The sequence below is a fragment of the Emys orbicularis genome, chromosome 9 (assembly GCF_028017835.1).
Source record: "Emys orbicularis isolate rEmyOrb1 chromosome 9, rEmyOrb1.hap1, whole genome shotgun sequence".
NCBI classification, from domain to species: domain Eukaryota; kingdom Metazoa; phylum Chordata; order Testudines; family Emydidae; genus Emys; species Emys orbicularis.
The window spans coordinates 97,071,456-97,143,544 of NC_088691.1; the positions used below are offsets into that span (position 1 = coordinate 97,071,456).

At 41.1% G+C, this 72,089-nt stretch overlaps 2 protein-coding genes across 2 annotated transcripts; one reads left to right on the forward strand and one right to left on the reverse strand.

Moving 5' to 3' along the window:
• The first annotated feature begins 4,105 nt into the window (after nt 1-4,105).
• TTC14 (tetratricopeptide repeat domain 14) lies at nt 4,106-21,317 on the forward strand. Its single transcript, XM_065410689.1, has 12 exons — nt 4,106-4,318; nt 5,414-5,538; nt 8,840-9,039; nt 9,928-10,012; nt 10,129-10,258; nt 11,090-11,242; nt 11,966-12,037; nt 14,568-14,687; nt 14,804-14,926; nt 15,621-15,738; nt 18,430-18,539; nt 19,859-21,317. The coding sequence occupies exons 1-12, from the start codon at nt 4,155-4,157 to the stop codon at nt 20,814-20,816; spliced, it is 2,358 nt and encodes a 785-aa protein (XP_065266761.1). The 5' UTR covers nt 4,106-4,154; the 3' UTR covers nt 20,817-21,317.
• A 4,387-nt stretch (nt 21,318-25,704) lies between these two features.
• CCDC39 (coiled-coil domain 39 molecular ruler complex subunit) lies at nt 25,705-57,001 on the reverse strand. Its single transcript, XM_065411089.1, has 20 exons — nt 56,885-57,001; nt 55,364-55,483; nt 52,599-52,745; nt 51,602-51,760; nt 50,344-50,436; nt 50,122-50,250; nt 47,969-48,160; nt 45,505-45,608; nt 44,907-45,039; nt 41,869-42,063; nt 40,982-41,146; nt 38,923-39,060; nt 37,434-37,642; nt 35,673-35,796; nt 34,471-34,630; nt 32,775-32,881; nt 28,469-28,609; nt 28,110-28,289; nt 27,741-27,829; nt 25,705-25,873 (listed from the first exon to the last, which is right to left on the reverse strand). Exons 1-20 carry the CDS (start codon nt 56,999-57,001, stop codon nt 25,705-25,707), a joined length of 2,871 nt encoding a protein of 956 aa, XP_065267161.1.
• Nucleotides 57,002-72,089: the final 15,088 nt, after the last annotated feature.

The window sequence follows — 72,089 nt, forward strand, 5'->3', positions numbered from 1 at the left end:
AAGACCAGATTTCACGGGGAGACCAGATTTCACGGTCCGTGACGTGTTTTTCATGGCCGAGAATTTGGTAGGGCCCTACTTATCAGCATTTGGAAAAAAAAAGTAATGGTATTTTGCAGTAAGTATAGGTACTACACAGTCTCAGTACTTAATAAGTTATCAAGCAAACAATGGATTTCCCTTTTAAAAAAATATGTACAGCTCAATCCAGTCCTGATACGGCCCCTTTGCAGTACTGGAGATCTGGTGCAGGAGAGCCCCCAAATGACATAAGGTTGGTTTAGCTGGCCCTACGCTAGGTCTGTTCTAACCCCCCAACTTGTGGGGAGGAGGGGCCTGGGTGGGAGGAGCATGGGTGGGACACAATATGCTCTAGCAATCCCTGGTTGGCAGAAAGGTTCTTGCAGGTCATTGCTACTGAGGTATATGCAACTTTTGTGAGTAGACAAGAGTTTAGATTTTCAAAGATGCCTTTGAGGTTTGGATGCCTAATTCCAAAGGAAAATTAATGAGAATTGGGCGTTCATATCCTCTACACTGACTTAAATCTCAGCCATAAGTATAGAATCATAGATTATTAGGGTTGGAAGGGACCTCAGGAGATCATCTAGTCCAACCCCCTGCTCAAAGCAGGATCAATTCCCCAACTAAATCCCCAAATGGCCCCCTCAAGGATTGAGCTCACAACCCTGGGTTTAGCAGGCCAATGCTCAAACCACTGAGCTATCCGTCCCCCCATTCATAAACTAGATCTATAATTAGATCTAGTTTATGAATGGGTAAACCAAGGGATGGAAAGGATAAGTAATTTGACTAAAGTAACTCAGCAAGTGAATTAGGAAGGGATCCCAAGATTCCTGACTCCCAGCCTCCTCTTTGAAACACTAGATTGCACTCACACTCCTTGTCAGAATCCAGTTTTCATTATTAGGGCCCATGCTCTACCTTGGACTATTTTATCCTGTTCATGTAGTTAGAGCAGAGGAAAGGAAATGCAGGGTCCTGATCCTGCAAGATATTCTGCCCATGCAGAGCCCATTAAAGTCAATAAGACTCTCCAAGAGTAGAGATCTGCTTGCCTGGAGCAGTTTGTAGGATTGGCATCTTAGTTCTAATCCGTGAAGTCACCAATTCACTGTTTGTAACCTAAGCAAGTCATTGGTGTCCTTGGCTCTGAGTCAGCTAGTTTTGGGGAAAAAGTGGACGCACAAGCAGCACCTCACTAAAAAAAAAAAAAACAGATTCTACATGTGAGTCATGTAATTCTGGAAGGATAAATTTCCAAAACAATGTTTTTTTTGTATACACTTCTTTAGAAGGGGAAGACTAGCCACTGTGGTCTTATAGCATCCTCTAGTGAACTATCCTCAGCAACTTCCTTTTCAAGGAAATTGAATGCCATTCTGTTAGGAGGAAAGATGATATGATGGGCTACAAAGCAAGGAAGGTAAGGAGGAGGGATACCAAATTGTCTTGATAAAAAGTGCTAATAGCAAGTGATGAGTGCGAGAGAACCCAGACTGTTAGGCCAGTGGTTTTGAAATACGTAACACAAATAAAAGCATGATCATTTTGTAAAGTAATGTGGGAGTATGATGTGCTAATGACAAGGCACATGTTACTGTGTGATAAAGCATACCTCAAAGGTGTTGGAAGTTTGTTGCCTTCAATAACTCAAAAAATTGTTTCTCACAGTTACACATTGCCGTTAGATGACCTATATTAACTGTATTTTAGGATATTTTAGCTTTTTAAGTCTGCTCTCCTAAGAACACTTAATATATTTAAAATAGTAATAATTGCTTAATGTATATTTGCTTTTATTATAGGCAAGATGTTTTCATTTTAGGAGATAAGACAATATTTTGGAAGCAATTCTCATGGTGTTCACTAGAGTGTAAACTAGTATGTAACTGACATAAGTATTATAAGTTAGGTCAGTTTAAAGTTATGATAGCATAACCTCCACACAAAGTAAAACAGAAGTGTCCATTTGTAAAGATTTTGCTTATGTATGTATGTAGAGAAGATCCGCTAGACCACTGATGTGCTATAACAGCTATTTATTATGCTAATAATTAACTGTTGCCTTCTGCTCCTCATCTGTTGGAACTTGGACATACCTGTTATCTCATATATTTAGGCCCTGAACCTCCAATATGCACGTAATTAAAGATAAGCATGTGTGTGTGAATTTCTGCCTGCTCTGGGTCTGAGACTATGACCAACTTTGTTTTATGTGTAGGGCCCTACCAAATTCATGGCCGTGAAAAACGTGTCATGGACCATGAAAGCTGGTCTTTTGTTTACTTTTACCCTATACTACATAGATTTCATGGGGGGAGACCAGCGTTTCTCAAACTGAGGGTCCTGACACAAAAAGGGGTTGTGGGGGATGGGGGGGGGGTTGAAAGGTTATTGTAGAGGGAGGTTTTTGCCTTCAGAGCTGGGTGGCTAGAGAGCGGCAGCCGCTAGCCAGGCACGCGTCCCTGAAGGGAGCACCCCATCAGCAGCAGCGCAGCAATAACAGTGGCAATACCATACCATGCCATCCTTACTTGTGCGCCGCTCCTGAGGGCGGTTCCGCCTTCAGAGCTGGGCTCCCAGTCAGCAGCCACCGCTCTCCAGCCACCCAGCTCTGAAGGCAGCACAGCCAGCAGCAGCAGTAGTACAGAAATAAGGGTAGTAGCATAGGTGCCAACTTTCCCCGGCGCCAGTGGGTGCTCATACCCCCCGCCCCTGGCCTGACTCCACCCTTTCCCTGGCCCCACCCTGCCCCCATTCCAACCCCTTCCCCAAAGACCCCCACCCCAATTCCGCCCCCTCCCTGCCCCTATTGGACCCCTCCCCAAATCCTGACCCCGGCCCTGCCTCTTCCCCAAGTGTTCTGCGTTCCCTCTCCCTCCCAGTGCTTGCTGCGCGAAACAGCTGTTTCGTGGCGCAAGTGCTGGGACCTAGGGGGAAAAAGCGGGCTCGAGGCACACTCAGGGGAGGAGGCGGAGCGGAGGCGAGCTGGAGGGTGGGGAGCTGCCGGTGGGTGCAGAGCACTCACCAATTTTTCCCTGTGGGTGCTCCAGCCCCGGAGCACCCATGGAGTCGGCTTCTATGGGTAGTAGTACCACATCCCCCCATAATAACTTTGCGGACCCCCCACTCCTTTTTGGGTTAGGACCCCTACAATTACAACACCCTGAAATTTCAGATTTAAATTGCTGAAATCATGAAATTTACTATTTTAGAAATCCTGACTGTGAAATTAACCAAAATGGAGGATAGGGCCCTATTTATGTGCACATGGCACCTAGCACAACTGGCCCTTGATCAGGTCCGCCACATAATATCTCAGTATAAGCAACAATAAGTCATTTATCTAGTTGATCACCGTGTAAAACACAGAATAAAGTCATGGACTTTGACTACACTAATCCCAGTGAATTCTGGTGTCAACAGAGCACAGCTGCTGGAGAGGGAAATATAATCTCTGGACAGATTCCCGCTTCGAGCTCGGCCAGCGAGCTGGAGTGCAGGCGGGCGGACTGAAGACTCACAGGGGGATCGGCTCTTGCCCCCTTTGCTTTTCCAGCAACGCCAGCCCTGCCGCGTGGCGGGGAAGAGAGAGACTCGCAGCTGTCACTTGTTCACACAAGTCAGTCACTGGTCCCGGGCCTGGCGGAGAACAGCTGGGCGCGTGACCCACGCTCACGCCCAAGCTCCCCCAGTAGGGTGACCAGACAGCAAGCGTGAAAAATCGGGACAGGCGGTGGGGGGGGGGGGTATAATAAAAAGACCCCAAAATCGGGACTGTCCCTATAAAATCGGGACATGTGGCCACCCTATCCCCCAGGCAAACCACCCACACACGCCCCCCAGCTACGGGAGACGGGCAGGCAGCGCGGGCTGAGGCCGGAGGCTCGGGGAGCCCGCTCCCCGCCTTGCCAAGATCACACGGCCTCTCTCGCCCCGCCCCGTCAAAGCGCCCACCCTCCCGCTGTGCGCATGCGCGAGAGCGGGGCCAGTCGTTGCGGGCTCACCGGCCTCCGCTGTAGCCCCGCCCCTTTCCCCCTTCCGGGTGTGGGAGACTATGGCGGGTTCTACTTCCAGGTTATTCCTCGGAAGCTTCCGGTTGCTGCGCTGTGTGGGTCGCCGCGGATGGGATGGAGCGGGACCTGCTCCGCCAGGCGCTGGGTTTCCATGGCCCCGCGCTGCTCTCCCTGCTCCGCACCGAGCAGCACGATAACCCCGACTTCCGGGGCCTCCTGCCTCCCGGGGGCCCCAGCCTGGAGCCGCCCCGGGAAGCCCAGCATCAGCCGCCCGCCAGGTAAGGAGCCGGGCAGGGGGAGGAGGGAGCTGCTGATCCCGCCCCACACCCCAGCTCGGGTCGGCCTCTGAGGAGGCCCCCAGCTCCTTTATCGGCTTTAGTGCCGCTCCACGGCCCCCGCCCAGGGTTTGCTCTGTCGGTGACCCCCGGGGTCAGAGGGACCCGCACTCGCCTCTCCCGGCACAACTGGGCATCCGCTTCCCTGGACTTTGTGCCCTCTAGGACTCGGGCAGAGTCTCACCCAGCCTGGGCGCTGACCCCAGCTCCCTCGCCCCTGAGAGCTGCCTTGCCTTTCCCTTGTAGCAGTAGTGATAGCCACAGGCATTTAAAATGTCAGCGCCCCCTCCCCCGTTTTCTTCCCCCCCCCCCCCCCGCTCAAAAAAAAAATCATGACGCTTAAAAATCAGAAGTTGTTTAAAAATGAATGTTTGGGTCTTTGCCTCTTGGTTTCGGCGTCCTGTTCCCAAGTTTTCTTCTGGAACCGAGAGGGCTAGAAACTCCTTCTTTTTAAATGAAAGCTGAGGTTTTTCACATAGTCACTTGACTCCAGGAACAGGGCTGCATTATACTAACACCCTCTTCCTGTATAGTGTTTTTCATCCCTAGAGTTGAAAGGCTTCAGGGTATTGAGGATGGATTTCTTTCTTGCTGCTGAAAGGGAAATGGTAGGAGGAGCTTTTTTTTGTCCTACTTTCTAGTAGTATCTGTACACTCAATCCAAAAGCTGACGCAAAGGCACCTTGTAGCATACTGTGAAATCTGCTAGGTTTAGTTTGGCAGTGAAAATCCAAACACCATCGTTCTGGAAGCTTTGCAGTTCAGCACCATTCATGTTCTTGGTGCTGTACACATATGTTGTTTACCACCATGCTCTACATTAGACATAGAAAAACTTGGGCAAAGCATTTTGTACTAAGCATGTCATCAATAGTATAAGTTGGGACACATTTCATTAAATGCTTATGCAAAGCCCTGGACAGTGATTTAAAAAACAAACAAAAAAACCCTTAATTTATGTAGCAGATGTAGCATGCTATGTGAACAAAATGGGGGGGGGGGGGGAAAGAGTACTAGATTTTTCTTTATCTTTCTTAGGAAAGAGAAGAGAATTGATAACATTGAGATACAACACTTCATTGCCAAAAAAGCTGATCTCCTTTTTGCTCTTTCATGGAAACCAAGTGTATCAACAGATTCAGAATCAAATGAAGAGAATGAAGGTAAATCCTACAATTACAGGTGAAAAGGGATTCTCTCTGAGACAAATTAGTTATGAGAAATCCAGTAAAGGTCTTGTGTATACAATACATTTTAAAAATAAATGGTATTTGTAAAAAGAATGTTATTTTGTTTCAAGTTTTTTTTGACGTTTAGAAATGCATGGAGTAGATATAATCTTCAGTACTGGGAACACATCTGTCAGACTTTAAAATAATTCTCATTTTAGTCAACCATGATTAAGGCCTATACTGTGTGGAATATGGTGGGAAAAGGTAACATGTTTGCATTTTTTTCTTAAATCAGTATGTTTTCAGTTTATCTAATATGAAAATGTAAACACCTTGAGTGACTCTCAACTGTAGTACTGTTGTGAAAATGGAGTCATTAATGCAGAAGGCATCCTTGGTCTTCCAGTTCTCAAAAGAGCTGCTACTTTTTAAAAAACAAATGTACAAAAAAGGCCCTGGATTCTTCACACACTTATGCATAAATTCTTCACACACGTATCCATAAATTAGTGGAACTATTTGCATGCATAAAGTTACACAGGTGCATATTTGCAGAACTGAGACATAAATCAGTCTTGGACTGGGGTTCTTTGAGCCCATTGTCACCTTTGACCCCAACCACCTCAAATATGACTTGTGTAAGGGATCTCGAGAGGTCATCTAGTCCAGTCCCCTGCACTCATGGCAGAACTAAGTATTAGCTAGACCATTCCTGACAGGTGTTTGTCTAACCTGCTCTTAAAAATCTCCAATGATGGAGATTCCACAACCTCCCTAGGCAATTTATTCCTGTGCTTAACCACCCTGACAGGAAGCTTTTCCTAATGTCCAGCCTAAACCGCTTTTGCTGCAATTTTAAGACCATTGCTTCTTATCCTATCCTCAGAGGTTAATGAGAACAATTTTTCTCCCTCCTTCTTGAAACAACCTTTTATGTATTTGAAAACTGTTATGTCCCCTCTCAGTCTTCTGCAGACTATACAAACCCAGTTTTTTCAATCTTCCCTTATAGATCATGTTTTCTAGACCTTTAATCATTTTTGTTGCTCTTCTCTGGCTTTTTCCAATTTGTCCATATCTTTCCTGAAATGTGGTGCCAGAACTCGACACAATACTCCAGTTGAGGCATAATCAGCACGGAGTAGAGCGAAAGAATTACTTCTTGTGTCTTGGTTGCAACACTCCTGCTAATGCACCCTAGAATGATGGTTGCTTTTTTTTGCAACAGTGTTATGCTGTTGACTCATATTTAGCTTGTGATCCACTCTTACTCAGATTCCTTTCTACAGTATTCCTTCATGGGCAGTCATTTCCCATTTTGTATGTATGCAACTGATTGTTCCTTCCTAAGTGGAGTACTTTGCATTTGTCCTTATTGAATTTCATCCTATTTACTTCAGACCATTTCTCCAGTTTGTGCAAATCTTTTTGAATTTTAATCCTATCCTCCAAAGCACTTGCAACCCCTCCCAGCTTGGTATCATCCGCAAACTTTTTAAGTGTATTCTATGCCATTATCTAAAGCATTGATATCATTAGTCATAGATCAGACTAAGTCACGTCAGCCTTGTAAAATTATTTCTCACGCTTCCGTACTCTTTGCTGAGCTGGTGAGAAAATTGTTTGTATTAAGTGAGTGGATGAGCATAATTTTACAAGATTGATTTATGTAATACCTGTATTCCTGGAAGACCCCAATTTTAATTATAAACCTAGGTGGACACAAACTTGCTTTACTGAAATGTAACAACATGCTTCTTAAGGGCTTGTCTACACAGGAAGTTATTCCTGATTAACTTCATGTGTGGATGCTCTTATTCTGGAAGCAGATTAAACTAATTCAGAATAGTGTGCCCTTATTCTGGAATACATAATGAGTTATTCAGAATAGTTAATCTGCTTTAAATTTATACCCAACCCTATTCTGGATTAATTTTCTTGTGTGAACAAGCCCTAAGTGTTAGCTCAGGCATTGAGGAGAATATTTAATCTTATTAACTGTAAAATTCAAGCATGAACTGTTAATGGATAAATTATTGCAAGGAATATCTTGTCCATACAACATGCTGTGTTCTATCCAACTTTTTAAGTGCAAATGGCTTTTCAGGTTTAAGGACCATCAGAAAAGGTGTCTGGGGGTAGAATCTTCTGTGGCTGTCCCAAGTAACTGAGAATGTAGCTGTGGAAACTGAGGCTGGAAGAGTTGTGATGGTATGAATTCTCCATTGGAACAGAGTGGGTGAAGTTTGTCTCAGCAAACAGGCTCCGCAGAAACAATAGGCCCTTTGAAAGTGGGGCCCCCCTCATTGGCTGAAGATAAATTGGGTAGAGAGAGGAAAGCTCCTAGGAGATTTTTCTTTGGGAGCAAAATTGTGATGTGAAAATGCACACTTCATAACTTCTGTAGAACATGCTCATTGCTTATAGCAGGCCTTCTTGGCTTTCTCTGTTTCCCCTGCTTTCCTCCCGCAAGCTCCCTGTGTGCCACCTTTCCATCCCCCTCAACTGCAGGGATTCTGTACATCCACCCCATGCCGGAGTCTCTGTGTGCCCCCAATCGCCCCACCATTTCTTTCGCTCTTTGAGTTAAGGTGTCAACGTATTAGACTCTATTGGGAGAATGGGCAGAGCTGAGATAGGGGTATTACTATGCTGAAAGTTATTAATAGCTGCGAATAGATGCAATAGCAAACCAGTTCTTTGATCTGTAGACAATTACAGAGCTGGCTGAAGCTGTTAGACAACAGAGAAGTCAAGTTGAATGCAGGATCTTGCTTCACTCTGCCAATAACTCAAAATGCAATAGATGTGAACCGACGACTAGCAGATGCTGGGTGCCGCAGAGTTTGTGGTGGATATGTGAAGCAAGTGTTGACCTTGTGTTGATCAAAAATTACTGTTTCTGGCTGACTTAAGAAATGATATTGACAGACTCTGAAAAGCAAATGTTACCCAATCCTTTTTGAGCAGAAAGTTAAAGTATAAATGTGGGGAGGAGGGAATGAGATCTCTGGGGACTCGGACATAGGTATGGAGGACCTGGTTGGCCAGGCCAGGGCAGGGGTGAGAAAGGAAAGAGTGCTCTTATTCCATCTTGACCTGAGGAAACTAAGAGTTCTCATTGCAATGTTATGTATGTTGGGAAGTGTTGGCTGTACATAATGCCTAATAAAGGAATATAAAGTGCTTTATTAAAAATCACATTGATTTTCTGATACTATAGTGAACTGTAATTAGAGATTTCAGAAGGCAGAGCAGTTATTACATAACTTTTTCTCCCCATTAATTGCAGATTGTTATGCTGTTATGCCACCCCTGGAGCAGTTCATGGAGGTGCCAAGTGAGGACAGGAGGGAGCTGTTTTTCCGAGACATTGAGCGTGGCGATGTTGTCGTCGGAAGGATTAGTTCTATTCGTGAATTTGGCTTTTTCATGGTGTTAATCTGTCTGGGCAGTGGCGTCGCCAGAGAGATCTCGCAGTTAGAAATCACTGTAAGACTTGAGTATGATCAGTAACAAGTAAACTGATGCAGGGCAGTCCTGGCTTCTAATGTGTTGGCTGCATCTTGTGCAAAGGACCTGAGCTCTGGGGCGGTTAATGGTTCAAAGCCTTAATGCATTCAGGCTTTGATTAAGGTGGAAGCTGCCTTGTTGTCTCAGCAAGACATTTTCTTTCTTTACCGCTCAAATATTTTAGCTGTAGGTTGAAAAGTTAGTGTTTATATAGATGCATGGACCTCGATCTGAATTGAATCATACTAATATCACTCTGCTTTCATGCTCAATTTTGGACAGACTTAGGCTTTGTCTACACTAGCACTTTCGTTGGCAAAACTTTTGTCGGTCAGTGGTGTGGGGGAAAAAGAACGCTGGACCGACGTAAGTTTTACCTACAAAAGTGCCAATGTGGACAGCGCTATGTGGCCAGGAGATGCTCTCCTGTCGGCATAGAGCGGCTACACAGGCGACCTTACAGTGGTGCAGCTGCAGCGGTACAGCGGTGCCGCTGTGAGGTCTGTAGTGTAGACATAGCATAAGACTAGTTTCCATCTAGTTTAATGATCACAAAATGGACTTTTGGTTACAGATAAGAAGTTCATTTTTCAACATTTGTTTAAGGATTAAAGCTGGGTGGAAACTGGATTACTCACATTAGTCTTCAATATCACAGTATCACAAATGAGTTCTCTTCAGCAGGATAACTGCCATTGTAATCAAAACCTTGATTTTTTTTAAACATAATTTAATATTTACTCATGGGACAAATCTTCATTGTGCAAACTGATACTTCTGGGCTGAGGGAAGTTGTCTTCTAGTGCAAACCCATTTTATTATCGTTTGCTTTATTAAGCTCAGAGTTTTTGGTCTCTTCCATTGCAGGCTCTTTGTCCATTGAGAGATGTGCCTTCTCATAGCAGCCATGGTGATCCTTTATCATATTATCAAACTGGAGACATTATACAAGGTAAATGCATATTAAAACTGTTCTGAAAGCTGTTTCTTTCCAGTTTTGTTGACTTTGTTCTCAACTTTAAGATGTTGTTGTTTAGTGTTTTGTTGTTGTTGTTTTTTTTTTGATAGCTGCAATCAAGGACATTGATCGTTACCATGAAAAACTCACGATATCACTGCACAGCTCTGCTCTTCCACCCAGTCTATCTAGTACTAAACTGGGGGTAATTAGTTCTGAAGACTTGCCTTTACATTATAGGTAAAAATTTGCATTCTCTTCTACTCACTAGATCTGGTTTGTTAAATGTATGTTGTCTCAAGAAACTGTTGGCAGAAACTGCCAAATATGTTGGCAGAAACTCCTTTTTCAAAGGTCTTGGTCAAGATTTTCCTTTACTCTGCTGATTGACATATATTCTTCAATTTTATACTATTGACTTGTTTTCCTAAATAAAAGCACCACTGTTCATATATGGATGTAGTTTGCTTCAGAATTTTTCACAAAAAGATGAAGAAAGAAGAAAAGCAGAATGAGGTAATCTTAGCCAAAAGAAAGAGAGAGAGACTTAAAATATATATTGCAGGAAATGAGCATTACTTGGGAGAATACAGGACCATTAATAAACTAATGACTTAAAGGGCTGAGATATGAAACTCTTAAAATCTGTCTTTGGCAAGAAGTACAGGAGTGTAACTACCTCTTTGGAGTGCTTGTAGGGTTTGGCTCAAGGCCTAGAAGGAGCTGCTGGTACTGCAAGAGGAGAGAGCCAAAATGAGGTTTTCAAGTACTGCTTCTCATTAGTCAGTAGGGCAAAGGGTGGGATAAAACAGGAGGAGGAAGGAAAAGGAAACTGACCACCGAATTCTGCAGCTAGTGGATGAGGAGGAACAGCAACAAAGGCAGAGGAGTTCTTATTTCAGATGAAACAAATGGTGATGTGTTGTAGCTTCCCTTCCCTCAAGTGGAAATATGTAATTTGCTTGTGAACCAGTGTGGGTAAAAGTATTAATGGACGTTGACTCTTTACATATGTCAGCATTACTAAAGAAATGGGTGGTCATATTTGTGTATGTTCTTATTTTCTTTAAGGAGAAGTGTTGAAGTAGCCAGTACTTCGGAGACGTATGAAAAAGTCTTACATCATTCCTTGGGATTTGCTAATCCAGCAGTAGTTGAATTTTTATTAGGAAAACTAGGACTAAGTGAATCCAGCCCACCATCGTTAATGAGAGGCCTGCAAAGGTACAGTGACACTGCACCATCTTCATTGCTTTCTAGAGAAAGTGCCACTGCCTGAAATGTCTCTATTTGTAGTTTCTGTTTAAAAATTTCTGTGGCCACTATTACTTCAACCTTGGGTTGATCCTCTTTTGCATGACCACTGATGATAGTGTGAGCCCATCAATTAAGTATAAAAAAGACACTCCAGAACAACAAAATTACTCTTAGAATTAGACCGAATTCTAAGCCACTTCATCCACCAGTAATCTGCTTGATACTGTTTAACTGGGTAAACTGTTCATTGTATATTGGTAGTAACATTAGATTAAAATCACAAGTTACTTTACATCCTAATAATATTTATCCTTAACACTTAGTAATAGCTTGCTTTACTAATGGACCTGATCTTTTGAGCAGTACAGATTCAGAAATTTTTCCTTCTCAAATACAGAAAATTAACATATAGATTTCCCATTTGCTGTGTAGCTCAAAATTTAATCTATATTAATGCAACTGACATGGGACAGTATATTTGACTGCAATAGACTAATACATTTAGGGAGGCTATGACTTTGGAAATCAGAAATGCTGTTGCTGATTGAGGGGAGAGTAATATAGTATTTTTTCGGCCATGTTGAAATTTTACCTAAACCTTGGTATAAATTTTTGATAATGTAGACTTAGAAGGAAACTTGGGCAGTTAATAATTTATTCCCTTGATATACATTTTTTTTTTTTAAACAGCAAAAACTTCAATGAAGAAGACTTTGCCTTTGCATTGAGGAAAAAGCAATCTGCATCTTGGGCCTTGAAATGGTACAGAGTATTTAATTTTCTTGTCAAGCAATTTAGGTGGCATCTACTTTAGCATCAGTGGTCATAGTTCTTCATAGTTCTTTGTACCAGAGTTCACAATGAATAACCTCCTGAATATCACCGGAGAGCAACTTGCTGAGTGGCTGTGGTCAGTTGATAGGTCGTGGGGGTGGAGGAATGCTCTTTGTTTGTAAAGTAAAAAAATCAAATTTTAAGGAAAAGCCTTTAGTTTAGTTCCCAAAGGTTAAGGTCACTTATAACTTGTGCTGGCTCCTGAAATTAGACCTGAGTACTGCTCTGTCTTGTCTCCTCAGTTTTCCCATAGGACCCTAGCCTTAGTACCCAGCTCAGCCTTTTATAAATAGCAACCAGATGACCTTGAATTCCCCTGTCTTGACACCTGAGCCCGAACCTGGATTTGTGAGCAATTCCCCTGTGGCCTGAGCTGGCGTCAGTCAATAAGTATCAACACTGAACATACTGACTGAGAGCATTTGAAGAGGCTGCTTTGGACAGCTGCTGTTTCTTTTAGGCTGTGCCTGGGATGAAGCTGCAGAGTGCAATCTGCTCTTCCATAGTCCAGCAGGCACCCAGGAGATGGAGCTGGTCAGGAATTTTCCAACAAAATGTTTTTCATTGGAAAATGCGGATTCACAGAACGTGTTCACAGGAAGAGTTGGTTTCGATAAATATCCTGATTTTTTTTATTAGAAAATTTCAAAATTTGTCAGAACATCTTGTTTCAGCATTGCTGAAGCAACTTCATTTTTTGATTTGAAATGACTTTTTGTTTTGACATTGTAGTTAGTTTGTGCTTTTAAATGTAAAAAGGTCAAAATCTAAACACAATGTTTTGGTTGACCCAAACTGAATTTTTTTGTGGATTGAAAGTGTGCGGAAGCTATCAAGACTTTGACTTTTTGTCGCAATTCAGGATGGGAAAGCTTTTTTGAAATCTCAAAATTTCTTTCAGGATGGGAAACAAGTTTCCTTTCCAGTTCTACCAGGAAAAGCACAGAGTTGGAAAGGGAATAGACAAAGTGGTTTGCCAATCTCCCTCAGTCCAGCATGGAGAAGAGGGTGAATAGGAAAGGTTTATCTTCTCTCAGCTCAGCAGCCTCTGCCCATAACCCAGTCAAGCTGGGAGTTGCTCCTCGCCATTCTGGTCTCGACTCCTGTCCATGGAAATTCTTGAGATGAGTAGGCAGGTCCACAGAAGCAATATTTAGTTGGGAAGTAGTCCCAGGCATAAAAATGATACAGCTGAAAGGGGAATGAGATTGGAATTAGTGGTGGTAGAGATGATGCCAGTCTTAGAAACTGTCTTCAATTTTAATATAGCACATCATTTATTTCATTAGTTAAACCCTACTTAATTTGCAATATCGTGAATCCCACAATATTAGGCTTCCATTGCAATTTCAACGGTGGTAGCCTCGGCCGCCCGCTCCGAGGGCCCCCTAAGCTTTTCCAAATCATTGCAAATAATAAAGGTCCATTATTACTTTTCTGCAATTTTCCATGGCTTGTCTGCAACTCAGCCGCAATTATTTGACAATCATCTCGCAATTCAAGTAAGGTCTTATTCATTGGAGAATAAGTACAACCATTTTCTATAATCTGTGGCCATATATTGCTATATTAAATCATTAATCTTGATTGCTGCAGTGAAGTCTCATGATAAATCTGATCTGAAATTCAGAGCCCCAACTGTTAACTCATTGGAAGAAAATTTATTTTAGACAAATGCAAACTGAAGCTTCTCTCACGCAAGTTATGAAATATAAGTCTTAAAGCATCTTACATGGGGGCAAATTGACTTCAGTGTCATTGTGCCCCCTTACTGTAGTGTTGAATGTGTCCCTGTACATTATAAAGCCATGTCTACACTAGCACTTATGTCGACAAAACTTTTGTCGCTCAGTGGTGTGAAAAAAACACACCCCGAACGACATAAGTTTAGCCAGCATAAGTGCTCGTGTGCGCAGCACCATGTCAGTGGGAGAGCTACCGCTGCTCGTTGAGCTGGTTTTATTGTGTCGATGGGAGAGCTCTCTCCCACCCGTATAACGCGGCTACACGAGCAATCTTACAGCAGCACAGCTGTATCAGTACAGCTGTGCTTTTGTAAGCTTGTAAGCGTAGACATGGCCTAAAACTCTCCCCCGCATTAGGGGGTAATATGACAAGTCTTAGAAAAACACTCAAGTACTGTAAGCATTCCATTTGTAAATGGAGAATACAGTGTATCATCTATGTGTGCTTTCTTCAGAGGTGACTTTGAACTCTAAGCTTTCAGATAAAAGAATTTACATTTTGGTGTGATGTAAATATGGCATTAATCTAAAGAGCAACTCTTGAAACTATATCTTGCTAAAATGCTTCCATTCTGTTACTCTTACGGCAGGATGATGTACTACAAGTTGCAAGGCTTCTCGAACTGTGATTTTAAGTATATTTGTTTAGCTTGATGACTCTGTGTGATACACTTTTTTTTTTTTTTTTTTTTTTTTTAAACCATTTGTTCTAGTGTGAAGATTGGGGTTGATTATTTTAAGGTTGGCCGCCATGTAGAGGCTATGAATGAATACAACAAGGCCTTGGAAATAGATGCACAAAATGTTGAAGCCTTCGTAGCTCGTGGGGCACTGTAAGTCCTTTTTTTTTTTTTTTCCCCTTCGTTGTTAAAGATGGATTCCAATAATCTATTTAAAAGATAAATTGTGACATTTATTTAATTCCTATATTGCTTTTCCATTTTTATAGTTATGCAACAAAAGGAAGCTTAAACAAAGCCATAGATGATTTTGAAGTTGCATTAAAAAACTGTCCAACCCATAGAAATGCAAGGAAATACCTCTGTCAGACACTTGTGGAAAGAGGAGGCCAGTAAGTGTTAAATTCTATTCTTTATGCAGTTATGAACAATTCAGTTTTTTCATTATCTATTTTTTATATTGGGCTGGCTAAGTATATAAAAAAGGGAGTGTTTTATCTCCTTCCTGCCTGTGTGCCAACAATGAGAAGTCTGCAGGGAAAGCAGTTCAAGGTGTATAATCTGTTTACTTTCTCTCATGTCGCCCCACCCTACCGCACATCAGTTTAAATCTCGCCTCCTTACTGTTTTTTTTTTTTTTCCTTCTCAATACAGTTTAGCTGATGGAATGTTAAACCTACATAACATTCTATGAAATTTTTGGATGAATATTTAATAAGGCATTTTTATAACTTTTTAAATTTTTACAACTATGCCATGATTTGTGTTTAATAAAATAAACTTCTGAATTAATTGCATATAAATACTCAGAAAAACTGTAAGAATTCCAGAATTAATATTCAGGAAAAAATCAATCTGAGTAAACAGGAGACTCATTCAGAAGTAACAGAACATTTTATTCATCAAAAACTGGAATCAAAGTTTGAAAGTACAGTACTATTGATGTTCAGGAAGTAATGACATGTCCGGGATGTAAACATCTGCATTTTAGTGCGTTCCTTTTTTAATATGTATCAGTCTGAGATTATCAGTATGATCAAAAACAAATTCTGTTTGTGTTGTAAACATTTTTCATATGAATGTTAGGTTGGAAGAGGAAGATAACCTGTTAAATGCTCAGAATTATTATAAGAGAGCTTTAATTTTGGATGAGACTTTTAAAGAAGCGGAGGATGCCTTACTGAAACTCCGTAAACATATGCAGGTGATTCTTTACTTTCTCTTAACTTTATCTACTACAATCAAAACTCATATTAAAAACATTGGGAAGGGGGAAATTATTTACTGGTTATTGCGTCTTATTCTCCTCTTTCCCCTCTTTACAACACCTGTCACAGTAAGTATTATGGCTACATCTACAAAAAGCAAGGTGCCTGTGGATGGCTTGATCATTTCAGATGGGCATGGGAAGCAACAGCACAGCAGTCGGATGCAGGGAAAGACCAGAACTCAGTAACCGTGTCTGATGAAGGGGAGGAGGAAACAACCTGTTCACACATGAGCGGGACTGCTGATACGGAATTAAGACTTTGTAAGTATGTCTTAATTCCGTATCAGCAGTATGTCTATACTACCCGCCGGATCGGCAGGCAGTGATCGATCCAGCGGGGATTGATTTATCGCGTCTAGTTTAGACGCGATAAATCAACCCCCGAGCGCTCTCCCGTCGACTCCTGTACTCCAGCGCCACAAGAGGTGCAGGCAGAGTTGACGGGGGAGCGGCAGCAGTCAACTCACCGCGGTGAAGACACCACAGTAAGTCGATCTAAGTAGGTCGACTTCAGCTACGTTACTCGTGTAGCTGAAGTTGTGTCACTTAGATCGATCCCCCTCCCTAGTGTAGACCAGGGCTATATGTAGGGTAAAATCCCCAAATGGGTCAGTTTTAGACATATGCCAGAGGGTTGTAATTGGGAATATTCAAAGAGGAGCAGGGTAAGACTGATCAGGGCTAGCTCAAAAGGAAGACATTGTGGATCTTCATGTGGCACAAGAAGGATCTTAATTAAAGGCCTGGAGAGAGCTGGGGGCACCATGTCACTGAACCAAGCAGTTATGGTCAGTTGATAAACCAGAATTCTGCCAAACTTGTTGTGAGGTGCAAATTACCAAGGCAGTTATTTAAAATGGAAAAAAAAAAAAAAACAATTAACCAGGGTCCAAGCTTTGGAGGAAATAATGGGGGAAGCAAGTTCCAGGGTCCTTTCTTTTCTCCCCTGCCCACAACATGTTTCCTGAGTGAGCCCCTATGGGTCTCCATGCCAAGCTCCTTTGTCTGTTGCCTTCTCTTTCTGGGGCTTTTTCATTTGTCTCCTTTACTTACATTGTCTTCCAGATAGGATCTAAAAGAGTGAATTAAAGTTAGAGAACTGGGGCACTGGGTGTCTGTACTCAATGCTTCTGTGCTGGAGGAAGTAAATAGACTAGGGTAGAAGTGTGCAGGCTGGTTTCTTTATGCAGGGCTTGATTGACACTGCTTTAGCAGGTGGGGAAAGCCATAACGTGAAAAGGTTTTGTTGAAGGATGGGGAAGAGGAGATTTATGGTAACCTTTATTAAAGCTAAATTATCCTCCAGAAATGTCTACTTACAGTATGTGGGCACTGCCAACATATTTGGCATTATCCAGAGAAAAGTATTGTTGCTGTAACAAGGAGTCTTACAACCTAAGTCTTGCAACCTAAGTCACAAATAAAAGTGATTAAACAAGTGAAGGAAATGGTTTTACTCTCATTGCAAGTTATACTGATGGTGATGAGGGTCATTGATGCAGCTGAGGAACATAAGGCTCTCTGTTGTTCAGCAGTTTGTGTAAGTTTGCCCACAATAAATTAAGGGTTTCCCTTATATCCTAAGGCAGTATTTCTTATATGACCATTGCCAAGCCTTGAGAACTGGTATCCAGAGACTTGCTGCTCACCCTGGATATGAATTCCAACTGTTTCAAACCATTTCAAACAGTACTATGTTAAAGAGCATCAGGGAGCTTTTAGTGCACACCAGCAAGGTCTACATGGACCAGTTAGCACCTTAGTGTTTTTTAGAAATTACCTTTCCCCTCCCCCCAGTGCATATTGTTGCACAATGTAGACAAGCCTTAGAGAGTTGGGGGGTACAGGAGCCTATCCAGCTAATAGGCTTAGCTAACGTGCCTTTAGTGATTAATTGTTTAGTAACTGAAGGCTCCGTTACCTCTAAGTAAACCTTGGTTTACATGTCTGTCTGTTTCTAGCTGCCCTACTAGAATGTTATGAATTACAGTTCAAACGTGAAATACTCTTTTCCTGTAATACTGATGATATGTTTTTCTTCAATGCATTTTCTTCTGAACTGGACCGTTGCTGCTGTGTCTGACATCTGGTGCTGCTCATCAACAACAACCCACTGGAACATGATTTCTTATGTAACCATGCATCAAACTGGGCTGTGGTACAATTACAAAATGGTTGGTATCTGAACATGGCCACTTCCAACAACATTTTAAAATTGGATTTGTCATCACGTTTTATATACAAACTATAATACCATCTTCCCCAAAACGTTTCTCCCTGTTTCAATCTTCATTCACATAACTAATTTTGCTGTATTTTTCCTGCATCTTTTGCCCTGGGTCATGGGTACCAATGCAATGGCTGGTCATGTCTCTTTTTTTAATGTGATATTTACTGCAATATGGTCCTTAATACCATACTGATCATCCCAACGATTAATGCCAAACTCCTGCACAATCAACTTCTATTTGATGAATGTAACGTCTTCATCTGGGAATCTTGGTATTGTATTCTTTGTGTATATATATCCTCTTGTGGTGGTGGTGGGGGATGGGATTTGGGGAAATATTGGGTTAACATACTGTTACTTTTAATATGTGTTTTTGATGTCTGGGTTCAAAAAAGAAATCTTTGGAAATGAGGGAGAAGCAAGCTGCAAAAGAAGAGAGACAGAAGGAAAAGAAAATAGAAACAAGTGCACAAAAACTGCGTAAGCTCTTAAAAGAAGAAAAGAGGTAACCCTATTATATTCAATATACTATATCTTAATTAAAGAATCTACTGCTGACTAGAGCCAGAGCATCAGCATCACTTATATAAAACATAAGTAAGTAAACAGCAGTTAGCATCCAGTTGCTGAAATGGGTGATGCTTCTGTCTGTTCCTGTTATTGGTAAGCTTCCTTTTTACATTAGTGATTCATACTTAGACTCCATTTTCTTAACAGGTAACAGATAGATCAGGCAACAGTTAATAAAGGAATAAAGGAATGTTTTTTTTTTTAAATAAAGCTACTAAACAGCCACTGATACCTCATGGATAAATTTCTATATGCTGTTTTCTTCCCCCACCCTGTTACCCGGGTTAATGGCATAATATAACCTCTGATTTCAATAGTTCGCTAGCTCCTGCTGCTCAATCCCCATATAAAGTTGTAATCCCATCTGTTTGTGACATTGGAGTTGCTTCCACAGCAACCAATAGTGAGGTTATTGAAGCAGGATTATGCCTAAAAGAGCGAATGAACAGATAAGCCCTTGAAGGATCCATTTTCATACAGATTCATTTGTTAAAAAGGAAAATTTTAGTTAGGTAGAACTAACAAGTTAATGTTTTCCCCAAACTTCCCTATGAGGTGTTCTTTACTACTATACCTGGATTTTTGCAGGGGGAGTATATGGAAATAATACTTATCTGCCTAAATGTGTATTTAGGAAGTACGACGGGATACCCAACCAGAAGAACCCTTCTTGTAATACCAAGGCCACAAAGAGCCTGATTGTTAAAGTCCTCCCTACGCAGGAATGTCACTTGAAATCATGGCAATTCTACACGTGCAAGGCTTGCCAGATTGGGCCCAGTATACCTTCTTGTCACTAGTGGTTTGTGAATATTACTCAGATCTGATCGCAATCCAGGATCTCACCTAAACTCATCTAAAGATCTCCCTCTTTTGAGTCACGTTGGTGGTTTAAATATTACTTTAGGTTGTTTCAAAGTTCAAAGGTTTTTTTTATTGCAATAGCATATTTGAAGCTTGCTAACTAAGCTACTTCAAGAATATGATCCACACAGGACCCTATACAATCCTGTGTCCTTCCCAGCTGATCCACCACACTTCAAGTGGCTGAAATATACATAAGAAAATTAATATTTTTTAAAATACTGTGTGGCTAAAAGGTTCTCTCCATGTCCCAATGAGGCTTTTATTAAATATTTGGTCTTGGAGCTGTGTTCCAGGGACCTTGAAAAGGACAGAGCTTTGCCAGAAACTTGTAGAGTCTATAGATGATTCTGGTGGTGGTGATGCCTCATAGGTTAATTACATTTTTAGGCTGAAGAAGAAAAGGAGAAGATCAACTTCTTCCTCTTCCTCCTCCTCAAGTGATTCCGCATCTGATGTATCAGTTTCATCCTCTTCCTCCTCCTCTTCCTCCTCTTCTGATCACAAAAGGCACAAGAAAAGGAGTAGAAATCGGTCAGTGTCCTCTCGCAGCTCCAAAAAACATTCATCTAGGGTTTCTTCACATCAGCGAGATCAGAGTAGGAAAGATGAATGCTACTCTCCCCCAGCTGATACCTCTGCTTCCTTCCTTAACCAAAAATATGAAATGGAAAAACTGCTGGAGCGGCAGGACAGATTAGTATATCAAAAGACAGAGGTGAGAGAGAGACAGTGTTCTCTATCAAGGACTTCTGCTGATGATGAAGACACTTTTGGAGGTAGGTCTGAAGATTCAAGGGATTCTTATGGTAGCTCCAAGACTCAGTCAACCAGCAGCAAAAATGAAAAACAGGGTAAAGCAGACAGATCCTTCTCTAATAGGAGGGGTTCCTCAGGTTCTTATCACTGGAAGTCAGATGATAAAATCAAGACACATGATTTTAGAAAGTTAGAAAAGGAAGTAGAGGGGAGAAAAGAGCAGTTTAGAAAGCGTGGTTCCAGTCAGAGCATGTATTCCACTTCTCCAGCAGGGTCAGATTACTCAGGCAAGTCAGTAGAAAAGAATAAACAGTACAGCAGCACTTGGTTATATGAGTACAGTGGAAATGATGATGGTAGCAGACGTGAGTTAACCCAGAGTACAAATGAAAGGAGAGAATATAAAAATAGGGAAAGTAGTCATGGGGAAACTACTAAAGCAAAGGAGCTAGATGAGGAAACTACACTCAATGGTAAAGGGCAATCAGAAAGTGGTGTTAAAAAGAGCCTGCCCCAGAACTTACTCAACATATTCAATCAAATTGCTGAATTTGAGAGACAAAAAGGAAGTAAGCAGAAAAACCAATAAAGTACCTAAGAAAATATCTTTAATTGCTATTGAGCTTGTGCCCTTAAAATCTGTATGAAAAATGGACAGAACAGAGTCTGTTTTTCTGTCTTGCAAAATGTTTGTTTAAAGGTTGGTATTAGTCAAGTTACAGGAGATCCTTTTGACAGACAGGTATATGCAAGAGTATCATGTTATATATCAGACAACTTTTAAGAGCATAGAATCAGATTTTTTTTTAAATTTAGGATACTCATGTATAATTAACATTGTTTATAACTGTGTGATTGGAAGAAAACTTTATTCGTTGCTACCCTTAAAATATAGCTAACTGGCATCAAGTTTGCACTTTAAACACACTGGTATCTTTTCTAAAGTACAAAAATGGAAACACAATAGTATCATTAAACCTAATTTTTAGCTGTTGAAAGGGATTATTTGACTGAATGATGCACATGTGCCAGCAATGTGTATAACTTTTGTTTAATGATTTAATCATTAAATTTTATTAAAATTTGCTCATTTTGTTTAATGCCACTTTTTGTCTGACTTTGTTGAATTTCTAGTCTCTTTGATTTTGCGCACCACTATAGTACATCCCATCCATAGATCTCATGGTGCCTTACAGCCATGAATGAATGAAGTCGCCCTGAGAAGCAAGGTATTATATCCATTTTACAGATGAGGAAAGTGAGGCAGAGGTGCATGCCTTACACTGGTGCTTATGTCTTAAAATTGTCTTCAAAACTGTTCTTTGAGAATAGTTTCAGGAAAATGGTGGTGTTGGGCTACTACTGCCTTGTGGTGAATGAGGTGTAACATCCATCTAACATCACAAATTCTCAATCTGTGGTTTGCAGATCACTTGATCACATGATTCTAGCTCTCCTTGTTTCCAGGAACAAGTCAACTGCATATATTTTTAAATATTTGCTGTAGTTACCCTTGAGTATTGTGTGATCCTGAGTGGGAAATAGGGTGGATGATTATGAATAGAAAAAGAGGTGGCACAGTCTTTCTACTCAGATGTGATCTGCAATATAAAAACTTGAGAATCTGTTTTAAACCGTTCTTGGAAACCAAGCCTAAAAATGTTGTGTCTGGCTACTAAAACTTCCCTGAAATGTCTTTAAAACCTTATATTTAAAAAATACTCTTTAGGAGATGGGGATTCTTGTAGTGTAGATGTAGCTCTTACACAAACAATAGGAAACTTACTTTATATAACTTCAAAAAATGGTTTACACCTAAAAATGATGAATTTATATCTACAGTATAGCTTTCTTAATCTAAATCAGTGCAGTATTGCCTCCAGCTAAAAATTAGCTGGACGCTAATTAAACTAAATTAGTCAGAACGCTGCTACCTCCTCCAGCCTTGTTTATACGGAACCAGAGGTTTACATGGCACTTGAAAACATGACTTGTTATGGAAATGGGCAGCAAAGGTTATATAGGGAAAAGCAGAGATGTCTTGTTACATAAGCAATCCTGGTTTATATTAAAAATGAGAATCTCTGCCTTGAAGGCTGGGCTTGCCCTCTACGGATACTTGCTGAATATAACTTTAAAACATTTGACTGGGATGTTTAATGGAATTTATAAATAACTTGGTAGTTATGGTGCCATTTTGATGGGAGAAGACGGTTACTCACCTTTGTAACTGTTGTTGTTCGAGATGTGTTGCTCATATCCATTCCAATAGGTGTGTGCGCGCTGCGTGCACGATTGTCGGAAGATTTTTTACCCTAGCAACTCTCGGTGGGTCGGCTGAGGCGTCCCCTGGAGTGGCGCCCTTATGGCACCGGATATATGCCCCTGCCGACCCAGCGCCCCCTCAGTTCCTTCTTACCGCCCGTGACGGTCGTTGGAACTGTGGAGAGCGGCATAGCTGACCTCCACATCCCTTACTCGTTGTATTATAGTTAGTTCTTTAGTGTAGTTTACCAGTTTTAGTAGTTTGAGAGTAGTTCTTATTGAGTTTTGTAGATATAGTGTATATAAGTTGCGGAAACCGGGTTTATCCCCGTTCCTCCGCCCCGGTACCAGGGCTCATGCCCAAGTCTCCAGGTTTCAAACCTTTCTCGGCCTGTCTCAAGCCAATATTGGAGACCCCCCACGACTCCTGTGTGAAGTGCTAGGGTAAAAAATCTTCCGACGATCGTGCACGCGGCGCGCGCACACCTATTGGAATCGATATGAGCAAGCACTCGAAGAAGAACATAAGTTACTCTTACTATGAATATTGAAACTCATTTGTAAATCTTTGCATTCAAAAAATTGCAAATTGTCTGGTTCAGTGCATGAAAGTGTAAATGATTATCCTGTCAAACTTGTTTTGCTGATACTAGAAATGTATTTTTCCTGTTGCCTTTCTGTAAATGGAATGTCATAGGCCAGGCAAACCTGATCAACACTATGTAAGCTTGGGCTATACTCTGCTATAGAAATGTCATTAGTCATATTCGCTTCAGTTATAACAAAGAAGCTTGGTACCTTTCCTCCTATAGCAACTCTGTCACTCCAATGCTGCAGCATTTAATAGGCATGGCAGAGTGGAAAAGGAGTGACAGATGGAGAAATGGTGCTCTTAAAGTAAATAACTGCCTTGTCTCAGCTTTGGAAGTCCTGCCACACCTGCCTGCTGCAGCTTTGGCAGTGAAAAGTCTACCTTTACAGACTCATAGCTACCACATTTTGTGCAGGTATATGGGTAATCAAGCTCAAGGACATCAGCACAAAAGAATTCATTGTTAAAAGGCTGAGGCAGGTGCTTAACTTCAGGCTTTTTTCCTGGCCATTCTGTTTTTAAAAGCTCACGTCCAACACTGCTCTAAAGTGTCAGCATATTAACATCTAGTATAAATCTTGCTGTAGCTGGACATAATTTAAAAAGCCCTGAAACTTTGGAAATGGTTCTACGGATAAATGGTAGTGAACAGAATGTGTCATTATTTTGGGAAAACATGTGAGAAGCTAAAGTTAGGCACTTGGTTATAAAGAATGGATATTCTTAGCTGTGGGCCATAACATGCTAATAGTCTTATGATTATAGTATGCAGTGTTGTAGCCAGGTTAGTTCCAGGCTATTAGACAAGGTGGGTGAGGTAATATCTTTTATTGGACTAACTTCTGTTGGTGAGAGAGACCAGCTTTTGAGCTTCTACAGAACTCTACTTTAGGTCACCTGTGTAAGCTCAAAAGCTTGTCTCTCACCAACAGAAATTGGTCCAATAAAATATTACAGTAACTCCTTGCTTAGTTATGTTCCTGAAATATGTGACTTTCAGTGAATCCAATTTCCCTATAAGAATTAATGGGGGGACAGGAGAGGGGCGCCTAGGTTCCAGGGAAATTTTTTTCACGAGACAAAAGATTTTTTTTATTATATATAACACAAACACAGTATCAGTTTTAAACAATTTAATACTGTACACAGCAATGATGATTGTGAAGCTTGGTTGAGGTGGTGAAGTCAGAGAGGGGGATATTTCCCAGGGAATACCTTACTGCTAAATGATGAACTAGTATTCGGCTGAGCCCTTAAGGGTTAACATATTGTTAATGTAGCTAGCCTCACTCTACAAGGCAGCACAAATGGAGGGATGGGAGACAGAGACACACACCCTGTGTGAGAGAGATGCGTATTGCCCCTTTAAGTACACTGACCCCACTCTAAGTACATTGCCTTTTTAAGTAGATCAGCAAGTTGAGACAGCAGCTGCTGCCAGCAATCTCCCTCTGTCCTGAGCCCTATCGTGTCCTGCTCGTGCTCTATGGAGATAGAGTAAGTGGGGGGCAGGAGGACACCCTGACATTAGCAGCTCTCCTCCCCCCCCCCCCCCCCCCCCAGCAAGCAGGAGGCTCCCGGGAGCAGCTCCAAGGCAGAGGGCAAGAGCAGCACATGGCAGTGGGGGGAGGGACAGATGAACTGCAGGCAACTGCTAGCCTGCTGGGTGGCTGCCGCACAGGGAACTTAGGGGAATGGGGAGCTGATGGGGGGGGTCTGCCGGTCCACCCTGGTTCCAAGCTCCCCCCAGCTAGCTCCAACCGGCTGCTCTTTCTGCAAGCAGTGGACAAAGCAGGCAGCTGACAAACAATGTTATAAGGGAGTATTCCGCAACTTTAAATGAGCATGATCTCTGATCAGCAACAAAACAACGTTAACCGGAACAACTTTAAGTGAGGAGTTACTGTACCTCACCCACCTTGTTTGTCATGATTATAGTGTCATTAGGAGGAAGAAAAATGGTATAACTTATTCCAGAGTTTTAACAAAGTTTCAAATATAACCCAATTGTTATGTGTGACAGATTCTATTTAATGAAATAGTGGAAGCTTTGAAAGTTGGCTTTATTTACAAACTTATTCTCCCTCCCCCCCAAATTTTGAAAGAAGAAATCTAGTCTACTTGTAATTATCTAACATTAAGATATAATGCTTACTTGAAGACTATTTTCTGTGACCATGACATGATCATAAATCAACATTGTAGAGGGTGTTCACACTCAATATAATCAGTGATGTGTTAGAGGGAAAATAGGAAGACTAGTTATGTGTCCCTAGAAATATATACTGATCTTGTGCCAATTAAGAATTTGAATCACTGACAGTTTGAGGATTTCCTAGAAGTCCTTTACGCATAACAGCAGGAATTAAGAAACAAGTTAGACACAATTTCATTTAAAGTTTTATTTGTTAAACAGTCTTTCTGCCAATTTGGTCATTTGACGCATTGCTTGTGTACTACATACATTTTCCTAGCCACTAAATTAAACTATGTACTTCAGTCTAGTAAATGTTTCTAATAAACAGAAGATCTTTCTAAATAAGGAAATGTGCATTAAAGCAATTTTACCAATTCAGAAGCACTAGTGTGATGTGAGTCAGCTGCAGTGGAGTTCAAAATATTATTTCAGGCTCTTTCTGCTATGAAGACTACTGGAGCTGCTAGCTGCACTGGAAGGCCGTGAACCAGCACTTGCTGTTGCTGCCGGCGAACTGAATGATAAACTCAGATCTATAATTTTAAGTGGGGATGCTTGGCCAGAAGCTGAACCCATGGTGCTCCTGGTTGATCTAAAAAGGCAAAACAAAGTTATCGTAAAGTTAGAATGTCGACAAAACCCTCTTGATTAATAAGGGAAAAGAGTGTCGTTGATAGTACAAGTTAAGTGATCACCTGAGCACTCTGTAAGACTAATGCACCTCATCTTACAGGGTGTTAGTAGCATTTGCATTTATGATCTTAAAAGTCTGGAGTCTGATTCCCAGTAACAGTGATCGGGGGGAGGGAGAAACTGAGCAAGGAAGGAACTAGCTTCTACAAACTATGTGGGCAAGATGTTTGTTTGCCCCGATACTCTACATGGTGACAGGCTTCAGAGTGGTAGCCATGTTAGTCTGTATCAGGAAAAAGAACAAGGAGTACTTGTGGCACCTTAGAGACTAACAAATTTATTTGAGCATAAGCTTTCGTGGGCTAAAATCCACTTCGTCGGATGCATGCAGTGGAAAATACAGTAGGAAGATAGATATACACAGAGGACATGAAAAAATGGGTGTTGCCATACTAACTATAACGAGAGTAATCAATTAAGGTGGGCTATTATCAGCAGGAGAAAAAAAACTTTTGTAGTGATAATCAGGATGGCCCATTTCCAACAGTTGACAAGAAAGTGTGAGTAACAGTAGGGGAAAAAATTAACATGGGGAAATAGGTTTTACTTTGTGTAATGACCCATCCACTTTTTATTCAAGCCTAATTTAATGGTGTCCAGTTTGCAAATTAATTCCAATTCTGCAGTTTCTCATTGGAGTTTGTGTTTGAAGTTTTTTTGTTGGAGTATTGCGACTTTGAGGTCTGTAATCGAGTGACCAGAGAGGTTGAAGTGTTCTCCAGCTGGTTTTTGAATGTTATAATTCTTGATGTCTGATTTGTGTCCATTAATTCTTTTGCGTAGAGACTGTCCGGTTTGGCCAATGTACATGGCAGAAGGGCACTGCTGGCACATGATGGCATATATCACATTGGTAGATATGCAGCACATCATCATACCAGAGGCTGGTTCACTTGCACATCTTGTCAACTGTTGGAAATGGGCCATCGTGATTATCACTACAAAAGTGTTTTTGCTGCTGCTGCTAATAGCCCACCTTAATTGATTACTCTCATTATAGTTAGTATGGCAACACCCATTTTTTCATGTTCTGTGTATATATATTTTCCTACTGTATCTTCCACTGCATGCATCCGATGAAGTGGGTTTTAGCCCACGAAAGCTTATGTTCAAATAAATTTGCTAGTCTCTAAGGTGCCACAAATACTCCTTGTTCTTTTTCCTGATACTCTAGAAATCCTCATCTAGGATCTTGTACTACTGACCAAAGACACCTAGAAGAAATTTGTCTGGTCACAGCTGAAGACTTCACTCAAGCCACAATATTTGTAACATCGCAGGTGGAGTATATTTCCTTTGTAACAGAAGAGAAGGTACTTTGGTTTGTTAATCAGCCACCAGAACAAGCTTTTTTAAAATAAAAAAATCTTTATATGTAATGGGAAAAGGAACTGAGTTTAAGACTAATAGTCCAGAAGACTGCAAGTGCAAAAAAATCCCAGCTGTAAGGAGAAGAGCTGGGTCCTCAATCAATTTGAAAATCATCTAAAAGTGAACTGTGCTCCAATGAAAGAGCAAAGTAGGAAGGGGAAGAGTGAGAAAAATGAATAAGCAATTTCAGAGCACTGCTACCAAGGAAGTCTGAAATTATTGTCCTGATTTGAAGTGGAATGGACTAGACTAGACAGAGGCACAGGACTTGTCCACACATCTACAGTGAAGCTTTTCCTAGCCAACAGAGATGAACAAGAAGGGACAAAAGGAGAAATCAGGGCGTGGGAGTACAATAATAATATACAGAATTAACATTTTTTTTAAACACTCACCTGACAGAGGCCACTGAGCTTTGTGAAGAAGATGATCTAGACCTGTAATGACTACCTATGGAAGCAGCTGTAGGAAGTTCTAAACAGGACTAGAAGAGAAAAGAGATCTACTATTGGTCTTTGCAAGTGGGATATATGACACATACACTACCAATTTCTATGATACCATATGTGATAACAGCTACTTTCAGTATATTCCCTTATTTTCAATGCTAACAGCATGACCCGTGTTTCACAATGGTCATATTGTATTTTATGAAATTGCGGCACAATGCCTTTGAATCACTGAAGTAATCCATTAATTGTTCTTTACTATCTATAACAGTGTCAACATTTTCAATAACAGTTAAAGTCAATTAGAGATGCTACCTGTTGAAAGTATGTTTGAAAGGGTAGAGTTAAATCAGGGTTTGCTTCTAATACATCAACCAACAATTTGTCAATGGTTCTGCTGTAGTCTTTCAGCTCACGGAGGTCAATGTCTTCTTCCTCCTGCGTTTTCGTTTTACTTTTCTTTAAAGATCGAACTTCTTTGGATAGTCTGGAACACTTTTGGCATAAAGTAACAGGTAAATGCAATTTAACAAAGTTGAATATTGTGAAAGTTTAAATACCTTTTATGAAAGGCCAAACACTGTTAGTAACAGACTTAATGTTGCATTTTTACTATACTCCAGCTATAACTCAAGCCAATAAAATAAGAGTTGTCACTTATTTATTAAACCAACCTGTGTCATGACTCTTTCTAACTTTGGCTTCTGTTGATCTATTTCTTTGTTCAGCTGCAAAACCTGAGCTTGCTTCTGATTTGTTTTTTCTTGGTAGACAGCCTCCTCTTTTATCATGATGTCTAAAGTGTTTTCCATACTCTGAACATCAAAGAACAATGTTATTAGTTTAAAAAGTATGTGAATGTTAAGCAGTAAATACAGTGATTAATACCTTTTCAATAGTTTATTGCACTTAACATTTTGTATTAGGCTCTCGATCACAACTCAGAATTTTTTACTCTTATTGCTTGTGGCCCAGATTTTTCAAGGTGTTTAAGGGTTTCACCTCTGTGTTTTGATACCTGATTTAAGAGTCAAAATCCCATTGACTGTCAATTTTAAAAATCTGAACTTCTAACTAGAGCAGGGGTCGGCAACCTTTCAGAAGTGCTGTGCCGAGTCTTCATTTATTCACTCTAATTTAAGGTTTCGCGTGCCAGTAATACATTTTAACGTTTTTAGAAGGTCTCTTTCTAGAAGTCTATAATATATAACTAAACTATTGTTGTCTGTAAAGTAAATAAGGTTTTTAAAATGTTTAAGAAGCTTCACTTTAAATTAAATTAAAATGCGGAGCCCCCCAGACCAGTGGCCAGGACCCGGGCAGTGTGAGTGCCACTGAAAATCAGCTCGCGTGCTGCCTTCGGCACCCGTGCCATAGGTTGCCTACCCCTGAACTAGAGCCTCCATCTTTAAAATGTGTTAGAACTATGATCAGATAACCCCTACCATCAGTTGTCTTACTTGTATGATCCGTTAATCAACTACATAACATGCTTAACGCAAGCTCAAAGGGATGGAGTCTTTGTCCAGCTGGTTGGAAGAAAGGAGGTTATTGTCTCTTTTTAAGGGCTCCCCTATAATGGGGCAGAGGGATAAGTGGGGAGAAAGCTTACAGGGAAGAGCAGGAAGCAGCTGGACCAGGTGTGGGTATGGGAGGTACTGCCCTTCCTGCTGACTGGAAGGGGTGGGGTATTTATAGCCCATGTAGCCTCAGAGATGCCCTTTTTTACAAGGATGAGGCTCACAGCAGCAAAAGTAAGCAGGCTGGAGCATCCGATGGGGCCTTTAGTCGACATGGCTTGGAAGCAAAGATGCCCCAAACCACAAAGGGGAAGAGTGCAGATAGCATACTCCCAGGCAGTGTGGTGAAGGAGGTGCAAAGCCAGGGTCCTGGAGGCAGGGGAGAAAGGAGAAACACCCTTGAGCAATAAGGAGGGGACACCAGGCTTTCATCAATCACCCAGCAGCAGCTGCTGTAACTGCAGCAAGCTTCTCTGCCTCCTACTTACATGGGACTGCAGGGCTCCACCAAATGGCACTGGAGATCTCCAGGAGCCTCAGTGACCAATGGGTCCCTATGAGGATGAGGCAGAAGCAGCAACCCAAAGCCATGTGGCTGTTTTCCTCTTGTCAGAGGGTGGGTTAGTGACCCCCTTAAGGGACCAGGGGTTGCGGACCTAGCTGAAGTCTCTCACTCCCATTCATGTGTGGGAATGGGTGTGGGAGGAGGGGTAACTCCCACCAGCAGCAACAGCCTGAGCCAGAAGAGGAAAAAGAAATGGCTCTTTGTAGGGGCAGGGCAGGGCAGGGTTGACTGCTTCCTATACCATGCCATAGTGAGTGGTTGGCCCCTTGCAGGAACGGGGGGATGGAAGGGGAGGTTTCCTGGGCTTCTCCATACTGCATAGTAGTCAGTGGGTGTTGGTTGTACTCTCATGCCCCACAGCGTGGGAACACTTGTGATTTAAGGGTGGGAGACAGCACAACAGGACAGCACAGCTAGTCTGGAACCTTGGCATATGAGGGCTCTCGAGTAGGGATGTAAATATCAGTTAAAAAAGTTAACCAGTTAAACAATTAAAATTATATCAGTTAACCGAGATTGCTCAGGCGGGGCGGCCGGGGCTGAGGGCCTGGTGGGGCTGGGGCTACTGCGGCCGGGGCTGCTTCAGCCAGGCGGCCTGGGCTAGGATCCTTCTGGCCTGCCGGCCCAACATGGCTCCGGCCTGGCAAAGCTGGCCAGCTGCCAGGGTAAACGGTTAAGGTCTGGTTTATGGTAAGCCTCATGCTTACTGGTTAACCATTTAACCTTTTACATCCCTACTCTTGAGGTGGTACAAATATCGGCAGTGCTGCAAACATTTAAGGTGTAAGAGCACAGGTTTAACAATTTTGAGCAATTTCATAGGACGCTGGCCCTGTCTATGCTATGGCCAATTCCAGAGGCCCAAATATTTCAGTACATGGTGTCGGTGGCAACCCATGGGCCAGCATCATATATGGCCACTAGTTGCCTTTCTTGTCTTATGTTTGCCAGTAGGCTGTGAGGTTACATGGATCCTTCTAGCAGGGACTTAGTCCAAAAGTTTTTAGTTGGGTAGACTTAAGACAGGTCCTTCTGAGGATCCCCATTACTGTTCAGACACTTAAGGATTTGTGGCACATTCTCAACCAAATATGTAGAAGCAAATAGGAGGCAGCCTTATTCAAGGCAGCATTCCTGGTCACTTTTTTTGTTGTTGTTGAGCTTTTAGGGTCAGTAAACTAGTGCCTGGGTCAGCGAGGGATACTTTGCGAAGAGCTTTGGCGTGGAGGAGTGATCTGTCCTCTTGACCCTGAGGATCTCAAAAATAGACTGGGGGCAAGGGGAGTCCATAATGCTATAGGAGGGTGGTTAAGATTAGGATTTGCCCTGCACGCGCATTAAGGACTCAGTCATGGGGATGGCAGGCCCCTCACAACATACCAATTTGTTACAGTTTTCCGAATGGGGCTCACAAAGTGGGAGCTCCCGGAACATGAAGTGTGTTCCCACTTATTCTGGATTGGAATCACAACAGCTGCGGCCTAACTAGGGCTAGGAGGCCACAGCAATTCAGGCAATTAGGCAGTGGCACTCAAATGCATACAAGATGTACATAAGACCCCATGTAGGGAATCAGAGTTAATTTTCCTGTTTCCAATTTCAGAACCAAGCAAATGGGCCAAGTGACTAATGCTGTGTATCTGTGGGTACAGTATTGTATACTGGGCACATAAGCAGGCTTTCCAGTCATCTGGAGGTTCACAGCTGTGCCTAGATTCTGAGCCAGCATGGAAGGTGGAGTGTGCCGTGGGACCAGCTGATGGCCTGGGAGTAGGCACCATGTGCAATTATTGTTCATGCTAGTAAACAATTCGGGAAGATGTAAGGGGGGGGGGGACATATTTTTGTCCAATATTAACGAAGGACTGTAAATATGTGAGAATGCATTGGGAAATGGGAAGCAGCCAAACTAAATTGCTGGCACCTCTTTGTGGCAGATGTCCAGTGCAGAAGGCATTCGTCTTCCCCGCAACAGGTCTGGGAACTGGTGGGGTAGGGCAGGGGAGATAGGTTATAATAGCATAACTTAGTACAAAAAACTCATGGGAGACGTCCAGTGCGGGTACTCATTATGGAAGGAATATGGTTGTCAGATAAAATGGATCTGAAAAGGATTTGAAAGAAAGCATCTGTTAAGGGAGCTGAGGAATTGGAGTTTGGAGCGCCTACATCACATACAGCAGGAAGCCAGCCCCCTCCTTTTACAGCTCCTTTTTACCTCACATAAGGGAAGGGTTGTGGGATCCCAGCAACGAGATGGCTGGGACTAGGTTGGGGATTACATGGAAATGACTAAGGAAAGGTTGACCTTCACTATACAATCTACTGCCAGGTACTCCCAGATATTTTAAGTGAATAAAGTTGCAGCCTAATTAAACCACACCAATTGCTACCTGACTTTCTTCCAGGGTGGCCGGACAACGGATGAATAACTACATAAATCACTATGTGTAGTTTACGTATATGTAGACTTCATATGTAGTAAGAATGACCAATCCTGGGTAAAATTTTCAGAGGGACCTAAATGATTTGAGAGCTTAAGTTGTTTTTGTTAGTCTCTAAGGTGCCACAAGTACTCCTGTTCTTTTTGCGGATACAGACTAACACAGCTGCTACTCTGAAACCTGTAAGTTGTTTTGAAAATCAATGACACCTAAGTTTGTAAGTGCCTATGTCATTTTGAAAATGGGACTTGGGCTCTTCTATGAGTTTGACACTTTTGAAAAGTATCTATTGTCCATGAGCAATAGGAAAGGGGTTGCAGAAAATTCACAAAGGAGAGTGAGGAAAAAATATTCCCAGAATGCTTCTTAATCCATGAGGGGGAAAAAATTTCCTACGCTAAGGAAAACTATGGCTTCGCCTATACAAATGGCAATTTCATGTGCCCGTTACCTGAAGGTCTTCTTGAAGCTCCTTGATCTGTCTTCGCTTGTATCTGTATTTTTCATCAGCAGCTCTTTTCTCTTCTTCTAATTGCAGCTTTTCTTTGTACTCCTCACCTACAATATCAAACACTCTGAGTTAGAGTTTAAACATTGTACAAGGTGTGCACGCTAACATGTTTAGGACATTCGATTTTCATCCCAAAGACAGACTATTGCTGTATTTTAAAATAAGTGCACCAAAATGTATTCAAGTACAATACACAGAGACATCATTTATGGCCATATCTAGGGTAACGGAAGTCTTCTGCCAGGTGGCCTTGAGGATCTGCAACTGTGCATTATACTAAACTGGGCAGTACATTTAGCAACTCACCTGCCTGATCTTGCTATGATCAATTGCTGAACAATAGATGTATTTGTAAATCAAAAGAAAGGAAGTATAGTTGGTAACACAAGGTTGAAGCACCCTATGAAACACTTTAATCTCTGTTTGATTATTTAGGTCATTGATTAAAGCATCTACCAGGGCAAGGGGGAGCCTTAAACATTCTAATGTTATCTACAGTGCTTCTGAGAAGCCTCCAGGACTTTCCAGCAGAATTATTACCACAGGTATTTTAGGAGACTTACATTTTTGTTACTCAACTATATAACTAAAAAATAAATACTGTACTATATTTGATGTACTATAAAATGTATACATGAAATGTTAAAAGAACAACCAAAAAGGACGTCTTTACAGGAAGTCTGTGTCCTAAAGTGCCCACCGTACCTGCTTTTAATGGATTATAAAATTACAGGGAATATCCTGAAAATTCTTTTTTTTTTTTTTTTTTTTTTTAATTAAATACTCCACAAACTAGTCACCTAAAAACAAGGGGAAAAGTGACTGGTTTATCAAGGATAAGGATTTAAGATCCATTGCTGTAAAGCCAGCAGAGGGCGCAAAAGTTAAATAACAAGCCCTGTTTTCACACAGTTATTGATATCATTGATAGTAATGATGCATAAATAAGACTAAACAAAGAAGACTGATTGTAAAAGCAGCTTGTGAAAGCTGTAAATTTGCAATGAGCTCTCAACAAAAGGCAAACAACATAAAGTCCCACAGGATTCCACAAACTGTACAGTGGGGATTCAACTTGTTTAAAGTTGTCTATGCAGTACACAAACAGTGGCACAATCCTCAACTCACCTTTTTACCAGAGAACAGCACTGCCCTATAACGAAAACAGGAAACAAACAATACTGTCGATAAGGGACCTGCCTTCACCAGTGCCTCACAACCACTGTGCCTTGCTGTGCTGCCACTGGATTCAAGTACTTGCAGACTTACTGGCCATTCCTTCTATCCCTGGTGAATGGGCTTTCAGTGGAGGCACTTTGTGCAGTCTCTCTATAACACTTTATGCCTCCCTATTGTGGTTCTGCTGTACTCGAGAGTTTTCACAACCCTTACTTAGGTTTAAGAATTTGCATAAAAATAAAAAACTTGAACTTTATAGCATCTTTTTCCTGTACCTACTCTGCCCTGGTGAACTGACAGCAACATTCAAAATTATTCTTTCTTCTGCTACTATCAGTGTGTTCTGTAGCTAATTTATTCAGTATACAGCCCTTTAGTATCATTGCTTCGCTCCAGTGTCCCTGGTTTATGCTTTAATCTCTAACACATAAGTAATAACAATGTTCATTTTACATACTTGTCTCTGTCACTGTTTTAAAAGAGTTCCGGTAATTGCTGTTGCAGTTATTAAGCACATGCATGGTATTTTGCAGGGCTATGACTTCTTTTTCAGCTTTGCGGATCTTTGCATCCAAGTCATCACCTTCACGCTGAAGGTCCTCCTTTTCCTGGGCAGCCTAAAAATAAAAACGGAGATCTAAGAGAGAAATAATCAAACAGACATATTGTCATGGCTGTCTCTGGGCTGCATGGGTCTTACTGAAACATACTAATAATATCATGACAATAACAGAAGAATACTTGATGTTAAGTAGTTAAGAACAAAATCTTTTTCTATACTCTTACAAGAAATTAATCTTAGAGCCTGATCTTGTCATGAGCACCTATGCAGAGCTGATTTCCCTGGAGTTCTATGTGGGCACAGGGGTTCACATGTGTGCTCACAGTAGAAGCCTTAGCTACTAAGTAGCCAGAAAGTTCTGCTTCTTCTAGGTTTGAAAACCATATGGTGAGATAAGTTGTCCAAAACACTCTCTAACTATAAGGCTGTTCTTGGATTATACAAAATTTAAGACTAAAAGAGAACACTATGATTACTCCTTTCCTTTTGGATGGGGATTTCAATAGAGTGGCTATAATATCTGCTGTGACCTATAAAACAGATTGACCAGACAGGTAAGTTCATTTCAAATTTTTGAAACAAAAATTAAATCAGTGGTGCACTGTGTGAGCACCAGGTTTCATCCACGTAGAGCAGCTTGCAGGACTGGGGCCTAAACTAGAGTTTTACTGAAATCTAGCTCTGAAGTAGTAGTCAGCTGAAATCTGTACCATAATTATTTTGTTTAAATCCTATTCCAAATTGCGTAGAGCTGAAAGCATGAGAGTAAACTGCAGGATGTCTTGCAAGGCATTTTGGGCCAAGGTCCTGATATTCCACATGCCATTCAGAAGAGCAGACTGGTTAGAAGATCCTGCACTCTGGGAATAGGGGTAAAGAGCAAAGAGTCATCTCCCCAAGACATCAGGAAAGAATGCAGCCTAAGACCTTTCTCCAACAGAGGCAACAGGTGGGAGGTCAAGGTGTTTGTCTTGGAGATGAGGGAGTTGAAACTGGAGTAGAATAGGGGAAGCTATAGTTTAAACCAATACTTATGATGATAATGGAAAAGTTTTTAGTTGATTAAAAGCATTCCAGCAGTAAAGTAACTCAACTACCTTAATGACATAGTACGTCTGAGTTTTCTCCTCTTCTCCTTCAGGAGGCATCATGACGATGGTAAGAATTTCATATCTGCATCTTAGTTTTTCAATTTTACTTAGACGATCTTGAAATTCAGCACTGATTGATGGAAGAAAGTGAACACACATTGATTGAGATGTTTAAGAAAATATATGTTTCTGTCTTGTACCATTTTATAGGCTATTTCTTCTATTACAGCTGCACTTGCTGCTACCACAGTAGTTTGAACATACACAGGAGCCAGCCATGAAAGCAGTACTGCTACTGCTGTCAGGTAGGCTTATTTGTTCCCAGTCCTCCCCAACCCCAGACATCTGGTCCTCGTCCCACCCCCACAACTTCTCTCACACTACTGCTTAAAGTGGACAAATTTCAGATCCTTCGCATCACAGGGAGCTCTGTAATATACCTCCCCCAAGCCCCAAATTTTAAAGCTTTGGCATTTAAGTCCTACAGCTGCACAAGATGCCCCCTGCTGATCATTTCTTAATATTGCTACTGCTAAATGAGAATAAGCAACAGCAGGCAACAACCCCAAATCAAATTACAGGCAAGTACTAATTAGCTGCGTAATTGTCAAAGGAAAAACATACAGTCTGCGCTCTGGGTGAGGAGTTAAGCTTTAGTCACACTAAATCACTCTAATTTCCTATTGCGTGGGGTGTGGTTCGCAGAAGGGTGAATAAAACCCTGCCAACTCAGCTGTTGAGTGTTTGCTAGCTTCCTAGTTAGATTTAACCACTCACTACAAGACCGATATTAGGAGGTCAGAAATAAAGATGACAAATATTTTGAATTAATTCTCTTATGAAGGCAACAAAGAAGTCTGTGCTTTCTTGTAACTTTCTAATATCCATTTACCACAGTGTAATCAACTAACTGGTATATGTGTACCATTTCTGGTCTACAGGAGATTAAAAGCTCTACTACAAGGGACTGTTAATGGAGATTCTCAGAATGCTTGTAAGAATTGTTCACTTACTGGGTCACCAATGAAGACCAGAGTTTTCTCCGCTACTTTATTCCTGATGAGTAGGTCCTCTCATAAAAAATGACTTGGCTGTTCTAACTAGCTATTATAACTAGCTCTAAATATACAGACAATGTAGTCACCAGCTATCTTGAACAAATGCAGCAGTGGAGCGTCAGACATAGGATCTTTGCCTTCAAAAGCCCAGACCTCTACCACTCAAGCTTAAAGAGATTCTGGATGTCTGTAGGTATGCAATTACAGATTCCTTACAATACCAGATGACATATTTCCATATTGGACAAATGATGATTTCTTGTTCAGGATAGGATGGGGGATAGCAGAGAGTAAAGAGATATTTGCCTAGTGGTTAAAGCAGGAGATTGGCATCAAGAGACTTGGGCTCTATTCCCAACCCTTCTACTGACTAGCTGTGTGACTTCGGGCAAGTCACTTACAATCCTCAATCTTTCTGTTTGGGAAATAAGGATAATATTTACCTCCCTTTGTAAACACTTTTAGATCCCACATGAAAGACACTATATAAAAGTGATTTAAAAAATGATGTCCGAGAAATTAATTTATTAATGCTGTACTCAAAGACAGAATCTACTAGCTGATTTTTGAAACGTTTAAGAGACGAAAATTGTAAACTGACCACAGTTCACCCAGACATTTTGGAAAACATCTTAATGTATTGTGTTTCTATTTTCCATTTTCTGTTAAGAACATTGGAGGTAATGTTTTGAAAATACATGGTAACTACCTTACACTTTGCCGTTCCTGCTCCACAAATCTTATCTGTGATTCAATCATTGCCTTGTGAACCTTAATTTCTTCAGTTCTTTCTTCCATAGCTGTATTTAACTGTAGCTTTCGTTTTTCCAGTGAGAGAACTTGCTCTGCCTTGTTGTACAGCGTATCTCGAAGACGTTTCAATTCCAATTTTAAGAGATTATCTTCAATCATCAAATCCTATCAAATGCCAAAAAGAGAAATAATACAAAATTAAAAGGTAGGTATGCTTTTCAACTTGATTTATTTTTAAACTGACACATTTTTAGAAATTCCAGTTTCCTGTAAAGCACTCTTTAAACAGTATTTCTGTATCACAATAACCAGAACTGAGCCTTAGGTTATTGTTTTACGCTGTAGTCTCAGCAGAGCCTTGACCACCCAGAGTTCTCTTGGGGACAGAGAAAAGGATAGGGAAGTGCTTGTTGCAAAGCTCCCGCTGCACCTTTTCAAGTGCTTCAGGGGCTTTTGCACCTCTCCCCTTGTGTCTCACAGCAAAAGGAAGAATAGGACTTTTACAAAAATTGGTTCTAATTAAGAAATCAAAATAAAACAAAAGGATAGCTGTGATTTATACAGAGCCTACATTACCAAACTCATACTCCCAAGGTTGTGCTGATGAGCCTTGCTGGGAGAAATAAAAAGCAAACACAAAAAAAGTCTTAGTTTCAGACTTTAGAACATAAGAAAAACAAAAGATTTTTGCAAAAAGGATGAAAGTGGAAGAGAAACCAATTATTATGTGTACTTGGTGCATCCTACTTGTTGTTATATGATATTTAAATTAGTGAGCCAGAACATCCCATCAGTCTCAAAGTTGGAGGGTGAACATCTGGGTTTGGGGCATGCTAGCCAAAGAGTATTAGCTCCTCCTTTTCCCTCTCCATGTAAGTCCCTCTGTAGGGTCACCTTGGAGCTGTGGCTCCACAAGGCTTTGGAGACTGGGTAGAAGGAACAATTGGGGTTCATCTGCTCTTCACAACATTATCCCTTGCCAATTCCATGGATATTCTATCTGTAATTAATGCTACTTTCAGATTAATGATTTCTCAAAGAAACATCAGTAAATACGTCTCTGGCAGCAAAGCATTCTCCAAATGGATATTGCTTCATAAATGCAAGGGACTTAATCAATGGTAACTGAACTCCCAATGGAGCCCTACGACTTGAGGTGATAAGAGGCTACAGTTCCTCTACACCCTCCCCAGACACTATCAACTAATGGGACAATAGTCATTAAACTGTCCTTCATTTGAAGATCTGGGTCTTACAGGGAGGCTGAAAGACCAGGAAACTCCAGAGGGTTTCCCTCTGGGAGGAGATGACCCTGCACAAAAGAAAGTAGAAAAGAATCCCCGAACTATTAATTAAGAGTGTTTAAATGGTTTATTCTTAAAAAACAAAACAAAATAAAAACCTCATACTTTCCATTAGTAAAAAGCCACAAACTATCATCATACCTGCTTAAGAGCTTTGGCTTTTTTTAACCCTTTATCTGATTTGTCATTGAAAAGGTTTAGTTCATCTATTCTGATCATCAGACCAGTCATTTCTTCTCCTGTCTTATCCATCGCTCTCTTGATAAAATGGACATCGCTCTGTTAGAAAATAAATAGCTTTTAGTTCATTACACTGGAAACAGATTACACCAAATACTAGCAATTAATTAAAAATTACAGATTATAAACTCTTTGGGACAGGGACGCTCTCTGTTATATTTTTGTACTGTCTGTACAGTGCCTAGCACAATGGGTTCTTTTCCATGGTGCTACTGAAATATTTTAGGCGGGGTGCAAGCAACCCTTTTATGACATCAATACACAACCTTCATATTCATGCAGTCATAGATTTTAAGGCCAGGAGGGACCATTATGATCATCTAGTCTTTCCTCCTACATAACCCAGGCCATAGAATTTCACTGTATCTACCCCAGCAATTTATGGTTGAATGATAGAGAGCATATCTTTTATAAAGACATCCAATTTTGGGTAAGACTCCCAAGTGATGGAGAATTTACCACATCCCTTGGACACCTATTTCGATGTTTAATTACACTAGTTGTTCAAAATGTGCATCTTATTTCCAGTTTGAACTTTGATGACTTCAACTTCCAGCCATTAGATCTTATTGTATCTTTGTCTACTAGACTAAAGAGCCCTCTAGCATCAAATATCTTCTCCGTATATAGTATCAGGGGGTAGCCGTGTTAGTCTGTATCTACAAAAACAACAAGGAGTCTGGTGGCACCTTAAAGACTAACAGATTTATTTGGGCATAAGCTTTCGTGGGTAAAAACCTCACTTCTTCGGATGCATCCGAAGAAGTGAGGTTTTTACCCACGAAAGCTTATGCCCAAATAAACCTGTTAGTCTTTAAGGTGCCACCAGACTCCTTGTTGTTTTTCTCCATATATAGGTAATTATAGACCATGATCAAGTTATCTCTTAAGCTTCTCGTTGATAAACTACTCATGATATGCTCCAATGCTGCATTTAAAATTAGACTTTTCTTACTTAGAGGAGCAAGTCTTCATAGTTTGAAAATTGTTTAAAAAGAAACAAAATAAAGGCCAAAATTTGGGGGATAACCTGGGGGTGAGAGGAGAAGTTATACGTGTATACACACAAAACATAAATATTGGTGTGTCAAACTCATGATGGGCTGATGTCGAAACAATTTAGGTGCATTTATACATTTCACTGTAACTGTGCTTGCAAGTAAAGTAACTTGAATATGCAAATTGGGTGACTTGTAATATATAAGATCTCCTAGAACAGTGGTTCCCAAACTTGTTCCGCCGCTTGTTCAGGGAAAGCTCCTGGCGGGCCGGGCCGGTTTGTTTACCAGCCGCGTCCGCAGGTTCAGCCGATTGCGGCTCCCAGTGGCCGCGGTTCGCTGCTCCAGGGCCAGTACGTCCGTCGGCCCGCGCCGCTTCCAGCGGCTCCCATTGGCCTGGAGCAGCGAACCGCAGCCGCTGGGAGCCGCGATCAGCCGAACCTGCGGACGCGGCAGGTAAACAAACCAGCCCTGCCCGCCAGGGGCTTTCCCTGCACAAGTGGCGGAATAAGTTTGGGAACCACTGTCCTAGAGGAACATTTTAAAAACAAGAAAAAAGTTGCTTGTACAAGAACTGGGTCAACCTTTGGGCCTGTGAACTTGAACATTTTTCCCTTTAAACAATTAAAAACTTTAATCCTAATTGGACAAAAACAATGCAATTATACTGTAATACATAAGAGCTAGTGTCAATGGAACACAATATTATCATAGAATAATAGTCTTTTACTGATGCCTTATTGTGAAGAAAAATTTGTAAAGTTTCATTTTTAGCTCCGATTGCTTGAAAATAAAGTAGATTTAAAGCATCAGAGGAGTGTGAAGTGAGGTTATCTGTGTAACTTACATGAAGTTCACACATCCTAGTACCAGATTAATGAATAAAGAAGAAATCTCCCTAAACTAATTTGTTAGGATTTCTAAAATTTATATCTGCAAAGATGATATTGTAAGTAAGTTACCTGAAGTTTCTTGTGCTGGGCATGTAAAAGATTATATGCATCTTTCTTTTCTTCTAAGGTCTTTGTAAGTTCGACAACTTTAGCTTCCAGAACTTGCCTTTCATCTGTATTAACATCCCCTTTTAACCGTGACAGTCGTCGTTCCACTTGCTGAATATAAAAATCCTGTTAAAATTATATTTAAAAAATAAATTGAGAGACTGAGATAAATAATTATAGCTCTTTCTATAATGCTAAATCATTGCATATAAACATTGGAACTAAATTTTGGCTTTAGGACAGTTGCCTAATTAAGCTATTGTTATTTTACAATAATATATGGCCTATAGCCTTCTCATTTTAATGTGAAACATTAACAAAATACTCTTAAATGACTGGTGTGTGATGATGGATCATAAGTAATCTCCTAAAAGTGTAACAAAGCACACACTGCACAGATAGGGAGTCAGCTATAGGGAGGCTTACAGCAGTGTTGCAATCTTGCCTCACCAGTGGAAATTGATATAAAGGGGCAAATTTTCAAAGTAGTGCATAGGAGATATGCACATAAATCCCATTAGCAAATAACAGGATTTGGGCATGTACCTCTCTTGTATCACTTCGAAAATTTACCCCAAAGCATCAGTAGTTCAGAGGAGTCAAAGTGAAGAATTGATTTGGGAAATTAAAGTGGAGAACGGAAGATACAAAAAATAATTCACGTACAGACACTCAATTTCATTCACACACCTGGGGAGATGGAACTGCAAAACTCATCACAAGCACTGATCATTTCAGAAACTGCATTTTCTAAGCAGTTAAAGACAGAAAAAACCCAAACAAGCTATTCATATGTTAGCCCCAAAGAACGATCACAAATGAAATTGAGGGCTTGTTAATACTTTTACCTGATTATACATGATTTCCTGTTGCTTTAAGGTGTCTGCATCAAGTATGCGTAAACGACTGTTAAGGTTTTTAAGTGATGCTCGGGTTCCCTCGATTTCTGCAATAATAGATTTCTCCTTCTCCCTCTGTTTCTGTAACTCCTGAGTTTTCTTGAAATGGAGTTCTTTCAACTGGTTCATTTGTGTTTCTTTTTCCTGATGACAAATTACTCATTAAACACTCAGAAAGTCAGTTTTGGGTAATACCTTGCAGAAACACACATTTGTCTTTATCATTCATAGAAAAAAATGATACATATAAAATATTCTACATATGAGGTATTGGAAGCATGAAATTTTAGTATCAGAAGTTTCAGAAACTGTTTGCTGGTTTAAAAAGTCTTTGATTTTGGAGGATAAAAATGTGTCCTTAAAGTTTTGTCCTTTCAAAAGTACTACAGTGCACTTTCGAGAGACTTTTGTCTCTTTTAGTCTCTTCTCCATTTCAGCAAACTATAAATTCTTGCCTCTTTCCAGTCTTACCCCTCATTGCCTTCCAATATACACCTGTAAAATAGGGTTGCTTTTTTGTACTGATTTCTTACAAATGACTTACAATATGTTTTTTCAAGATTGTTTAACAATCAAAATGTATAGCAGAATATGTGTATATAATATAGTTTTGTTTTAAAATATATTCATACATTTTAAAATCACTTCATTCTTTTCATACCTGCCAGGACCTAAGATGAGGTTTCTATGCTACAGTTGATACCATTAACACCTGAAGCAATGTAGGAAATTCAGCTCCTTGCTCTGTTTTAGGTGTTAGAGATGTCATCAACTGTAGTGGGATAGAATCTTGAACTCTAATTATGACAGGTAAAAAACATTAATGTGGCCTGAAATGTATTAGAAATATATATATACAAAAACTCTAAGATTTTCAATCATTAACAAAATAATATGCTTAACTGTTAAAAAACAACAACAAAGGATTTCTACTTGCCAAGACCTGAATTCAAAGTTTTGCATTGCTCCCACTGTTGTTAATAACATTGAGAGATGTCTTGAAGGCAGGTGGGTTGAAAGGGAAAGTTTTATTTTTGGAATAAGTGTTGAAGGAGAATTATGGAACCCTGAACTCAGGAACTTGGGGGCAAGTATGGACTTGATCCAAAGCCCACTTAAGTCAATGGGAAATGGCTTTTGGATCAGGCCCTAAGAGAGGAAATTATTTTTTTAAATTTGTTTTTAATACATATTTATTTTTAATTTCTATGACCACCTATGTGTCCAGTTAGGGCCAATTTTTTTAACTAATGAAAACAATGGCAAAACTGTCAACTCAAATAGGATCAGAATTTGGCCCTTAGTCATTAAGGTCTTAAGCAGTTTTTGTATTTTTAAATGTATTTTAAAAACATTTTCGTCCTTTTAAAAAGAGGTCCCCAAAAATAGATATGGGCATTAGATAAGAATCAGTTCCCACAACACTTCTTTGCTACAGAGTCCAGGAGACATCAGGAAACTGAAGCACAAGCAACGAATAGGATTTTGTCTGTATTGTTCTCAGTAAATATCTTTTCACAGTAAATTAATAGATGTGGCGAATAGACATGCATGCCTAATGTTGATGGAAAGCATGCTTCTGACTAATACATTACAGACATTGTTCAAGAACAGTTCATCTTATTTAAAATATTACCCCGAGGCTGTAGAGCTGCCAAGCTCAGTGTCAGCTTGGGTTATCCGCCACATATGTAAGTAAAGAAACCCTGCTAATGGCTTAGCCACCCTAGTAACAGATTTATGAGGAAGCAAATGCAGTTTTCAATTTACAGAAATGTTATATAATTCCAGCTAGTTTTCAGATTTTCTGCATTATTTAATCTTTTTTAATAGCAAACCCTATGTTTTAAAATCTATGTATATAGCTACGGCTCATTTTCTCTAAACTGTGTATTAATATTCAAAGTGCAATTTAATGTACATAGTAACTTTATAACACAACAGCAAAGTTTATGAAATAAGTCCCAAATCCTATCATGAGAGCAGCATTTCACACAGCTACTGCTTGAAAAATAAGACAGGGTTTGGGAAAAATAAGTGGCAGAAACAAAATACGGTATATGATGGTGTGCATGACTGTAGTTTTTGTTGTCACTTGTTTGAGAACACCTGTTCTGACACTTGTGTAATGAGGTCATCTTACAACTTTAGAGCTTCCCATACCCTATCATCAAGCAAAATGTCAAAGGTTCATATCAGATCTGTCAGAGGCTAAACATATTTATAAAGAATTATTAACAAATTGGGAAACAGGGAGTTTGGTGTTTTATTTATTTATTTTTTAAAATAAAATATAGGAAAGCTCATCTGCCAGGCTGATGGGGATCCAAGGACCTGAAAATCCTAGACTCCCAGAGTATACAGGCTCACAGTTCCTCAGCATCCCAAGCTCCCAGAGCTTCCAGAGTCCCTGGCTCCCAGTAGATGTGGATAGAGAATGGTAATTCCATTTTGTGTAGAAATGTGAACTTTTTGGTTTTCATTCTGACTCGGAACAAAATCAGATTTCAAAATCTTAAAATCCTCTGTGAAATGGAATTAATATTCTCTGCCCATTTCTAGTAATAGCTCCTTAAAATTTAGCCACAAATCTGGGATTAAATGACCTTTGTCTAGAAATTCTATCGGATGTTTAATAACCACAAGTGGTCAAGATCTAGGTTACATCTCATCTGAAAGATGGCAGTTCCACTTGACAGTGCCCCCTCAATACCATGCCTTGATTCAGTACCAATTCAGAGGGAAGAGTGCCACCTATCAAATCCACATACCACTACGCACAACACCAAGGCTTTCCCTAGGGATCTCCTATCCAAGTACTGATCCAACTGAATCCTGCATACTTTAATGTTTGAGGGGGAATGGATGCAGACCACATTAATTAATAAATAAATTCCATTTTAATCCATACATAAATGCTTGTCGCAAATACAACCTGTAAAGTCTACATTAATCCTCAGTGGCAGATATTGTCAAAAAGGTTTTACTTTAACAATTTTCTCCTCTTCTTTTAGTATTTCTTCCATCCTGAAAGCTTTTTCTTCTAAACTCAATGTCTTCTCAGTCACAAACTTCAGTTTATTTGAAAGATTCACATTCTGGTCTTTAACATGGCTTAGCCTGAACAAAGTTACAAGGCACAGTGGGTTAAAATGAAGGGTACACAAAAAACACTGCTAAAAATGTTTAGAGCAGTTGATTGAGAAGTAAATCTAATAAAACAATTCATTATATTCATCTAAAGGCATGTAACTGTGTAGAGTACTTAGGTCCATCTCAGACAACTGTTATGGACACTGTCTGTTATCACAATTTCAAAAATTAAATAAAAAATAAGATGACAACCAGGGCCCACACAGATTTTTTTCCCCCTCCACTGAGATGAGACTCACAGGGAGTATTTCAAGGCTATTTTGTCCAAAGAGTAACTAGGACAGTCTAGCTGTGTCACAAAATATCCTGCTAGTTGACTACTTAAGTATCCAACATTATTTAAGGTTCCATATTTAAGGTATGAATAACTTGATCAAAGATCTGATTGTTACAGAATGTTATAAACTTTTTCTAAAAGTTTATCTTTCTTACCTGACATGTTTTTCCTGGATTTCTTTCTTCAGATTGGCCATTTCTGTTCTCAGAGATTCTAAATCAGAAGCAGTTCTGTCCACAGTGGCTTTTAAAGTATCCAGCTAATAAATAAATAAATAAGTAAGTAAAAGGGATCACTTACTCTATTTTGTAGTGTGGAACATTTTAGTACATTTATAAACAATTAATTTTCAGAAATCTCACTTACTGTTAAGCATTACCAACACCAGAAACTGGATAATACTTTCTCTTGTAAGTACATAAATATTAACAATCCGCCACTGGTGCCCCATCAAAAATGTCAAAAGATTTGCTAGTGTTGCTAACAAACCTGTATTTCTACAATGCAAAGATTATTCTAGATAGTTTTAAAGTGTTTTCTCTAAATGAAAAAAAAAAATGGTCCAGATTCTCAATTTGTGTAAATTGGCAAAACCCATGAAATCAGATTGATGTACACCAGGTGAGAATCTGACCCTATACATTTTAATTATTTAATTATCAAGAAGAAAGAATGGGACCAGATCCTGCAACTGCATCGGTGTGAGCAAACCCTGGTGCTTATGTGGAGTCCCAATGACTTCAATGAGGCTCCATATGGGCACTGGCAATGGTGTGAATCCAACAACAGTGCTGGCCCAAACTTTGCTGATTGCACAACATTATTTTGGTTAAGCTAAGGGAGGATTGTGAGGTACGAGGACACATAGACACTTCATAAAAATTAAACAAGTTTTAAGATGTATAAAGGGAAATATTTTTATGCCACACAAAATTAATCTGTGGAACTTTTTGCAGCAAGATATAATTGAAGTAAATAGTTCAACAAGAGAGTAATACTTAGCATTTTATACATTCCAACGTCTTTATAAACGTTAGCAGTTTAATCCTCAAAATACACCTTTGAAGGAGGGATGCAGGTATTGTTCCCATTTTTACAGATGTACCAACCAACCCACTACCCCATATTGCCTCTTTATTGGGTAGCTTTATGAAAATGAATAGTCTCTACAGTTATTTTAATTAGGACAAAATTACTAGGGCTGTCAGAGCAATCTTCAGAGCATAAGATGGTGATCATCTGGAGAAGTGAAGAATTTTTTTTTCACCATGTTACAGTACTACAAAATTAGATGCATGATGGTATGTGGTAAAGATGGGGAAAAACTAAGTGATTGGGCAACAAAATGGCAAATGAAATTTAATGTGGATAAATGTAAAGTAATGCACATTGGAAAAAATAACCCTAACTATACATACAATATTATGGGGACTAATTTAGCTACAACTAATCAGGAAAGAGATCTTGGAGTCATCGCAGATAGTTCTCTGAAGACGTCCACGCAGTGTGCAGCGGCAGTCAAAAAAGCAAACAGGATGTTAGGAATCATTAAAAAAGGGATAGAGAATAAGATGGAGAATATCTTATTGCCCTTATATAAATCCATGGTGCGCCCACATCTTGAATACTGCGTACAGATGTGGTCTCCTCATCTCAAAAAAGATATACTGGCATTAGAAAAGGTACAGAGAAGGGCAACTGAAATTATTAGGGGTTTGGAACGGGTCCCATATGAGGAGAGATTAAAGAGGCTAGGACTTTTCAGTTTGGAAAAGAGGAGACTAAGGGGGGATATGATAGAGGTATATAAAATCATGAGTGGTGTGGAGAAAGTGAATAAGGAAAAGTTATTTACTTGTTCCCATAATATAAGAACTAGGGGCCACCAAATGAAATTAATGGGCAGCAGGTTTAAAACAAATAAAAGGAAGTTCTTCTTCACACAGCGCACAGTCAACCTGTGGAACTCCTTGCCTGAGGAGGTTGTGAAGGCTAGGACTATAACAGGGTTTAAAAGAGAACTGGATAAATTCATGGAGGTTAAGTCAATTAATGGCTGTTAGCCAGGATGGGTAAGGAATGGTGTCCCTAGCCTCTGTTTGTCAGAGGGTGGAGATGGATGGCAGGGGAGAGATCACTTGATCATTACCTGTTAGGTTCATTCCCTTTGGGGCACCTGGCATTGGCCACTGTCAGCAGACAGGATACTGTGCTGGATGGACTTTTGGTCTGACCCAGTATGGCCATTCTTATGTTCTTATTATATCTTCCTCTGAAGCATCTAGTAGTCACTGTCAGAGACTGGATACTGTTTAAGGGAAACAATTCAGCCAGCCATTGGAAAGCAACACAGTAATACAAGGCACTCCCTTTCTCAATGGCTACATGCTTCCTCCTCTGCAGCATTACCAGCCAAAGACCAAGCTCAGGATTCAAACGCCAATGCCCAGCACTGCATTGGCAATTGTAGACATTTTGTTACAACATAACGGTTGTACCAGAAAATGAAAGAGAGTTCACCATATATTTCTGCATTTTTGTTGTCACATTCATTTCATTAATTAAAAGTTAGGGTTTTTTTATTTTTTACGTTTGCCTGAAGCATTTAGTCGCTATTACCTCATCCTGGAGTTGAACTCTATAAGCATCTTGGTTTTGGTAATCTAATCTGAGTTTGGCAGCTTGCCGGTCAGCAACAGAAATTCTCTTTTCATACTCCACGTTGTTCCCGGTCTCGTTTGCCAAAAAGCGAATCTTCTCTTTAATCACATCTTCTTTCTTTCGGATCTCCTGTCTTACCTGGGCTAATAACTAGCAGAATAAAAAAACCTTTGAAGTGTTTTAAATAATGCAACAAGCATTGCTGTAAGACTGTTACTCTTTGTTTTTGGCTATTACTTTACCTTAAAAATGATTAATAGTAAAAAGAAACTAATCAAAATATACTTTAATGGAATAGTATGTGGCAACCTAGGTATTGCACCACCATGAAATAATTACCTTTGATATGTGAGTCACTGAACTCATATATAGCAACATAAAATACTGCAAATATTTTGGATAGGCAACTTCTATTCCAGTTATCTCTCTCAGTATTAAAAATCACCAGTATGGCACTGTAAACTTACATAGAACAGTGACACGCGCAGAGTGACAGGAAAGGAAGAGGCCATAGGCATAAACAGCATTTGAATTGACCGGAACAGGGGAGAGGGCATAGAGGAGGTTACAATAATAGTAATAATTAATAGCGATGACAAATGATGACCAAGGTGTGTGTGAGGGTTTTAGCACTGCAGATTTTAGGAAATGGTGGATTTTGTTATTCTTAAAGAATAAATAAAAAGGCTTAGCAAGAACTTAGATATTGGTGACACAATAGTGTACAACAATTAATTTCCTTTTCTTTGAAAAGTGACGGCGAAAAAATGGCACCATCTCTCTTAGCTGATTCGGTCCCTATATTAAGAATCATAACTGCTTATTTTAATCACAAAAAATAAATCAACAGGACTAATTGCAGAGTATGTGAGAAAAGGTAGCAGAATCTGGCCACTAGCAATTATGTGGCCTACAGTACTAAAGAGCTCAAGTTATTCCAGCTAAGTTTCTACATTAACTCACATTCTAAATGATTCCTTCTGATTTTTTTCTCTCTTTATTATATTGTTTACTGTTAATATAATAAGAACAAATTCAAAATACTTTTTCCCACAGAGCTCCCTAACCCAAATATGAACAACATGCAAAGCTGAAATTCCCGTTTTTCAAGGCAATTTCATACTAGCGAAAGCTAAGATTTAGTGCAGTCTTCTTTGAGACATATGACACTTTTTCCAAAATCTGAAACTATCATATGAGGCTTCTGAAACTTTATAAAAATTCCACTTTGATACCCATGTTTATTTCTGCACACACTTCAAATTCTATACATATAAAACAAAGCAGAATGTGCATTATTTAACCCCCTTCCATTATAACTTTTTTTTTCTAGCACAGAAACATAAACCTTGAGGCTCTAAGACACCAAGAAAGGTGACAAATAGAAGCAAGCATTAACTTGTAAAATGTAATCAAAACAACACTTTGAAAGGCTTTGTAAAAAATGCTACTGTTGATTCATGTTGGTAGCAAGTACTTAGGGCTAAATTCTGACCTTAGATAAGCACTAACTCCAACTGACCTTTATAGAGGCCACATATGCACATGAGGGCAGAAATCTTATCTGTCATAAATCTAAAAAATTAATTCCCCTATTTTCCCTTTGAATCATGCCCCAGACCTGCAAACACCTCCCACCCCCTTTGCAGCCCACTATCCTTTTCTAAGAGGAATGGGTAGAAGTCTACCTGCTCTTAGTGCTGTTAAGACAAGACAGAGGGATCATTATCAGAAGTTGCAAGGCACTCCAGCTCCTGATGGAAGAGGGAACGTGAGACTGGAACTGAAAATTAAACCTGAGACTCCTGTATGGTAGTGCAGAAGAGTATCACTTAAGTTGAGAGGGACTTTACTTAACTTAACAGACACCCCTTTAAAACTAAGAATATTTATCAAAATGATGCAATGCAACTGTGTAGGTAATCTTCTGTAATATATCTTAAGTTTGAAACAGCTGAGTGAAATGGAAAGAGGAGCAATGCAGAAAGGAATATGATAAGGCCCATTATGTTTTTAATGTTCTTCTCTTTGAGACAATAGCACAGGTCTCATTATTGGTGCAAGGTTAGGCCCACTATTTATATAAAGCAAACTCTGAATACATGGTTTACCAAAGCACAGTGATCTATTTCTTGATCTCTTTTCTGCATCTGCTCTATTGTACTTTCCCACTGTCTGATGAGCTCTTGCCTTTCATGGTGAACCCTGCGAAAATCTTCAGCTGCCTTATCCAGCTCTATCTGTAAAGAAGTGAAGCCCAATTAGCAATGGTTTCTAATTTTAAGAAGTACTTCAAATACGGAAAATAATCTTCATCTGCTTCATACACAAACCTGAGCACTTATGGTTTCTGTAAGCTCATTGTCAAGAATTTTGCGTTTCTGATTAGCTTCCATAGTCATCTTTTCTAGCTGTTGGGTCAGCACCTGAAATGAAATGATTTAAGGACTAACATAGTTAATTAAATTATAAATAAATACAAAGCTCTGCTACAGTTAAGTTAGGAGTTAATGAGACATCATCTATGTCATGTGTTTGAAATGCATAAAAAGCTAAGGGCCCAATCTTGTAAACCTTTGCTCATGCAAGCAGCCCCTACTCATAGAAATAGTCCCTTTAACATCAATGGGACTATTTGGGTAAGCTATGGTATCTGAGTTGTCTGTTCATTCAATACAAATGGTAGTAAAATTAGCTTTAATTTGAACAGTGTGCAAAGAACACTTACTTTTTTCCTAAGTGATAAGTTACTTGAGAACCATCTATGAATTTTGAACTAGTTGTTTGATGAGTCTACTTTAGATTTAATATCAGTCTTTCATTTCTCTAATCAATTTTATTCAAATAGCCTTACTTTATCCTCACTGATATTAAGCAGTTCAGTTCTGGTTTAAACAGGAACATCTAAATTACTTGCACTCGTATTTTCAGAGGGTCATATGTCATAGAGTTTTAGGATGAACTCCCTATTGAATTCAACATGAAGTTCTGTTTAAAATTTTATCCACAGTGACTACTGGCCATAATTACATGTTTATGTACTTTCAGGCTAAACTTCAGCCTCATCCAGCAGAACAAACAAATTCTAATAAGTATTAAATTGTGCATTTTAGCCCTTTATAAAAACAGTCACCTACATAACCTTTAAAAAATAATTTAAATGAAATTTTATTGGTGTGCTAAATGGAAAACAATCACAGATTAAAAGTGCTGTTGAACAAAATGTCTTGCCTCGCTCTCTGTCTCAGTCTACCTAATTTGATGACATGACAAAATCCTTAGCAGGGCCAGCTCCAGGCACCAGCTTGCCAAGCAGGTGCTTGGGGCGGCCGCTCCGGAGAGGGGCGGCATGTCCAACTATTCGGCGGCAATTCGGCGGACGGTCCCTCACTCCCGCTCGGAGCGAAGGACCTCCCGCCGAATTGCCGCCACAGATCGTGATTGCGGCTTTTTTTTTTTTTTTGCGCCGCTTGGGGCAGCAAAAACCCTGGAGCCAGCCCTGATCCTTAGATGCTAAAAATGGCCTTATTTTCCTATTGAAAATATACATATTACAATGAATTTTTTTTTAAAAATGGTATATCTACATACTCTTAATTTCCCATCATCCTGTTGAGCATACTTCTGGATTGTGACTGCATCATTGTCTTTATGAGCTGATTCCTCTAACCAGGCCTCCAGAGCTTGCTGATCCCAGTTCATCTGGCATCTTAAGGCTTCCAGCTTCTGAGTGGCTTTGAATATATTATTCTAGAAAAGTTTGAGAGAAATTAAATTTTAAAAGTTATGTATTATCTTTCTAAGCACAAAATCAAAACAGACAATGCAAGTGGATACAGACATTTATCCTAGTCTTAGGAATTTAGTGGTGTCCGAAGACCAGACTGTTGAGTGGATGAGTCTTTTTCTATGGCAAATGTCTTCATTTTGAATAATGCCAGTATATGGTCCTGGCATTAAAAAGAACCAAGACAATTAAATTTCCACAAACCTAAAAAAGCAAAATTGTCTTAAACTGAGGTGAGTGAACCTTTGGCACAAGATGCCCATTCTAGTATCTGGAGTTAATACACGCTTGGTGAGAAACTGATCCAACTCATCATTTAATGCAGTTTACCCTCTCCCCCCCCAACCCAGAGCCAAATTTGGATACTCTTACTCCATGAGTGGTGCCAATTGACTGAGACAGGACTTCCCAATGTGAAAGGGAATGGCAGAATCTGGCCTTGTACAGCCAGGAGGAGGATCTGGCCATTTTGAGCACCATAGAGAGTCAACAAAAAAAAAGAAAGCCAACCTGAAGGAATAAAAGTTAGCCTAATGGCTTGAAAAAAAGAAAAGACATAGTAAGCGACTGGTCCTCCAGTTCTTACTAACACAAAACTCTTAACATGTTCCTGAGCAAGGGCTGAAGGACTGGGTCATAAATATTTGTGGGATGTCACAGGCATTAGTGCCCCATCAACAAGTACTATTGTTAAAATTGTTGTCTTATGACCTCATTTGTCTAAGGCAAAAATACTTCTCATTGCAAGAAGAATAGTGATAAACAGAATAGGTTACATATTACAATATTCGTGAACCTTACTTCTTGACTATTTTTCTTTTCTCTTAAGGAAACCATCTCATTTTCCAGCCGTTGAATCTCTTTTTTGAGTCGTCCAAGCTCTCTCTCAGCAAGGGCTTTAAAGTGCTCTTCGGTTTCAATTTCATTCTCTCTGGCTCTGTAAAGAGACTATAGAATAATATAGTTCATTATTTTGCATGGAATCGTTAACAGGCATTTAACACCCAATATTATTTTAATTATTTCACCAAAATCAGAACTCTACTAAAGGTAACACTGATATAAAACGATGAAATTTACATCTAGGGATTTTACAGAACTAAAATAAAAATGTGTATGGAGGCTTTTGAAATTCAGAGTCTGATTTGCACTGGTGTAAATTCAGAGCAACTCCACATACTGGTGTTTGGACTTTTAGATATGGAATTAATATAAAAAAAATCAATGACCTGTATCAAATGTTCTCAGATTAGCCTTCCCTATCTAGCTAAGTGATTCAAAAATATTTCATGCAAGATTCAGAATCCATTATTTCACTGTTCTATAGTTCAGAGCCAAACAACAGTACAGATAATCATATTCAAACTAGTCTCTCCATCATCATGTAGCTTTCTGTCTGAATCAGGAGGCAAAGCAGCAAAGAGTATTCTATTGTTTTGAGCTGAAATGGATTAGCTGACATAGATATTGCCACATGCCAGCTGGGTGCCTCTTTTTGTCTGGCAAAATTGCTTTAATATATTTCCCCCTATACAATACCCAATCTTTTACCTACTGGAAGTCCTTCTCTTACAGAAGAAGGAGCACATGGTGTTCTTCATCTCAATTGCTAATTAAAACTTGCATCTAGCACATTAAAACTAAGAGGTTGTTCAGCTGCAGGGAAGCCATCTATCAGCCTCTCAGTGCCCTTTCACAGAGGTTGTATCAGTAGATTCATTATCTGAGTTTCTAATCAGACATCCATTTGAAATCATAGGCTGTGATTTAGTGATTTGGGGGGGTCTAGCCTGAGACTCCTTAAAGGGGTTCATTTTCAGAAAGTTCTGAGCACCCGCCTGTGAAAATTGGGCCCCTTTAAAGTGTGTGAAGTTGGGTATCCAAAAACAGAGGCACCCTAAACCACTAATCATTCAAAAATTTGAGCCTTAACTCTTAAACTCTATGACTAGTTATGTGGCTAAGGCCTGAAGGGACCACCAGCTCATCTAGTCTAGTATATTACAAGCCACCAACACCACCTCGCACCTGCACACTAAACCCAACAAATCAGGCTCCCTGCAACTCCGGGGGATTCTCCAGCAGTAGGGAATAGAAAATTAATTTTTGCCTCCTGAATGAGAAATAACCTTCACAGTGGATGACAAAGTGAAATCTCTGTGGAGACTCCATGAGGTTAGTCATATTTTTCATCATATGGAACGCTAAAGAACTGATATAATCAAAATAAAGTTATGAAGCTGCTAAAAGCCTATCAGGAGGTCCCAGTAAAATATAGTCTGCATTTGGTGACTTTCAACAGATGCTCTTCAAATGCTTTAAGAAAGTGGTTAAATAGTACTCATTTTCACAGATGGGGAAATGGAGGCACTAAAGACTAATGTCTTTCTCCAGATCACACAGCAAATTGGTGCCAGATTAGGGAACAAAGTCCAGAAATCTGATTTTGATCTGTCAAGGTAAATTTACACTACAATTACATATCTCTGTCTGGCCCATGTCAGCTGAGCTCGGCTTGCAGAGCTTGGGCTACGGCTCTGGAAAATTGCAGTATAGACGCTCAGGCTGGAGTTAAGAGCTTTGGGATTCTGTGAGTGGGGAGGGTCCCAGAACTCGGGCTGGAACATCTACACTGCAATTTTACAGTTCTGCAGCCCAAGCTCAACTCAGCTGACAGCGCCAGTGTGGCCCTCATACTGGTGTGAAACCAGTAACTCCTTTGATTTGAATGGAGTTGTTCCTAATTTATAGTGGTTTAAGTGAGGTCAGAGGCAGGCCTCTGGTCTCCTGAGTCCCAGTCCCAAGCTTTAAACAATAGAAAGTTACAGTATTTATTTATGCACCTTTTTAGAAAAACAACTTTTTTATATCATTAATGGTATCTCATACCAAGGTGTATGCTGGATCCCAATTTGGTCCGAGTCTAATTCAAGCTGTTAATATTGATCTAGAAAATCCTATAGGATTTGGGTTCTAGCTACTCAGAGACAGCCTCATTCCCTAACACGTGCGGTCACAACAGCTGAGATCCCTAGATTAGATGTATTAGGACATGCATTTATCTGAAAATTTGGGCCCATATGTCCTAGACATATGTCTCAGAGTGTAAAGCAGAGTTCTCTCGCCCCTTATAGTCTTGTTTCACTTTTCAAGTCCAAGAATTAAGTCTCCATTAGCATTTGGCAATTAACCATCTTCTAATCAATACAAACATTTTCCTTTTACAATTTTTTTTTTCCAGATTGAAACAGTTTTATTTTTTTCCTGGGCCAGACTTATCTATCTATTGCTTCTGTAAGTACCCATTGCCAAACTATCCTAAAATCTGTCCCTCCAGGCTTCATTACATGCACAATCATTATTTATTCATTTTTAATTACCATAAAATAATATTTCTGAGACATGCCTTCACTTGTTTCCTAGGCAAGTACTGGAAGATAAGGCTGGGAGGTCTCTCATCAGTAGTAAAATGTATTCAGACAAATAGATATGAGTACAAACTAGAGAAAAATATCAGACAGAATTCTAAACTGGATAAGGAGGATCTACTAGTTACAACAATTTACCTGTGTAAAGTTGAACTCCTGTCTGACGTTTTTCAAATGTGATGTCATTGCCTCAATACGCTCTTCAAAGTCAGTCAACTGATTTTTTAGGTTTGCCTTTTCTTTCTGCAACTTTTGCAGCTGTAAACAAACAAAATCTACTATATTCAATAAACTATCTTCAAATAGCAATATATACTATTTAACAAGCAATACTTGCCTGTTTAAATTATATAAACTATATAACATAAACCACACAAATATAGACAATATATTTCACTTCTTTGAAAATGAAGAAAGAAAAATAAATATAGTTGGTCTAGATAATAAAAATCTGTTTAAAAAGTAATGCTACTTATGCCTTAAAAGATAACACAATGTGACATGCAATTATGTTTATCATTTATTTATATAGCATCTTTTATCCAAAGGCATCCCAAGTAACTGATTATACAAAGTATGGCTCTGCTCTTGCAATTGGATCTTCCAGCGTTTAACAGTAAGTGCTTAGCAATATTACGCAACAGTTTAAGGCAGGAAACGAAGAATATCGCATCCAACTGAAATTACCAGGGGCCAGAATGTAGTTACACATGCTGTTGTTCATAGTCATTGTATATAACAGGTGTGTATTAATTTTACAAATTAAAGAAGAGCCTCATCATCCTTCTCTATGCAAGGTGCAAGTCATTTTAACCAGTGCAAAGTGGGTGTGAAACCTTTATTTTTCTAATTTTGTAGCACATTACACCCACTGTGCACTGGTGTAAATAACTGCATGAAGTTTAGGGTAATGGTGAATCAAGCCCATGTCCTGAGAGATCACGAGGAAGACTAATAGGACACTGTGAGGTTATAAGAATGTCCCTGCATGGATCAGGACCTCAGTAAAGAACAGGTGAAGATGACAAACACGGGACCAGCCTAGAAGGGCGGGGAAGGATGAAGAGTTTGTCCAGGACATCACATTAACCCTACTCCTCTTGTGAAAAACGCCATGGGAGCTTTACCTGTGGGTAGCCCTTGGGATTTATAGCTCAGCTATCAACGGGTGCCTCCAGTAGCACAGCACCATGCTGGCCCATTGGGTCAGTACATAGACTGAAGAGTAGCATTAGCTACATGAGCCGCCGGTGGGGGGAGGGGTCTCTGTCCTGGGACAGATTCTCCCCTAGGGAACCCGAGGTGGGGTGTTGGGGGGGGGGGGGGGGTGTTTCCCATCTAGTGCTGATGGGGGCACTAGCCTAGGACGCGGGGAGGGGTTCGTACTCCAGTGAGGAGGCAAGGGGATGATTCATGTCCCCCCCACTACCCTGGGGGGATGGGGAAAGGGTTCGTGTTCCGCCCCGTCCCCCGTTAGGGGCAGGGGCCATTCATGTCTCCCTCCCGCTGGAGGGGAGGGGGATCCGTGTCCTTCCCTCGCTGGCGAGTCGGGGAGGCTTCAGTCCTCCGGCGGGGGGTCGGGTTCATGCCCCGCTGCTGGTGAGCCGGGGACGGGGGGCGGTTCGTGTCCCCCTGTCGGGCTGCAGCCTCCCCACTCACTTCCTCTTCCAGCGCCTTGTTCTCCGCGTTGGCCACGGGGACGGCGAACCCATCGTCCCAGTCCAGCTCGGCCAGGACCGAGGCGGAGGAGCCGCTGTCGGTGTCGCCCCTGCTCATGCTGGGGCAGTGGGGTCCCTGCAGCCCCCTCGGCTCCGGGTCCCTGGCACAGGCTCCGCCGCCAGCTCCCTTAGCAACGGGAAGCCCTTGGTTACGGACCAAACAGGAAGCCAGCGGCGGGAGGGAACCCGATTTCCGGTCACACACTTTCCCCCTCCCCCCCCACACGCGCCCACCCCGCTCCCTCCAGCCCCCCCTTCCGATCACCCCCGCCCCCAAGCCCGCGCCACCCCCTTCCCCCGGACACTGCCTTGTCCCCCTGTTGCAGGGAGTTCCGTGACCCCCGTGCTGAGGAGGTAGGGATTTGTTACCTCCGCGTGGGGCCAGGAAGGTTCCTGTGACCCCCTCCCCCCCAGAAGGCAGGGGAGGGGTTGTGTTCCCCCCCACACTCACACACAGTGGGGGTTTCATGCTGGAAAGTTGGGGGGATGCCCCCCATAATGAGACGGTTTTGGTGCTCCCTGATAAAAAATCTGAGGGGTTCATGCCTCCGCCCATTTTGAGGGTCAGAGTCAGTCCCTCGTTGGGGTCTTTGCTCTCCCCCAAGCCAGTGTCTTGGTTTTTTGGTGGTGGATTGCCTCCCAACAAGAGAGGGAAAGGGGAAACAAATCGTATTAAATAGGCGCATTTAGGGTTGGCTTGGTGGCTCTTGTGGTGGTAGTGCCCTGTGGGTGTGGGGGGTGTGAATGTAACCCACACACCTGCTGAGTGTGGTGTTCTGTCCCCTCTAGTGGCACCAGGACCACTTAGAGCAGGGATCGGCAACCTTTGGCCCATGGCCCGCCAGGGTAAGCCCCCTGGCGGGCCGGGCCGGTTTGTTTACTTGCAGCATCTGCAGGTTCGGCCGATTCGCCGCTCCTGGCCAATGGGGGCTGCGGGAAGCGGCGGCCAGCACATCCCTCAGCCTGCGAAGCTTAGATTAGAATGTCGGAGGTTGTACCACTGCCTTCTACTAGTTGGAATATCACAGCTATATGTGAATCTGCATGTATATGAGAATCTTCCACGCAACTGGCTGGCTTTCAAAGATTCTATAAATCCTACTAATGGAACAGCTAACAGCAATTCTTCTTGTTCTCAAGTGGCAAAGTCTTGTATTATTATAAACGTGCCCAAAAGTTTGTTAGGTGCCTCCCGTAGCAGAAAGAAGAAAATGGAATTAAATCAAAAGCGCCTGGCCCCAAGCACTTTACAGATTAATTTTGGGAAATGATGCAATGAGAGAAATAGTGTGACAGTAGAGCAGGAGAGGGAGGGAGGATGGGGCAACAGTAAGATTACGTATTTACTCAGAGAGGTTAGTGCACAGCACAGCATAATAAAGCACAGAGTTCTTTTCATGAGATATATGGACACAATGAATAAGAAGACTAACGGCCAACTTGTAGGAATCGTGAAAGAAGTGGGTCTTCAGGAAGAATTTAAAATGAGAGGGTAGAGGCTTTGCAGACCAGCTTGGGATGGTATGCCATGCATCTGGGCATGGAAGAAAGCATGGAAAAGACTGTGGGAGAAGCAGACAAACATGTCAAGGCTTCCATTATTCAGTGTAAAGGGGCATATCAGGGTCCTGTTTTCCTTACTTGTGTTCCACGTTTTGTCAGGAGCAGTGAACCAGCAGACGTGAAAGTTTACATTTTCCAAATGTGTAGCAAGGCGTGCTTTTGGCCTCCACATGAATAATTCCGCCACACCTAGCTGCACCTCCTGCCCTTTATGCCATTCTGGCTCTGGAAGTCGTAATTGAACCCATGAAGTCCCCCAAGTGGCAGTAAACACAGAGAACAAAAATATGCCACCCAGAGCAGTAGACATGAGCAAAACCATGCATTTAGCACAAGCAATTTCATTATCGCCAACCCCAATAGTTAAAAAATCATGACTCAGACCCTCCCCCCCCCAAATCATGAGATGGGTCCCAAAATCATGAGTTTTTTTTAAAAAAGATACTGTGTTTTTTGGTCTCTTTAGCAGGCAGCCTGCCCCATTAAGGGCCAGTAGACCTTGGATCAGTCTGCTCTGTTCAGTTATCCCTGCCATGCTACACCTGTATAGGACATGAAACTTAAAGGAGGAAAGCCCAGCATTTCAGAGCTGAGCAGCAGTGATCTATTAAATGATATATTGGTTTTGACAACAGAATGAGAAGGTAAAGGCCGACTGGGAAGAAAACAGAATTAGCAGGTAAAGGCTAACTGGGAAGAAAACAGATTGACTGCTCCTATCTAAGGGTAGGAAGCCTGGCTGAGGGCCAGGAGCTGTGTGAGGACTGTGGCTAACTAGAGCCTGTTGTGAGGGTGGGTTTAAACTGAATTGTTGAATGGACTAATGCCCAGGTACTTGTTAGTAAGTGTGGAGACAGGTGGGGCTTGCCTGTAAAGAAGGGCTGGATGCTGAGCCTGGCTAGGCTGAAGATTCCTTTGTTTTGTGCTTTTGTTGTCCTTGTAAGGACTCTTTTGCCCTGGAAGGTGTAGAACTTTCCTATGAGGGCAAGTCACCTGTATGACAGGAGTAGGCTGAAGATCCTTGTGGGGAAGCTGAAGTGGAAGTGCTGAAATGCTGTGTGTCTCGGGTGAGTCTCTTAGTCTGTCCTTTAATTTTTGAACTCCTCCTGCTCACCCATAGTGTGTATGGGACAATTAGGCCGTCTACACTAGGAACCCTTTGCTGATATAGGTTTACCAGTATACTATAGAGGCTAAGCACTCCTAGGCCAGGTCTACACTTGGGGCTTTTGCCAGTACAGTGATGTCTGTCAGGGGTGTGATGAAATATGTTCCCTCAGGCATTTATCAGTAAAGTACTCTGAGTGTAGACCTGGCATTAGCGTTGCCAAATCTCCCAAATTTATCAAGAAATGTGACATTGCCGTCCCGTCCCGTCCCCCCCTCCCCCCCCCGATGGTGCCTCATTGGCTGCCTGATGGTGAGGAGCTTCCAGCTAAACCCTAACATTCTAAATAATTAATTTGGTGTCAATTCATACTACAACTACCTAGCAGTTAATTTTGTCCTGGGATCCTACATCAGTTCTGCCCCACCAGCCTCACTTCTCCTGCTGCAGCTCCTGGTGTTCTTCACCCCTCTCCCACACTAGGGCGGGGGCTGCAGCAGAGTCATCTTCTCCAGCTTCACAGGCCTGGTATTGCAGGGAGGTGGAGGAGCAGAGGAGCCGTCCCATTGTCCTGGGAAAGCAGAGCTGTTACGGCACTAGGCTCTTTCTGCTCCCTTTGGTGTCAGCTCCTGAGAGGAAGTAAGGAGAGCTCAACCAGTTTCCTTCAGCAGCCCTAATTGACTGCTCTTCCAAAGGAGGCAAGCAAGTGGGGAAGGCAGCCAAACATAGGGGATTTTCTTAGACAGAGCTGAAATTCACTACAGGACTGGAGCTTCTGTCCTCATCCCCAGACTGGCTGCAGCCTTAGCCAAAATCCCTTGACTCACGAAATCGAGAGTTGGCAACATGGCAGAAAACGTGGAAGAGAGATGGCTGGTTGCTATAGAGATCATTTAATTAAATAACACATCCTTTCCATGGGTTGTTATGAGAATTAGTTAGATAATTATTGGGGGAGCTGGTAACCATTTACTGTTAAGGTTTCTTGACACTTCTCATTATAAGACCCTGTTTTCAGTTGCTTATAACTTTGCCGAACTTTAACTGTTTGGGCTTGAACTTTCCATGCTGTGTGTCTGCCTCAGGCTGATTACTTTTTGGAAAATTTCAGCCCAAATGGTTCATTTGTTTCCAAGATCGAGGCTGGGGGTAAAATATGATACGCCCATTAAAAAATTTTTTAGTGACCCTTTCTTTGAAAAGCTTTAGCACCCTCATGCTTTGGAGCAGACATAGGTGCCAACTCCATGGGTGCTCTGGGGCTAGAGTACCTACGGAGAAAAAATGGTGGGTGCTGGCAACTAACGGCAGCCCCTCTATCAACTCCCCACCCAGCGCCTCCCACCCGCCAGCAGGCCCCACGGATCAGTGCCGCCTCCTCCTCCTTCCCTGCACCTCCTGCCTGCCACTAACAGCTGTGTCGCAGTGGGCAGGAGGCTGGGAGTAGGGGGTAGGAGTGAAGATGTGATGTGCTCGGGGGAGGGGGTGGAACTGGGTGGGAAGAGGCAGGGGGTGGGGCTTTGGGGAAGAGGTGGAGTGGGGGCAGGACCTGGGTCAGAGCCGGGGGTCAAGCCGCCCCCCAGCACTTTGGAAAGTCGGCGTCTGTGGGAGCAGGGATTTGCCTTTTGCCATTCCCATGAAAATCTAGCCATATTTGGTCAAGCTATGAGCCTCTGAAAAATTGCAGTTTGCACATGCTCAGGAGAAGCTCCTTAGATTTTGGCAGCTAAATCCCCAAAAATTCATTGGAGGTCTAGGCTGCTGTGGGCTGTGCCAGGTCTGGCTGCAGGCGCCCAAACTGGGCGCAGGGAGACTCTCTCTCCTGTGTTCTCAGTGATCCCCCTGCGGGGCCTAGGCAGCATGGAGGAGGAAGCTGTCACAGAGTTGGGGCTCTGCAGATTTTGCCCATCTGCCACCTGACATGCAGATGTAGAACTGGGGAGTCTAGAACCCCAGGGAGACGGGACTGGAGATTTTAAAAACAAAGCAAAACTCTGTTTTGATTCTTCCACAGGAAATTTCACATCTGACTTTTTGTTCCAATTTGGAACATTTTTTTCCCCAGAAATGTGACATTATTTAAAGGACTTATGTGCCAGTTTTCATACAGCTTTAATTGTGATACAGTCTTTAAGTACATGATCATATTCTTTTTTTTCCATAGGAGGCCTGCCTCATTCAGTGCACAGGTTATACCTGCTCTTGGAATCAGTCAGGATTGTTTATTGAAGGAGGCTGTTGTTTGTAGGATGTTTGCTCTATTTGTTGCAGAAGTTGAAAGCTGTGAAGTGAATGAGGCAGGGGACTGCAGGAAGAGAAAGGATGGTCTCAAGGTGAAGGCAATTGAATGCTCCCCTGGAAAACTGCATTCTATCCCTGCCTCTGCCACAGAGTTCCTATGTGATGCTAGGCAAATCACCTAAACCAAACTTTTCACAGATAGTCACTAAATTGTGACTCATTTTTGGGTGCCCAACTTAATACATTGGGGACTGATTTGCAGAAGTGCTGAGTGCTCATAGCTGCAACTGAAGTCAACGTGAGCTATGCTTTGAACACTTAACGCGTTCTGTAATGCTAAGGCATCTCAAATTGTCCGTCTAAAATTAGTGGACATTTTTAACCTTTATCTCTCTGGATCTCAATTCACTGTCTATAAAATAGGGTGTTGTGAAAATTAATGAATTTTTGTGAAACACTCAGATATTATGAGGAAGTTTATAATTCTGTCCTCAGAGCAGGGTTTGAATAGCGTGCAGGGAATAGGGGGAGGCACACACTGAACAATGAAAAGAAAACAAGCTATTAAATAGCTGCTCATGAACTGAGCACCATTCATCCTCTGCATTGAATGAGACAGGGCCCCCATGATAAAAAATAGTATCTGATCATGTAATTCAAGTGCATATACACAAGGAAGCTGAATTAAGGTTGCGCAGGAAATTGTAATTCTGGAATTTCCTAATTTGCTTGACATTGCAACCTTAGTAATGTTCTTTTAACATAGTTTTTGTGTGTGTATTATTTATATAGTGCCTTAAAAATATAATATGCGAAATCAGTGCTAAGTATTAGACCATGATATCCATGGAAATTCCATATCTATGGATTTATCTGAGCCCTGATGCTGACTAAATACATCACTATAATAAGCTTTGGAGTGTATGACTGTTTTCTACCTTTGCCTTGTGGAAATATATTCTGTACATGTCTGTCATGCATTTATACTCAATATATTAATCCAGTAGATGGTGCTGCATGTCTATATATTTCAGTGTTTGTTTGTTTTTTAACAAGAACTCAGTTGTCAAGCTCCTCTGTTTAAAATGGAGAGTGTGATTCCTAGTGAAAAAAACAAACAGAAAATGCTTCCTTGCTGGTAAAAACTATGGGTGCTGTATTAGAGCTTTATGGAAGAAAAGAGAAGTAATTTTGAACAAAATAAGACTATAACTTGACAAACAATTTCCCCAGCTTATTCTCCCTCTGAAATGATTGAATCTTTGGTTACACTGAACACTGTGTTCATTTGTTCAAAATATATAACTGCAAAACCACAGTTATTCGGCTTTGTAAAGATTTCAAGTTTCTATTGTATCTAATAAAAATCTAGTTTTTAGACTTACTGATTTTGATTATGCTCAGTGCATTAAACTGCACATATGCATGAAAATAAAGCTTTTCATGATGGTTTGGCTTCCGATAATGACTATGGAGGTAAATTTGTTACCTGTAAACAGAGAGAAAAAACAAATGTGTAGACATTTCTTGAAAAATGTCTGCAGTCTGTTTCCTGCTGTATAGGTCAGCAGGAAAAACAATATCTTATTTAAAAGGCTGTTTCCTACTTTTAAGGGCATTTAAAATTAAAGCTGGAGAGTATTTTAAACCAAAGCTACAGGATTGCAAGTTAATAAAAATAAACCGAAAGATAATATATTTTACATATGGCTCCTTTCACCTGGTGACCTCAAAATGCTTCACAGTACTCAGGGAGGGAAGTATTTTTAGACCTGCTTTACAGATGGGTAAACTGAGGTAGTAGGCAAATGAAAGAAGCCAAGAATGGGAAAATGAAATTAAGGGGATAGCAGGAATGAGAAGAAGAATAGGAGGATATGAGAGTATAAATGCAGGGCTGACACTGCAAAGGTTCTGGCATTGTTATATGATTTGAGATGAATATAAGTAAATATGAGGGATCAGGAAGAAGTCATGGTAATTTCTGCTTTTATTAACTAAAAACATTATTTCTTTATTGCACCCTGTAACTCCCTCCTTGGGTAGGTAGAAACCGATTGCACCATAAAGTGATGTACTCAATATCCAGAATCGTTGCGGTATCAATTCTAGAACGTCCATTAATTGCTAGTCAATTAATGAAATCAAATTGGTACCAGCTTTTATTTCTTCCATAATAAAGAGAGTCTGGACCAAAATCAAACACTCTTGAACACTGTGGAAGTCTGGATCTGGATCTGAACTTTGTGACCCAATCCCTCTCTACTCTATGATGGTCTCCAGTAGAATCTCTGAGGACTGGTCTACGCTTAAGTTTTTCTGGCATAGCTGTGATGGTTAGGAGTGTGATGTATATTTTGCTGACATGGCTATGTGGCCAAAAGCCCTAATGTAGACACAGTTAAATCAGTATAACTGCACTTTTATCAGTATGGCTTGTTTCATTTAGGGATGGTGGAATAACTATACTGGTGTAGGCTCCAGCTTTGCCAGTATACGAGTGTCTCCAGTACCAGCATTTTCCCAGTATAGTATATTGATTTACTTTCAGCAGTGAGGGGCTCGTAGTTCAGACATGACCTTAGTTATGGCTAGGAAAGTAGAGAACTGTCTTTATAGCCCCTGTTAGCATCAGCCAGTTGAGGGCACCAAGACCGCAGTCAGATCTATGCCCAGTGATCAGGTGGTACATTTTCAAAACATTATTCACGTAAAACCCATTGCTAGGTTTTATTTAATAACCTTCTAACCCCCACGCTCTCTCCTCCTCCGCCCCTGTGTTCCTCTAATGTCTTTTACAGCTCTTGCTGCACAGCATGAAGCCTTAGAGCTGTATTCATCAATGACTCACACCCTTGCTTAGGGGCCAATTTTCATAGAAGCTATATAGGAAAATCTTGAAATGCACCTCTCCCATGCAGTGCACAAAATGATTTTTGTATTCATTACTCTTCTAAAAGGACTTGTTGCCCTTTGGAAATGTTCAGTTATTAGTTATATGTGTGTGTGCGTGTGCAGAGCTTAGAGGCCATGTTTGAGTGCTATAAAAATAAAAATGTATCATCATTATTATCATTGACACTAGTCAATTGAAAGGTAACTACAGACCTGGTTAAGTTGAGTGGCAGTAGGCAAATGCAGAGGAGTTAGGACTCATCTGGTTTAGGTTAACAAATACCATAGACTCTTAAGCACTAAACTTATTAAAAAACATTCTCACACCTGATAATGATTAGCATCCTTGTCAGGAGTTTTAGAAGGGAAGCCAAAGACTGACTATAGGAGATTGAACTGCTCTCTCACCACTAGAAATTATTCCTCAAGGTCAAGGTTAAAGCACATTTCTGAAGCAGTGAGGGGAAACTTACTTCTTTCACTAAAAAAGCCATGTGTTAGAATTTACCCACTCAAGCACTTAACCCTTGCTGACGACCGCATCATGAAAATGGTTAGCCATAACAATATTTCTGATAGATCACTTTTGACAGGGAGGGATTTCTGTATTAAAGAATTGTAAACCATAGAAAAATAGTTATTTATGCAGAGGTGGCTATCTTACCGCAGAATTACTTTTAGCAATTTTGGGGAAGAGACAGAGCGCTTGATTCTCCACTGCTTTGCACAATGTGTTGTTGTGTACACCTGTACAAAGTGGGCCTGAATCACCACAGCATTAATCTAGTTACTCCTCTGAAAACAGGTATAAAACTGGAGTAATACAATGGTGATTTCTGATTGGGTTGCATTTGACACCTGCTTTGCACTGGTATAAATGACAATGCAAGGTACAGTCAGTGAAGAAATAGGCCTTGGTTGAGATAAAGACTGATACATCATGTTTATTCAGAGTAGCATTGGTGTTCATGTTCAGTAATTCCATTTATTCAAACACCTTTATTCATAGCCTAGACAGATTTGTAGAGTGTTTTGAGGTGCATTAGCACTAATGTGGCATCTTCCAATAAAGAATCTCAAAGCAGTTTGTAATCATTAATTGGTTAAGCTGTACACTATTTTTGTAGGTAGAATACCTGATAAGGCCACCTTGAAAGTGAATCTAATGACTCACCATAGGCTACACAGCAACTGTTGGATGCAGAAGTAGATTCAGGTTTCCTGATTCTCGGTCATATGCTTTAACCATTCGACTATGTTGCTTCTTGTGCTCTTTTTAGTTCCACTATTTCAGGTTGTGATTATAAACGTACCAATTACTTTTTCTGTTTTTTCAACAGACTGAGAGACTTCTCCTGATTTGGGATGTGTCTGACAGAAATTCATTTCTGTACCCGGGCTGCTCTGGTGAGTTCTTCTGGGACCTGTGTTACAAAGATCTTTTGGGAATTAGCTATATACGTTCTGCTCTTTACCTAAATGAGTGCAGCTACGGCAGCCTTTCTGCTTGGCCGAACAGTTTCCTGCATTTCAAAATAGCTAAAGAAGCTGCACACTACTCCTATTTATTTGTATTACAATAATATCTAGAAGTCCTAAGCCCCATTGTGGGTACATATAAATAGCAAGACAGTCCCTGCTCCAATGAGCTTACTATGTAAATAGACAAGACATACAATGGGTAAGGGAAAAGGGAGTATTATTACCCTCATATTATAGATTGGGAACAGAAAACTTAAGTGACTTGCCCAAGATCACGCTGGAAGTCTGTGGCAGAGCAGGGAATTCAACCCCAGTCTCCTGAGTCCCAGTGCAGTTCCTTAACCACAAAAACATCCTACAAAAGAAAATGAATGGTTTAAGAGGGCGAAGACTGCTTTTGTAAAATGCACAAATCAGGGGTAAAATAACCAGCTACCAGAGTGGGAAGACCTAGATATTTTAGTCACTTTGAACAACAAACCTACACCTACCAGATATACAACTTTAATACTGAATTATTGCAAATGGATATACTGAAAGTTAATGAAGGGGAAATATAGGGTAAGGCAGTAAGGAAGCATGCTGTATGATAGATTGTCACAGTTGAACAGTGCATACTGTAATTTTGTGTGGAGAATAAAGCCTGTGCTATTACGAAGCTGGATTCTGAACTCTGCCGGGCTAACGTAGCGAATGTGCATCCCTTGCATGTGGCCCAGGAAGATATAGTTTGCCCTTCTTGGCTCTCTTGCTGTTAACATTAAAGGAATTGAAGGCGACGCTGCAGAGAGGTGGGTGGGTTTTGTCCTCTGAGCTGCAACACTCCACCTAATACCAGGGTAAATTTCCAGACAGTATTATTTAGCCACTGCCAATCACCTGCTTCCCAGCACAAGTTTGCCTTCCTCCCCTTATGTGCAAACTAGGAGACAAGAATTATTACTTGCTATTTACTTTGGGAAACAAATTGTGCCCTATATGTGAAAGTAATTGCTGTTGTGTTTACGATGTAGCTGGTACCCAGTTATTCGATAACATAGTATGTCCATCCCATATAGAATACAGATCATTGTAATGGGTTCTACAAACCCCATACTGAGCATAGATAGAGGAGGGAGGAGAGTCTCTTCTGTTTACAAGCAAGCAGCTTGATCACAACCCCACGCAGTTGCCAGAGCTGCCAATCATGGAGGCAGGCAGCCACAGCTTCAACCAATAGAGGAAACAAGGCCGGGGAGAGTAAAGAGAAGAAAAGGGAGGCAGAAAGTCCTGGGACAGAAAAGGGGTGACAGCTGTGCCCCATGCTGCCTCCAAGAAAACAGCCAGGAGAGTGAAATGCTGACAGGGCTGAGTGAAGGGCTGAAGGGACAGAGTGAAGGGCTGACAGATTTAATTGGAGTGAGGGTCCAGGAACCGACCTAACTGAGAACAAACTAAGGAGAGTCCGTCAGGAGAAGCTGAGACCCCTTGAGAGACCACACTAGGAGACGATGACAATCATACATGCATTTAAGTCATGAATGCATTTTACCCCCATATATAGCATGGCACAATCAACCAAGTGGGGGTTGCCTTCCTGTGCAACATCAAGGATTGTCTCCTGTCAGAGGCAGGATGCCAGACTGAATGGACAAATAACCTGATCTAGCGTGGCAAATCTTGTAGTACCATCAACACCAATTCAAATGGTTTTACTCATTTGGACGTGATTGAGCTGGGAGGCTAGTGCTTTCTATAACCATGGTAATGCTGTATCATACTCTACAACCTTAGTCCAAATAAAGGGTCATATCCCCTCCTATATTTCCAGGGAATAGTGATGAAAGGGGTGCAAAATTCATTCCTTTAGGCTAAAATCTGACAAAGAGAGGCAGTGTATTATCAAGTCCCTTGCCCTCAACTATCTTCCTACATATCTCTGTGAACTGAAGTTGGATGTACGGCTGGATGCTGAGGGAGGGGGTGTGGCAGGGTGAGGGAGAACCACCAAGACATTTTCTACAGTAAAAGCCATAGGGATTTTCCCTAGTTAATTAATGTTTATGTAACAAACAGTGGCTGCACACATACAGACACTATGGTTGTCAGTAGGCACTTTCATCACCCAAAGCACATACCCATATCACTTGTGCTAAAGGAGCAATTGATTGTTAGCAAATATCAGGCTGGCCCATAGTAGCATCCCACAGAAGGAGCCCTGATCATATGTTCTAAGCCAGTGTGTTACACTTATGTTAGATTATGCCTATCCTTTCCCTAAATAAAATGAAATTAAACCCCGAATCAAACAAATGATATGTATGATCATTGATCTGACTTATACTGCTTTATTTGCACAAAATACTCCTTCTTTGCCTGTATTATTGTCTATTTAGATTGTAAACTCTTCAGGGCGTGTGTCATTCCTTCTTACCTCTGCAAGGGATCAAGTTCACTCTTGGCACCTTGCAAATAGGGCTAGTTTTTTCAGAGCTACTAAGCACCCACAGCTCCCATCGACTCTGAAAATCAGGCCTCTAACCAATATTAATTAATTTACAGAAACTCCTTCTGCAGGCTTTTAAATCACCTTTGAAGGAGGTGCAGGATGGGCCAGCCCAGGGAAGGGAGGCTGAAGGAGTCATGGTGCCATGAGGAGTCTGAAGATTACCACAGAGTTTCTGGGATCTCCACAGAGAAACACTGGCTTTCAACAAATATAGGCTTTTCCTGTATCTGGTGAGATTTGTGGGCTAGAAAAACCACACAGCTGACCACTCCATGGCCAAGAACCTCCCAAACCAAGAATAGGATGCAGCAAAAACTCTGCAGCTATAAGGCAGTAAATTTATAATGTGTTCATGGCTTCCTCTGTACAGTATGCAAGGCTGGCTCTAAACCAAATGGTGCCCCAGACAAGGAGCGTCTTCAGCATTCCCCCCCCCCCATTTGTTAAACTTCTGAATATCTTATTTTTATTGAATTTGCAGCCCATTTCACAACTTTGATGCATGATTTGCATGCATGATTTATCCCTGTCATATAAGATGATAAATTTTCACGCTGGGATCTGTAAATCTGTATTTATTCATACCATGTATAAGCAAATAAAAAAATTCATTTCCTCTAAGCTTATAGAAACCTTTTAATTTTAAGAATAACTGAAATGTACTAACATCAAGAAATTGAACTGTGCACCAACATTGGACAGTAGTAAATATTGTTACAGTAGGTGACAGCCTTAGAATGTTAACCCTAGTCCTGTAGGTCAAAAAGTCGCTTTTCTCGCCTTTGCCCTCGCCAAATGAAGCACAGTGTCAGAGAGATTTTTCAAGTGATAAAATAGCAAGCGATGTCAGTCTCTTGTTGGTCATCGTCGATCGAAGATATGTTTTAATGAGCCTGAGCTTTGAAAAGCTGCGTTCACCGCTCATGACTGTGACCGGCAGCGTGAGCACAAGCCTCAAAGCTATCCACACATTAGGAAAAGTGTCCTTCAGCTCTGCATTATGAATGAATTGGAGAACTTGGAGCGAAGAGCGCTTCCCGTGTTGCAAAACGTCTCGGATGTTGTCCAATTCGACACAGAGATCTTTATCATTGATGTCCACACATTCCGCATGTGTCACGTCCAGTGAAGGTTCATACAATTGTTCAAAAGTGTTTTTCTGTCCGCCGGCAGCTTATTAAGGTCATACCCCCTCCCCCCCCAGGTCTTTTTGTGGTGCTTCATTTGTCCAAACCTTTCTTCAATGGGCACTCGAGCAGCGTTAATGAGCGAGCAAAAAACCTCCCCCTTGAATTTTTCTTCCAAGCTTACCATCACCTCATTTCTGCCCTCATAACCAAACTGTGTCTTCTTCCGATGAATACGAGTTTCCTTGAAGACAGGCTCAACTCTTAAGTTTTCCACTATTTCTTTGGCAGTAGTGATGGCATCTTCAAACTGGTTGTCTCTGTAGGCCACAATGAAATCAAGGCAGCTTCTCATCAAAGTAGCAGTGGTCGCGATGTTCATTGACTGAGTTTGTAATGCCTTGCTTACAGTGTTTACTTGAAACAGGCTATCATGCAAAACCACAATTGAGGCCAGAAATTTGAAGTCAGTGATCTGGTTTGCCAGGCTTTGCACCTTATGTCGGATTCTGGCCTTGGCTTTACTCGACTGTGCCAGTTCCATCAGGGCACCGGAAACTTCAGTCACTTGGTACCTCACTGGTCTTATGCTGTCAATGAGGCTCTCCCAGCAAGTGTCACTTAGCGGCTTCACAGTCAGATTTGTAATATCATCCATGAGGATCTTCCACCTGATAGTTGAGGCTGAAAACAGGATGTATATCCTTTGCATTGAAGAGAGATAATGAATCTAAAGAAGATGATGCTGCATCTGACACAATCAAATTGTGGGAATGGCAGCCACAAGGCCAGAAGAAAGCTCTTGGGTTCAGTGCAAGGATCCTTGCTTGGACACCACTGTTTCTTCCCTCCATGTTCTCACCGTTGTCATAGCCTTGGCCGCAGCAGTCCTGAAGCTTTATTTTATTCTCATTCAAAATGTTCATAAACAGTTCTCATTGATTGACTGGCAATGCCCCGCCTCTTATACACCCGCGAGGGCATGGCTGACTACATTCTAGGAGGTTCAAGGAAAATGTAGTTCTCAGAAAGTCTGGAAGGTTCCACGAGATTCTACATTGCTCCAGAACATTCTAGGAAGTTGTGAAAAATGAAACTACATACGGAATACCTGAAACATTTTACTTCAAACATTCTATTTTCCCTTTTGTTGCTAACAACAAAAACAGCACCATAAGCCCGGTGCTGCCCAAGCCCAGCACACCAGGCACTCACCTGGGTCACCTGCCCCTAAATCTGTCCCTGATAGTATGATCAATGTCTCTGTTCACCATTCTCTCTAGGGAAGTGTTTCCCTCTCTCTCCTCTTTTAATTCAGTCTTCATTGGCAGAAGAGTTGTAATCCATGATATTTAGAGAAGAATAAAAATGAGATGCAAGATACAATATAAAGAAGGTCATTCTTAACCTATCTCTCAGGATAAATGGCAAAGCATTTAATTACAAAATGATACCTTTTCCCATTCAGTATCATAGCTCCTCTCTTTATACACTGAGTAGCTGGGAGAGTCAGTTTTAAAGACTCTTTCTGCTTTCAGTCCTCCTGAATCTTAGCTTGGAATGAGATGGTGTTGCCCTCCCCAGTGATCAGCTGGACATGGTACACTGGTGACTTGTCTTGTGGGAAATGGGATTGTCAGCAAATTCCTGGAGCAATTGCACAATAGTTTCAAGGTTTTCCTGCCTTTTACCAGCTTATTGGGTTTAGGTGTCTTACTGCAGAGACAACAAACCTTGTAAGAAAATGGCAGGGTTAAGAGTAACTTGTGTGGCCATACCCTGGTGTAAAACAGGAGTACCTCAGTTGAAGCCAATGGAGTTATGCGTGTGTGAAATTGATGCAAGAGGAGAATTGTGCCCATAATGTAAGGACATAGCCATCCCAAGTGTAACTGAGTCCTCAAGTGACTGCAACCTCTCAGATCTTCTATGTTTGCGTCTCCTAGTTAAGGACATAAGAACGACCATAATGGGTCAGACCAATGGCCCATATAGCCCATATCCTGTCTTCCGGCAGTGGCCAACGCCAGGTGCCCCAGAGGGAATGAACAGAAGAGGTAATCAAGTGATCCATCCCCTGTCGCCCATTTCCAGCTTCTGGCAAACAGAGACTAAGGACACCATCCCTGCCCATCTTGGCTAATATCCATTAATAGCCACTGATGGACCTGTCCTCCAGGAATTTATCTAGTTCTTTTTTGAATCCTGTTATAGTCTTGGCCTTCACAACATCTGACTGATT

What these genes read in the sequence shown, in the direction of transcription:
- CCDC39 (XM_065411089.1), bottom strand. Translation starts at nt 57,001, where the DNA reads ATGAGCAGGGGCGACACCGACAGCGGCTCCTCCGCCTCGGTCCTGGCC. An exon ending in ACAAGGCGCTGGAAGAGGAA is followed by an intron (nt 55,484 to 56,884) that starts GTGAGTGGGGAG and finishes GTTTGTTTACAG; the next exon opens with CTGCAAAAGTTGCAGAAAGA. An exon ending in AGCTTCAAGAAGACCTTCAG is followed by an intron (nt 28,610 to 32,774) that starts GTAACGGGCACA and finishes TTTGATGTTCAG; the next exon opens with AGTATGGAAAACACTTTAGA.
- TTC14 (XM_065410689.1), top strand. Translation starts at nt 4,155, where the DNA reads ATGGAGCGGGACCTGCTCCGCCAGGCGCTGGGTTTCCATGGCCCCGCG. An exon ending in TTAATGAGAGGCCTGCAAAG is followed by an intron (nt 11,243 to 11,965) that starts GTACAGTGACAC and finishes TTTTTTAAACAG; the next exon opens with CAAAAACTTCAATGAAGAAG. An exon ending in CTCTTAAAAGAAGAAAAGAG is followed by an intron (nt 18,540 to 19,858) that starts GTAACCCTATTA and finishes TTACATTTTTAG; the next exon opens with GCTGAAGAAGAAAAGGAGAA.